The following is a 72,089-nucleotide window of genomic DNA, read 5'->3' on the forward strand; positions in this document are numbered from 1 at the left end:
CCATGGCGGAATGGCCTCCCACCCTCCGCCCCCCCGCGGAATCCCCCCCTGGGATGAAAGCTTACCTGGGGCAGATGTTCTGGCGGCAGCTCCGGCAGCGGCGGTGGCAGCGGCACCTGGTCTCTCGGCCAGCTGCTGCAAACTCAAATGGCAGCCACCACGCTATTTGCGTAGCTGCCTTTGCCATGATAGGCTACGTAAATACTTACGTAGCCTATCCCGGCAAGCAAAAAAAAAACACGTACGCAAATGGCGGCGGCTACAGTGGCCACCATTTGTGTTCCCTTTTTTTTGCTGTTTTAGCCTACGTAAATATTTAAGTAAGCTAAAACAGCGAAAAAAAGGGAACGCGAGTGGCACCCACTACGCTATTTGCATTCCCCTTTTTTCACCGTAATAGCTTACGTAAATATTTACGTAGGCTAAAACAGCGAAAAAAAGGGAACACAAATGGTGGCCGCTGTAGCCGCCGGCCCGCCGCCATTTGCGTACACAGGTGTGTTTTTTTGGAAGGCTGCCCAGCAGCCAGATGTCCGGCTATGGGCGGCCCCAGCCGGTGGCTCCGCTGAATCTCCGGCCTCCACAGAGCGGAGCCGGCCAAATCAGGATTTCAGGGGGAAGTGCGGAGCACCTCCCCCCCCACATGAATCACCCCGTCGAAAAGGTAAGTGACTTTCGTACATCCCTAGTGTAGTTGACAGAGCCTACTTTTACTTCCTGCCCTTACATGCTTCTGCATCTCTCTCTCTCTCTCTGGCCCTTAAAACCTCTTCTCAGCTTCCACAGTCTTTCTGATCCAGTAGTTTCCCTGTGTACCCATCACATCAACCAACTTGAGCATTGCTAGGCCTCTGAACTTTTGACATGAAATTTGCACATTGCTTTCTTGAACCAGGCACCTCAGCTCAATGTCTCTTGCTTTGCCTGCCCTGACACCAACAGAGGCCCTGCATGGAGTGGGGGGAGTTTTGAGAAGCAAACAGCTTGAGGGAGTGGAGAGTCTAATCCTCCCTCATGGTGTGTGGTTGTCAGTAGTGTAGTGGGGGCAGGGCTTGCATGGACGCAGCCCCTTCTTTATTAGCAGGCACTTCTTCATTAGCAGGGATTCTGATGTCCTCTGCCACCCCCCTCAGAATGCCCTGTTTCCTCTGAGCTTAGCTGCGATCCTCACTGTAGCTGTGGGGGGAATGAATTTTCCAAGCAACAATATATTGTTCCATGTTGGAATGCAAAGTATTTGGGGTGACTTGGTCTGGAATAGGCAATTAAGACCCATTCGCGTTACCAAAGATATGCACCTGGTGGAGATGAAAACCCCTAGAATGGGTTTGTTGATATGGATCAACACAGCTGCCTGAAATTTTTGGACTGCCCTTGGAGCTCCTGCATTTGGACTGCCCTTACAATTAGGGATGTCAGAGAATTCTGCCACGGACTGAAATGGGATCTCAGAAGACCCTTGGGTGAATGGGGGGGGGGGTTCCAGGGAACAGCTGGATTGAGGGAGATCCCCCACACACACGTGTAATGGAAGAATATAGTTCTTCATATTCCCTGGTATGTTTATTCCTCATTTTGTCCATTCCCTGAGCATGTGCGGAGTGTGCTTTTTATTCAAGTAAAGAGAAGGTTGCTGAGCTTTCCCTTCATGCTGCATTTGTACAAGTGTGACTGCTTCAGAAAGAACTTTCCATTATACTCTCTTTTTCTTCATGAGTTTCATAACAGAAGTATGGTGTAGTGGTTAGACCCCAGTCCAAAGTCACCCAGTCACTGAGATAACTAACAGGAGGTTTGATCATGAGCTGGATGTGGAAATACAAAGCTGAGCTGGGGGCAAGTGGAGTGCTGACATGTGTAGGAGTAAGTCGCATTGAACTCAATAAGACTTACTTCTGAGTAGACATGCACAGAGTTGGTTCTCCTCTCCGATTTAGCCTCACAATGTCAACAACAATGCTGAATGTGGAAATAGAAAGCTTAGCAGGGGGAATAATGCCTCATGCAGGGCTCCAGGACTGGCATGGTCATTTAAAAGGTTCTTTCTTTCTTTCTTTCTTTCTTTCTTTCTTTCTTTCTTTCTTTCTTTCTTTCAAACAGCATTGCTTTAAACAAAGAGTGCATCGCTCAGGCACACCTAGGACAGCCTTCTTTTGGGAAGCCCCTAGGAGGAGGAAGTGTTTTGGCTGAAAGTAATTACTTCACGTCAGAGCAGGGGGGAAATATGTAAATATCTATGAAAAACAGCCTTCTTACGGAAGCTATGCAGACTCACGGAGATGGCTGGGCACCGGAATTACTGTCGGAATGGATTTATCTTCGTAATTTTCAGAGCGGAAAAAAAAGAGGAGAATTCCAGGGGCTTGTGAACGACGGTACGGAGCACTGGCCACAAACTGCACAAGTCAAGCAGCACAGAAGGTACACAATTCGTACATCCCTACTCACAATGAGCTCCTTTATTTCTAAAACTAACACTACACCACTGGTGGTTGTTCAATCTGAACCAAAGCCATGCACACCTACTCCAGAACAAACAGAAAGATAAGGCTCAGGTACACCCCACCCAATTAATGTAATATGTAGTTTGCCCCCAAACTAGCTCTTTTCCAGACGTTTCTGGGTGCTGTTTGGTAATATATGCTGTGGCTCTAGATCTAATATGAAGATATGTAGCTGCCTTATAATGACCGTGACACATCTTATCTCCTTATGCCTAGGAGACTTTCCAATGTTAAACCAATCCAATGTTATAAGAATATAGCCAATTTCTGCTCAGGCAAGGCTATTGTCACCACTCCTTGCTTTGTCATATTTCCCTGGCTGGGCTTGGGATTAGGGGTGTACGAAACCCCACTTAACTGGCTCTGCTGGGTTTCTCAGGTGGGGGGAGGCAATCCATTCCTTCCCCCAGAATCCTTGACGGGGGGAGGCAATCTGTTCCTCCCCCCCAGAATCCTGCCCAGCTGGCTCCGCTCCGTGGCCAGGCCGCGGAGCTGCTGGCCGGGCCAACCTGCAGTGGGGCCTCCAGCTGCTGCTGGGCTGGTGCGGACGCAAATGGCATCCTGTGTAGGGGACACCATTTGCATCCCTACGCTGGCCCGTGGTAGGCTACGTAAATATTTACATAGCCTATCACAAAAAACAAAACAGCGAACGCAAATGGTGGCAGTTACGGCGGCCGCCATTTGCGTTCCCTTTTTTTTCTGCCATGATAGGCTATGTAAATATTTACGTAGCCTCTCATGGAAAAACAGAGGGGCACAAATGATGTAGGGGCTGCCATTTGCGCCCCTCTATTTTGCCATGAGAGGCTACGTAAATACTTATGTAGCCTATCACGGCTTCCGCAGGGATGCAAATGGCATCCCTGAGTTAGCCATGATAGGCTACGTAAGTATTTACGTAGCCTATCACGGCCATATGAACAAAGCGAATGGTGGCCGCAGATGTGGCTGCCATTCTCTATGCAACGCGGACAGCAGCAGGTAGGTGGTCCGTTCCAGGGCCATTTTGTGTAATGGGGGGCTTCGTTCCTCCATGGATTTCGGGGGGCCGAATGCACTCGCATTCAGCCTTACTGAGATCCGTGGCAGAATTCTCCACCATGCCTATTTGGGATGTATGAGAATTTTGGTTCCATTCATTAAAGACCAGAACTTGCCCCATTTACGCACCCCAAAAACAAATGTGAGTACATATTATGGGCAAAGCTCATGCATTCTAAAGCTTGTGATGCTAGTTCACAAAATGTGTACTTCAGAAAAAAAGTGCATTTGGGGAAAATGTACATTTTCACACTTTAGTCAATGGGGAGAAAATATTATTTTGATGTGCGCTTACACACACACACACACACACACACACACTTTTCCCATTTGAACCGGGGCTGGGGGAAAGCTCACAATTGGAAATGGAAATGAAGAGCCTCACTGATTCTACCATCCCTAGGCTGGGTTGGGAGCATCCTTACACATTATAAATCTATCTGAACATGGTAAGTAGGGTTAAGGCATCATGGGGTGGACTGTAGAGAAGGAGTCTGTAATAAGTAGTGCTGTGTCGAAAATTTCTCCCACATTTTTTTCCAACCATTCTCATTCAATTTGATAGAAGGGAAATTGCTTTCGAAAAGAAATGCAATGGTGAAGAAATTTCAGAGAAATTCTCATGGCTTGGGTTTGGATTTTGTGGACTTACCTTACTTAGGAGGTGGCCAAGGAGTGAACACAAGTGTTCTGTTTTTGATTGTACAATCATCCCTCTGGCAGCCTATAGACTACTCAGTTACCTATATTTCAATGAAAGGCCAGTTTAAGGCACCTTGAGGTAATTCTTCCCATGCAGGGTTTTTTGTGTTGTTGTTTTTTTCAGAACTGGATGTGCAGCTAGCTGTGATTAGAGAAACTCCAAAACACCACAAAAATGAATTATAAAGCACCCTGAATGAGGCAGAACAATGGAAGCCTCTTTCATGGGAGGAGATAACTTTCAGAAAATTGGAGGGCAGATTTTGGCAGAACACTAACTCCACCACATCCCTGAAACTAGTCAGAACTCTGCCCCCCACTAGGGATGGCAGAGAATTTCACCATGGATTCCAGGGAGGCCGAATACCAGTGCATTCGGCCCCATGGAATCTGTGGCGGAGCAAAGCCCCCTACCCCCCCACCCCACAAAATGCGTGTGGAACGGAGCTTACCTGCTGCCATTCACTGGTGCTTTGTGAATGGTGGCTGCGTCTGCAGCCGCCATTCACCTCCCCACGAATGCCGTGATAGGCTACGTAAGTATTTACGCAGCCTATCATGGCAAATGCAGGGATGCCATTTTAGGGATGTACGAAACTCCCCTTACCTGGCTCCGCTGGGTTCCGCTGGGGGGGAGGGACTCTGTCCCTCCCCCCAGAATCCTTGCCTGGGGGGGAGGCGCTCCGCGCCTCCCCTCAAAATCCTGGCCAGCCAGCTCCGCTCCGTGGGGATTCCGCAGAGCCGCTGGCCAGCTCCGCCAGCAGCCGGACATCCGGTCGCTGGCTAGCAGGGACACAAATGGCGGTGGCCATAGCCGCCACCATTTGCGTCCCTGTAGTCAGCCGTGATAGGCTATGTAAAGACTTACGTAGCCTATCACGTCTGGCTTAAAAAAACAACAACGGGCATATGCAAATGGCAGCAGCTATGGCCACCACCATTTGCGTTCCTTATTTTTGGCCGTCTTTGTCTATGTAAATATTTATGTAGACTAAGACGGCGAAAATAAGGGGGAACGCAAATAGCGTACGCTACACTATTTGCATTCCCCTTATTTTCGCCGCCTTAGTCTACGTAAATATTTACATAGACTAAGATGGCCAAAAATAAGGAACGCAAATGGCGGCGGCCGTAGCCGCCGCCATTTGTGTATGCGTTTTTTTTTTTTAAGCCAGACGTGATAGGCTTCGTAAGTCTTTACGTAGCCTATCACGTCTTTTTTTTAAAAAAAAAAAAAACCCGACAAGACTGCGGATGGCGGCGGTGGCAGCCGGTCGGAAGACCAGCCGCCGCCGCCACAGCCGCCGCCGTCCGGAAGATCCACCCCAGGTAAGTCTCGTCCCTGGGGGTATCTGCGGGGGGGGGGGCGGGGGGCAGGCTGTTCCTCCACAGATTTCGGGGGGGCGAATGCCCTGGTATTCGGCCTCCCCAAGATCCGTGGCAGAATTCTCTGCCATCCCTACGCCATTTGCATCCCTGCAGAGGCCATGATAGGCTAAGTAAATACTTATGTAGCCTATCACAGCAAAAGGCAGGGACGCAAATGGTGGCGGCTACGGCCGCCACCATTTGCTTCCCTGAGCAGCCCAGCAGTGGCTGGATGTTGCTGCAGGTGGCCCCGGCTGGCGGCTCTGAGGAGTCACCGTGGAGCGGAACCGGCCAGTGAGGATTTCGAGGGGAGGGACGGAGTGCCTCCCCCCAACCGTGGATGCCACGAAATGAAAATTTAAGTGACATTTGTACATCCCTACCCCCCCCACACACACACACTTGCACTGCAGTGGATGCAAATTGGGGGTCAGCCTGCCAAGACAGCTGATGCTGTTGCAGCACAAAGACCCCCAAAACCCTCACCAAAAAAAAGAAAGGAGCTGTGCTACGAGCCCTGCCAGTGGAGAGCCCTTCCTGTGAGAAACTGTTGAGAATTTCTCATCTCCCTTGATAAATTCAGTGAAATTGTCTCCCAAGTTTCTTTGCCCACCAGTAAGGTGGAGGATTTCAAGAGGCCATTTGTGCACAGCTCTAGAAATAAGGAGGCACACCATGGGATTCACTAAATTCCCCACTAAATCTGAGGCTTACTTTATTCATAGTCCAAAAGGACACAGTTTGTAGATGGAAAACAAGAGTTAACATACAAGACGTACACTCACTCAAGCCTAAAAGAAACAAACCTTGTTCCATTTTTTATCTACACTGTATGTATCTCTATTCCTAAGGTCAATTAAAGGGTAGGACAACTATATACATGAGAAGTACAGACATATATAAAATCACCTAGCTTCTCTCTCTCTCTTCCTTCCCTGCCTCTGGCTAGCCACTTCTTCCTGACAAGTAACAACAGCCAGTGGGGCTGTGTTCTTTCCCACCTCCCCTCCTGGATTCTGTTCTAGAGGAGGGGTCTCTCTGTTGACAGACAGCTCCTCAGGCCAGCTGTCAAATCTATCAGAGCACCTTGTTCCACTGAGTCAGACTTTCTGTCTTGCCCAGCAATGCTGACTCTGACTGTCAACAGCTCTCCAAGGCCTCACAGACAAATGTCTTTCCCCATCCTGATAACTGAGACCATTTATCTGGAGATGACAGAGACTGAACCCAGGACCTTCGGCATGCAAAATGTATGCTCAGCCACTCACTAAGTCCCCTCACCATAGTTTCCAGTCCCAATTTTATAAAGTGCAGTTTTTGACCTTTAAAGCCCTAAATGGCTTAGGACTGAGTTACCTGAAAGACCCCCATAAGTTCCTATCCAAACCTTAAGATCATCCTGTTGTAAGTGGCCCTGCCATATGAGGTGAGGCGGGCAACCACTAGTGTCACTATGGAAGGGCTTCCTGGAGAGGTTCACCTGGTACTGTTCTTGTGGTCTTTTCAGCACCAAGTGGAGACATTTCTCTGGAGACCCGGTGGAGACCTTGCTCTTCACCCAGGCTTTTTAGTAATTCATACAGTCTCTGGGCCTCTTGATCTTAAAATCTATATTTTAATTCTGGGATTGCTTTCTGTTGTATCTTTGCTGCTTTTAATCTTGGGTTTGTGTTTCATTTGCTTTAAATGTCTGTTGTTGTTTGTTTAGCCCAGAAAACTTTATATTATGGGGTAGCATACAAATGTAGTAAATAAATATAGCAATAATGCACCCTGGCTCTTGCAGGGAACTGGTTTGCATTTCCTTTAGATGCTGTTTTCCTCCATGAGGAAACCACATTATTACATCAGTACATCCTTGAGCTAGCAGCATGGTTAATTTATGCTGACACCTGTGATATCACCTTTAGCTATTATCACACAGAAGTTAAATGCTAAGCTCTTGCAAAGTTTCAGCACCTGCCATGTTAGCATCCAGACAGGCCTTTACAAAGTTCAATAATTCCACAGCTTATGGAGAGGGGGAAAACAAAGATTACAAAAAGGAAATGAGAACTGAAGTATACAGGAAAGGGCACAGAGGGCAGTAACTTGCTTAAATTTATAAACTGCTTTCTGTTGGTTTACGGTAAAATAATATGCCATCTAGAATTACCAGGAGAAAATATGACACACGGAACACAAATTGAAACCTAATTTAAACTTCAAGCAAATCACCTCACTGGAATATACAGTAGTTTAGGGCATGCTAGTAAAAACCTTTATAACTAAATAAGTATGCTCAGACAGTTAACAATAAAAAAAGCCCAAGGTCACCTTTGTATTAAGGCAGGCTTTTATGCTCTCGGTTGAAGTACTCTGGGGGGAAAAATGTAACACATCCAAAAGCAAAATTGTAAATGGCATATTTTAATAGACTGGTCTAAAGCACAATCTTGGGCACATACATACTAGGAGGAAGACCCACTGAACTTAGAGCCAATGTAGAATGTGACACATGATGAATGCACACTCATGACCATACTTTATGCATATGAGCCACCCACTTAATCTGCCCAGTTCTTTATTGGAGTGTTGGATCACTCTGCAGGGAGGCACATACATATAGTAGGGATGGACGGCACACTTACCTTCCGTTCCGTTCTGTTTCCGTGGGGGGGGGAAGGCGCTCCGTCCCTCCCCCCAGAATCCTCAACGGGGGGGGAGGCGATCCGGTCCTCCCCCCCCAGAATCCTGCCTGGCTGTCTCCGCTCTGCAGCCAAGCTGCAGAGCCGCCGGCCAGCTCCAGCCGCCTGCAGCCGGACATCCGGTCGCTGGGCAACCCTGCAGGGACACAAATGGCGACTGTCGCAGCCGCTGCCATTTGCGTCCCTGTATTTAGCCATGATAGGCTATGTAAATATTTATGTAGCCTATCACAGCAGGGGGAAAAAAAACCAGCATACACAAATGGCAGTAGCCGCCACCATTTGCGTATGCTGGGTCCCCCCCCCCTGCTGTGATAGGCTATGTAAATATTTACGTAGCCTATCACGGTCTCCGCAGGGATGCAAATGGCATCCCTGCATTAGCTGTGATAGGCTACGTAAGTATTTATGTAGCCTATGATGGCTATGAAGAGGAGGAAGCAAATGGCGGCCGCAGGATGGCCGCCATTCTCAAAGCAGCGCAGACAGGAGCAGGTAAGTGCTCCATTTTGCCCGCTTTTTGTGGGTTGGGAGCGGCGGGGACTTCATCCCCTGCACCTTTCATGAGTTGGGGTAGTGGGGGCTTCATTCCGCGATGGATTTTGGGGGGCCGAATGCACTGGCATTTGGCCTCACTGAGATCCATCGCAGAATTCTCTGACATCCCTAGCATATAGGCCCAATGACACAACTCATTCTGCATGTGCTAGAAGGGTGCATATGAACCTGAAACATATGCCCCACAGCATATACAGACTACAACATGTTTTCTGGTGCAACTTACCCAGAAGCAAATATGCTTAGGGTTGGTAGATATGTTTATTTTTGCACTCAAGTGACTATGATTGAGCACAACCAGAGCACACAATACTTCATTACACAAAGAATGGTATCACATACATGTTTCAGGGATATCATGCTAACATCAGGCAAATATTTAGGATGAGGTGCCAGTTTTTATAATACCCCAATATGGTTTCCTGGCTGTATAATTTCATCAGTTTCATTAACATATGAACATGTAACTAGAATTTTTACCAAGCATCCACAAAAAAATTCCTGGAGAAGGCAATTCCTATGGATAATACCTTGTATCTGCGCGAGAGTTCTTGAACATGAAGTTCATCTCATGTCAGGGCCCAGATCCAGCACTGCAGTAATTTATACCTAAAATTTGATCAGAAGTCGTCTGGAAGGGTCTGGATCTATTCAGCCTGTGGAATGTCAGAATCTCTCTGTGTTTATCTCTGACAGCATTCTCAGAGAAGAGCTGGGGGGGAGTCACCCTGCTCCCTGCTCAGCTGCTGGCTTGGCCTTGGCAAGGAGTGAGGTTGGAAGCTCTCCATGAGAATCTGGAAGAAGTGGGGTGGAGTTTGCAGAAGAGTCATGCTGGAGGGCTGAACAGAGATGCCCTGTTTGGATGGGGGGTCATTGAAAGGCCAAAAGCCCTTGCCTGTCAAGTGGTCTGGAGGAGGTGTCTTACCGTCACGCTTTCCCCTGTTAGGCTGATGCAAAGGCAAGGAGCCTTTGTTAGGAACATTCTCATCTTCATTGCCTGAAACCCTTTCTGTTTGGGTATACCATCTAGGGATGTTAGAGAATTATTATTTATTGTTATTTATTGCATTTATATCCCGCCTTTTTTCCTCTTGCAAGGAACTCAAGGCGGCTTACATTATCCTCCTCCTCTCCATTTTATCCTCACAACAACAACCTTGTGAGGTGGGTTGGGCTGAGAGTGTGTGACTGGCCCAAAGTCACCCAGTGAGCTTCCATGGCCGAGTGGGGACTAGAACCCATATCTCCCAGCTCCTAGTCCAACACTCTTGCCATGGCAGAATGGACCACCCACCTCCGCCACCCCGCGAAGTTGCCCCAGAATGGATCCTACCTGCCACCGGCTAGTCTGGTCCGTCCGCTGCCATCCTGCGGAAGAAAATGGCATCTGGCGTAGCATTTATGTCCCTTCTCTTTGCCATGATAGGCTACATAAATATTTATGTATTTTTGGCTACGTAAAGATTTATGTAGATTTACATAACCTATTACTGCAAAGAACAGGGACGCAAATGGCATCTGCTACACCATTTGCGTCCCTGCTCTTTGCCGTGATAGGCTACGTAAAGATTTACATAGCCTATCACGGCAAAGAGCAGGGACGCAAATGGCGTCTGCGATGCCGGACGCCATTTGCATCCCAGCGTCTGGAAGTCCACCAGCAGCTGGAGCCAGCAAGCAGCTCTGTGGACTCGCCGCGGAGCGGAGCTGGCCGGCGAGTATTCCGGGGGGGGGGAGGGACGAATTGCCTCCCCCCGCCATGGACCTCCTGTGGTAAGGGGGTTTTGTACATCCCTAATAACATCATCTGAGCCTCTGGAAACACTCTGTCATGAAAAGCACTTGCCATGAAAAGGACTTTCATGGACTTTGAACTCTCACTTGCTGTGGATTGTTACCAAGGTGAAAACTATGGTTGTCGAACTCTCTGCTTTTATTTATTTATTTATTGCATTTATACCCCGCCTTTCTCCCTCTCGCAAGGAACTCAAGGCGGCTTACATTATCCTCCTCCTCACCGTTGTATCCTCACAACAACAACCCTGTGAGGTGGGTTGGGCTGAGAGTCTGTGACTGGCCCAAAGTCACCCAGTGAGCTTCCATGGCCGAGTGGGGACTAGAACCCGGATCTCCCGGCTCCCAGTCCGTCACTCTCACCACTACACTACACTGGCTCTCACTGCTTGTGTGGGTTTGTTCTTGGATTTGATAGGCCTTAACCATGTAGCCTGGAGTTTTCAGTGAAAGGGTCAAATCTGGACAAACTCTCTCTGTGGTTCTGTTAGACCTTGTCCGGAATCTACCATTTTGATTGCCTGGGAGGGATCATGCCAGGAAGCATTGCAGTTTCTTCTCCGGGGTTTGGAATCCCATGTATGGATTGCCTCGGTTGGCTTATGCCACGAATCCCAGTTCTCTTCCCCTTGTCCTGGATTGCCTGAGAAGATTTATGCCAGGAATTGTGATTCCCTTCCCTTGTGTTCAGAGCTGTGGAAATGACAATGGGGAAACCTGGTTGAGTAGATTTCTGTCATGGTTGTAGTTAATAGCTTGTGACTGTTCTGCAGTTACATAGACCCTATGGCTATTGACCACCAGCTATATGATTTCTGAGGAGGGAAACCATTCAGCTTTTGCTGTGGGATTTCCTATGATAAAGAAGTCTCACTGATTGGTGTGCCCTGTGTGAGATTGCCAGAGTGTGTGTGCTTGAAGGATCAGGATCACAACACCTTTCTTGTTCCAGTGCTTCATATTTGCAGGGAGAGGGAGGGAGGGAGAGGGAGGGAGGGAGGGAGGGAGAGAGAACAGCATATCTGTAAGCCCAACAATGGTTCCCCATACTGCCGAGGTAACCATGTGATAGTCACCATTATACCTGATACTGGCTCAGCCAGCCCTGGGTCCAAAATTCATCAGCAATATCTCCTCCTCCTCTTCCTCCTCCTGGCCAAGTTTTTCTTGGCTTTGTAACCATTTGTCCAACATTCTCTCCTTCTTGTTTTCTATGTAGTTGCATCTACAAGTCAACAAGCTTTATTTATTTATTTCATTTATATCCGGACTCTGTGCCGAGGAGCTCAAGGTGGCCCACATGATTCCCACCGCCCACCATTTTATCTCCACAAAAAACCCTGTGAAACAGATTAAGCTGAGAGGTGGTGACTAGCCCTAGGTCACCCAGCGAGCGTCAAGTCTGAATGGGGATCTGAGCTTGGTTCTCCCCAGCCCTAGTCTGACACTCTAACCAGTATACTAGTGTGATTATTATAGGGTTCTTGTTGTTTTGCCTGTCTTTCTAAAGGGGAACAATCAATTCAATATATGCATTTCAGTAGTGCTGAAGAAACTAGTACAATCCACGAGGATGTTCTCCTCTGAAAACCCAATTAACATTTGCAAGAGATCTTGTGTAGCTCCCATTAAATTCAGTGAGACTCATATTTGACACTAAACTGTTATTGTTTGTTTGTTTCCTTTCCATACACCATTACAACATTATACTCTGCAGTAGGGATGTACGGAAGTCACTTACCTTTTCGAAGGGTGACATTTGTGGGGGGGGGGAGGCGCTCCGTCCCTCCCCCCAAAATTCTGGCCGGCCGGCTCCGCTCCGCAAGGATTCTGCGGAGCCGCCGGCCGGCTCCGCCAGTGGCCAGACATCCAGCCACTGGCTAGCAGAGACGCAAATGGCGGCGGCCATAGCTGTCACCGTTTGCGTCCCTGCAGTCAGCCATGATAGGCTATGTAAATGTTTACATAGCCTATCACGGCTGATTTAAAAGGGAAAAAAACCGCGCGTACGCAAATGGCGGCGCCCATGGGCCAATGGCGGCACTATTTGCGTTCCCCTTATTTTCGCCATCTTAGTCTACGTAAATGTTTATGTAGACTAAGACGTGCCAAAATAAGGAACGCAAATGGCGGCGCCCATGGGCGCCGCCATTTGCATATGCACATTTTTTTTCTTTTAAATCAGCCATGATAGGCTACGTAAACATTTACGTAGCCTATTTTGGTGTTTTTTAAAAATCTAGCCGTGATAGGCTACGTAAATCTTTACGTAGCCTATCACGTTTTTTTGTTTTTTTGTTTTTTTAACTGGAAATGTTTATGTAGACTACGGCGAAAATAAGGGCAACGCAAATAGTGTTGCCCTTATTTTCGCCGTAGTCTACGTAAAGATTTACGTAGACTACAGCGACCAAATAAGGAACGCGAATGGCGGCCCCCTATGGGGGCCGCCATTATCCGTACGCGCTTTTTTTTTTTTTAAAGTCACCCGTGATAGGCTACATGACGATTTACGTAGCCTATCACGGCTGACTTTGCAAATCTAGCCGTGATAGGCTACGTTAATCCTCACGTAGCCTATCACGGGGGCGTTTTTGTTTTTTTTTCTTTTATTGAAATGGCGGTGGCGGCAGCCGGTCGAAAGACCGGCTGCCACTCCCGCCCCGCTTGAACACCCGCCGAACCGCCGGCCAGACCCGCCACCGGGAGGGACATTCGGCGAAGGTAAGTCCTGTCCCGGGGGGGGGGTGGGGTGCGGGGGGGTGCGGAGGATTTCTCCCCGAAACTTGTTCGTGGGGCCGAACACATTGGCGCTCGGCCCCCCGAAGTTTCGGGGAGAAATTCTCCGCCATCCCTGCTAACCTATGACAGAGAAAGTGGTGAAGAAACTGCATTTCTCCGCACCACTGCATCGGCACAGTCACCCAGTGGAGCTTTTTCAGGTGGTCAGAGGCCTGTTACACTCTGGTTCTCAAGAAGAAATGGTGGACCAGTTGATAGTGCTCTGTGACTCAATTTGTGCAACACTTTGCATATAAAATCTATCGTATTCATGCCAACCTGGATGCCATAGTTGATACTGATGTTGGTAATAGACTGGAAGAGAGAAAACAAATTGAAGCTTAATCCAGACAAGACAGAGGTGCTTCTAGTTAGTTGAAAGTCAGATCAGGAAATAGCGATTCAACCTGTGCTGGAATGGGTTATGCTCCCCTCGAAGACTCAGGCTCACAGCTTGGATGTACTCCTGGACTCACACCCAAACCTGGATGCCCAAGTTTTGGCAATGGCCAGGAGTGCATTTGCACAGCTGAGGCTACTGCTGTCTGACCTGACTGCCATCACACATGCCTTAATTACATCCTGTTTAGACTACGATAACATGCTCTATATGAGGCTATGTTTGAAGACTGTTCACAAACCTCAGCTGGTCCAGAATGCTGCAGCCAGACTATTGACCAGGAGCACATTTACTCCTTTGTTGCAACAGCTTCACTGGCTGCCAGTCCGTTTCTGGGTGGAATTCAAAGTGCTGGTTATGACCTATAAAGCCCATAGGCTTGGGACCAGGCTACCCCCCCCCCCTGGACCATATGAGCCTGCCCAGGTCTTAAGATCTTCAGGAGAGACCCTTCTTTCAAGATTGCTGCCTTCAGAGGCATGTTTGGTGGCAACATGAAAGAGGACCTTTTCGGTGGCTGCTCCCAGGCTGTGGTACTCGGACTCCCTGCTAAGGGAAGCTATGTTTGCTCCATCTTTGTTGTCCTTCTGCCAGTAGGCAAAACCCTTTTTATTCAAGCTGGCCTTTGGTGTGTGAACAGGTCTGTTAGGTTGGATGCTGTTTTTATTTTCCTATTGTGTTTTTAAATGTGTTTTAATACATTTGTTTTATTATTGTTTTAATCAAGTTGTATTTATTTTACTGAAGATACAGAAAGAATAACTGGGGTTTTTAAAGAGTATGTACTCATGCATATATAATATAGGATGTGTATACTGTTACGCAAATTCAGATTTTGAAAAAGGGGGAAAACGCGTGTCCTTCTTCTGGAAAGATGCCAAGGAATAGTATGAATGTGAGAACTTTGAAAGGGTTGCAGTTTAGGAAGAGGTGCCTCTTTAAAGCAACTTCATGGAAAACTTAGGAAGAACATGTAATTTATTTAAGGGTACAATCCTATGGCTGCTAGACAGTGGCTAGATGGCTATAGGATAGGCAGGGCTCTGAGGTCAGTTCCCAGAAAACCGCCTGCCCACCCCCTCCGTCACCACCTTGTAGGAGGTGCTGTTCATCCCCAGCTCTGTGCTAGGAAGAGAGGTGCAAAGTGGGGGGAAAGTGGGGTGTTCCTGGGGGCAGGGAGGGGTGGGTATGGTGGAGTGCTGTTACAATGCTTCCTATGCGCCATCCCACCGCCCCCCATGCCGAGCTGCTCCAGCTAGACAGGTGAAATCGGCTTTCTAACCACAAATGCAGAGTGCCTGGAGCATGGAGGAGAAGGTCCCCTTTGTGCTCTACCCACCCTGCATTGGATAGTCTGTCGCCTTCAAGTTCAGAGGCGGCTGACTATCCCCATAGAATTGCACCCTAAAATTCTTATAAACCATCTTTAGGGGTAAAGACCCTCTCAAGAATGATAATAAAACATCATAACACAAAACTAAAACCAGGAATAACAATTAATGAGACTCATCAGTAAAATTTAAACCAGCCAAAACATTAAGATCAATAACAAACTTAAAACAAACTGAAACAACATTGACCAAGGGCCAAATTCCATTTCAGAGAGTCTTTGGGGGGCCACATTCCATTGGAGAGTGGGGATGAAGGCAAAGAGTGTGAGGCCAAAGGCAAAAGGGGTGGAGCAAAGAATACCAAAAGTACTAGCATATTTTAGGTTAACGTTCTTACTGTCAGTAACTAAACCTTAGGAGAGGCATTTCAACTTTTTAGAATGGGGAAAAACTGCACAAAAGCCAAGAAGCCACCAAATGATTGCAGAAGGGGTCATGGCCATTTTGGGAACCTCAGAGGGTTGAGTAGGGAGTGGGCAGGCCATATTTGGCCCCCAGCCTGAGGTTCTGACCCTGCCCACCCTTGTGCTAGTGTTATGAAAGAGAGAGATAGGTTTTCCTCTCTCCACATAATTTATAATCATATAAAGCTCTATTCTCCCCCCCATCTTTCTAAACTAAAAAAGCCCCCAATGCTTTAGCTTTTCCAACATTATCTACATAGACTGTCATGTATGAAAATAGCATGTGTCTATTTTAGCCTGTATGAAAATAGCATGACTGTCTACCTTGCCATGTATGCATCTGTTTGGAAGCCATCTTAGTGTAGAACAAATAACTAGCTGAAGGGACTTTTATTTCACTTAATAACCAGAGCCCATAAGAGCAGAACAGAGTTCTTAGCATTATTTAATGAGGTCTCTTTTTGGAGATGGAAAAGGCAAAGCTTGAAGTTACCCATTACCTATCCAATGCCTTTCTCTCCAGAATATAAATGATATTTATGGGTTTTATTTCACATATTCATTGGTGAACTTGGGAATAGCTTCTGACCATCATGGCAATGCTGACTGTTAATTGTCATGTTTCATGCTCTCCTAAGCCTACAGAGTCTGTTTTAATTATTTTATCTCATTGTCCTAAAGAAATATTATCTGAAGTGAAAGAGATCACTGGCTGACTCTAAATGTCAGATTGATACTCACAAGATTATATAGAATATGAAAACTAGTCTCAAGAAGGAGGAACTGCAGCACTTCCGATTAGTATTGCAATGAGTGTATGACTATGGTATGGTATTGTCTTTATTATGAGTCTCTAAGTCAAACCATTGAAGGAACTCAATACTCTAGACATGAAATACACAGTTTTTCATCAGTACCAAGAAACACCTCAGGTTTTAGGTGATTTCTCAGCACTCCTTGTGAACATGTTTGCTAAATTATGTTGCCCTTACTTGTCCCCAGTGATTTCATTATGCAGCCCAATCCGACTGGCTATGTAACATTATGATGCTATGCTATCCTATTCACTCCATGGTCCCTAACTGGTTAGGCTTAATGGGTTAGGACTAATGCAGGAACAAGGAAGAAACAGTACCAGCTGGAGACAACAATGGTGCTGAGTACTACTGAGAAAAGGTGAATGTTCTGTGTACTCTGTTCTTTGGAGGAGGGGGAAGTGTACCACACAGAAAGTCCTACTTTCTGACCCCCAAATCAAAACTGGATAATATTTTGTGCAGGTCTAGTACATACTTATCTGAGCAAGTGTTTAGACTCATTATATAGAGAGTGATTGACACTTAGCAATAGTAAAAGTTAGGGCTGTGCACCACTTCAGCCTGAAGCCTGAGTTCCAAGTCAAAGCAAGGAGCTTCAGGGTGCTTCAGACAATCTACAAGGTGAGGCAGAAGGGGCACAGAGAGGCACGAAGTGGGTCAGGTCTCTCCAAAGTGCTTTGGTGCGCTTTGGCACGATTTGGAGCCCAGCTGTGCCTAGGGATGGCGGAGAATTTCTCCCCGAAACTTCGGGGGGCCGAGCGCCAACGTGTTCGGCCCCCCGAACAAGTTTCGGGGAGAAATCCTCCGAACCCCCGCGAGGCGCCTCCTCCCCGGCCTGAATTTTGGCCGGGCGAGGCGGGAAGCCTCCCCCCCAGCCTGAATTTCGGCCGGGCAAGGCGGGAAGCCTCCCCCCCGGCCTGAACTTCATGGGGGGAGCAGCGAAGCACCTCCCCCCCACCGCAAAAAGCTTCAAGGACAGGTAAGTGACTTTCGTCCACCCCTAGCTGTGCCAGAGCCCAGCCCAGCCCCCAGCTCCTGTGGATGTGTGCCAGCAGCCATCTTGTTCTGGAGGGGGGAGCCATTTTAAAAATGACTTCCCCCCCAGAACAACAAGACAGCTGCTGGCACATGTCAGGAGGGCCTTGGAGCTGATGCCGGTTGTGGCGGCTCCCCAAGTGGAGGATCCCCAGTGGTGGCTCCCCTGGCAACAGCGAATCCCTCCCCCTGGAAAAAGACAGCTGGCAGCATAAGGGCCCAGGTAAGGAGCAGGGGACTGGGTGGCACATTGGGGGAGTGGGAGTAGGATTCGGATGTCTACATCCTACTTTGACTCCATAGGCCAAAGCGGTTTGGGGGGAAGGGAAATCAGCCTGAAGTGAATCGGGCCCACTTTGGAAGCCCTAAAGCTGTCAAGGGTTCCTTGGAGGCCTCTCTCAGTCTAATCCAGTAGCCAAGTCCAGACACAGACAAAGGGATTCCTTTCAAAGCTTTATTCTTCTTTTACAACTTAACAACTACCGTTACCGTTTGCAACTAGATCTGAGCAGTACAGTACCTATGCCCTAAGTTGGAACAGTTGGTCCCATTTGAAAAGGAATTACTGGCAGACCCCTGAACTTAAGGACTAGGGAAAGTCCCTCCCCTTTTCCCTTGGAGCCTCTGGGCGCAGCCCTTGTTTGCGTGCCAACCGGGCACTACGCCTCCTTTCCGCGCCCTCCATCTGACGCCACTCTCTGCATCTGCGTCGCGTATCCACCAAGTCTGCTATCTCTGCTCGGTCACTCCCTGGACTGCTAACTAAACTAGGAATGCTGGTGGGAGGAATCTCTGTCAGCTGTTGGCCCCGGGAAAGAGGAGCGCGCTCCTCTCCCAGGAGCGACTGCTCTTCCTCAGAATCAGAACTACTCTGGGATTCTATGGGCTCAGTGTCCACCCTGACAAAAGCCACCTCTGAGGCAGATCGGGAGTTCCATGCAGAGGCCTAGCAGAACAGAAGTGTATGGTTCCCCACCTGTGAAAAGGAGCACAGTTATAATTACCATTCGCAACTACAGAATGGCTTTATACCCATTATGTTAACATTGGCCAGCAAACAACGAAAAAATCCTCACAATTTAGGGATGTCGGAGAATTTCTCCATGAATCTCCGGGAGGCCGAATGCCAATGCATTTGGCCCCCCGAAATTGGTGGAGAAACGGTCTGCCCCCCGCCCCCCCCGGGATGGGACTTACCTTGGTCAAATGTCCCTGGCGGCGGCAGCTCCCGGCGGCGGTTCCGCGGCGGTGCGGCGGCGGCGGCTGGTCTTCCAACGGCCATTTCCAAGTGTAAAAACAACAACAACAACAACAACAAATGTGATAGGCTATGTAAAGATTTACATAGCCTATCACGGCTAGATTTTAAAAAAACACCGTGATAGGCTACATAAATGTTTATGTAGCCTATCATGGCTGACTTTGGGGGGGGGAAGTGCATACGCAAATGGGGGCACCCATGGGTGCCATCATTTGCATTCCTTATTTGGGCATGGGTAGTCTACATAAACATTTACGTAGACTATGGAGAAAATAAGGGCAACGCTGCCCTTATTTTCGCCGTGGTCTACGTAAATGTCTACGTAGACTACACATGCCCAAAAAAGGAATGCAAATGATGGTGCCCATGGGCGCCGCCATTTGCGTACGCACTTTTTTTCCCCCCCAAAGTCAGCCATGATAGGCTACGTAAACATTTATATAGCCTATCACGGCTGACTGCAGGGACACAAACGGCGGCAGCTATGGCCGCTGCCATTTGCAACCCGGCAGGAGAACAGGATTCGTGGCTGGAGGGACAGGGCACCTCCCCCCCGGCCAGAATTTTGGCCGGAGGGACGGGGCGCCTCCCCCCCCGGCCAGAATTTTGGCCGGACAGATGGGGCGCCTCCCCCCTGGCCAGAATTTCGGCAGGGAGGAATGGAACGCCTCCCCCCCCACCGCAAAGCAAGCTGTGGGACCAGGTAAGGGACTTTCATCCATCCCTAAGTTTCATATGCCTAATGGATATCTGGGTTTCTTCGATTTCTCAGACATAAGCACCCACCATGCCACAAATGGCAAACTGTTTCTGAAGCTGAAGGGAGCCAGAACTCTAAATTCCATACCACAGCACAAAAGCAAAAAGCAAATGAATCTAGCAAAAAGGAAGAAATTACCATTCTTCCTCCACCTACCTTACATCTATTTTTTTCTCTCTTAATAAACACCTTGTCTTGTCTAGATTGTGCCTCAGCCATTAGACCAGCCTTTGACTTGGCCAGGAAATCTGAAATGAGGGATGGGAGATTTAAAAACAAACTAACCCCTCAGTCTTGAAATTCTGATTGTATGAGAGAATAATGATTGTAATGCAAACCGTCTCAATACGAAATAAACTGAACTAAGGTTAGGAGATGCTAAACTTGAAATGCAACATTGATTTTGAAAAAAATGAGAGATCGTTATAAATTAAAATGCAGACTACATGCCAGCCGTAGTCATGTCAATGCTGTTATTTGACAAATTTAAGTGTCACACAGGAGCCCATTAAGGAGGAAATGAAGAAACAGTAATTCCCATGTGGAACATGTTTGCACTGAATGGATACATATCCATAGTAACAATGGACTGTGGTGGTCAGTTCTGACTTTATAAATTAAGCCAGCCTGGATGATGATAATGATGATGATTTAACAGCAGTCACAAAAGTTATGCACAGTGCAGATGATAGGGAAACAACAGGGAAGGATATGAAGGATATGTGCTTTTTAAATTACAAACATGTGGCAAGGTGTTTATATGTTACAAATGGAAATGGAGTTTGTGGGAACAGGTATTTTGAAATTGGATACATTCAGATGATCCTACCCCCTCTATGTGTGGATGATGTGGTGTGGATCTCCTTGTAGATCTCTAACGTAACCTTCCCCTCTCCTCATCATGCCTCCATGCACTGAGCATGCTGCAACATGATGTGGCCATTCACTTCAAGTCAAGGTAGCTGGGAGAGTAGAGCTGGGAGAGGGGAGGGACCACAGCTCAGCAGTACAACACATGCATGCAGAACATCTCGAGTTTAATCCCTGGCATCTCCAGTCCAAAAAAGATCAGGTAGCAACCAGGCAATGGAGGCCGGTTGCTCCAATTTTGGTGGGGCTGTGTTTCCATTCTGGGTTTCAATCAGAACCAGCCAGAACTCTAAAGGACCTATCCAAGGTGCTGAACCTTGTCCCCCAAATGGGTTCAGCATTGCTTCTTGGACTTTTGGCTAAGATCAAGTATAGTGTATGTGATGAGCTCAGCACCTTGGATAGCTCCTTTAGAGTTCTGGATGGTTCTGACTGAAACTCAGAATGGAAGCACAGCCCCACTGAAATCAGGGCCACCAGCCTGCACTGCAGCCAGATGATGGGGAAGACTTCTGCTTGAAAACCTGGAGAGCTGCTGCCAAAGGGAAGATGATAGCAGGCTACATGCTTGTATGCTAGTGGCCAAGAGAAAGACAGGGCTAGTAGATTATCCAGCATGAGGAGGGCCCTAGCTTGAACTGAATGGCCTGGTGATGTTGCAGGATTACGCTAGACCCTAGTGGAGCTCCTTTCATCTCCCCTGTGCAGGTTGCGAGCTACTGCTTGCTTGTTCTCTGCTGTCCCTCAAAGGCAATATGTTTAGTGTGTGTGTGTGTGTGTGTGCAATTTTTAATCTATGCATGCACAGATGTCTGTGTTCTAGTTAGCCCCTAAAGATGGATATTTCAGGAATGCATTCTGCTGGAACTCAAGGCCCAAGAGTCAGATGATTAAGCTAACTGACTTCCTTATGACTTTTTTCAGAGTAAGCGACAGCACTGATGGAGTTTCTCTTTAGGAGCTCTTCATCTCTTCATGAGACAATTGAAAGATGATTAGAGTTTGATTAATTGATCTGGTAAGATGAGCCGTCCTGCCTCATATGTCATATTAATGCAATTAATGCTGCATATGACTTCATATCACTCAGGGATGATGGCTGTTTCCTGCAGAATACACATATGACCTTGCTATCTCAACCCTCAAAGTGCCCATCCAATGTAGGGTTAAGAGCAGGACTTGTACTGTCAGGGGACTTCAGTACTGATTTATTTTATATCCTGCTCTATCCCATGGACTGAGAGTGGCTCACAGTCACAACAGTTTTTCCCAAATATCAATAGTACTGTCTGCCAAAGACTCATAATCTAAAACAATCTAATCATCTGGGAGATGAGACCATAATGAAATGAGAAATGACATTGTAAACATAAAATATTTTTTTTAAAAAATCTATCCCCCTCCCCATCCCATACCCAACATAGTAAATAACCAATCCAAAAAGCTATCCACAGGAAAATGCTTTTTTTCCAGGCAGATATCTGTTAAATGCTTATTTGTTTAAGAGGTGATGCAATCATAAGCAGGATGGCTGATCAGTTCTCTAGAGCTCTACTTAGGGATGGGCAGATCACTTACCCCATTCCAGGTGGGGGGGTCTGTGGGGGAGGAGGCGATCCGTTCCTCCCCCCTCCTCCCGGAATCTGTCCAGGCTGGCTTCTCTCCACCTTGATCCTGTGGAGCCAGCCGCCAGCTCCGCTTCGCTGGCTAATGTTGATATGGCCAACAGCTATTGCCGTGCCGTATCGCTGTAAGTCAGGCTCTGGATGCAGATGGCATAGTGAGCGCCATCTGAGGTTGTAAAGCTGGTAGATTAGCTATTTGCGTTGCCCTTATTTTCGCCGTAGTCTACGTAAATGTCTACGTAGACGACACGTGCCCAAATAAGGAACGCAAATGGCGGCGCCCATGGGTGCTGCCATTTGTGTACACACTTCCCCCCCCCCAAAGTCAGCCGTGATAGGCTACGTAAACATTTATGTAGCCTATCACGGCTGACTGCATCCCCGCTAGCCAGCGGCCGGATGTCCGGATGCTGGCGGAGCCAGCCGGCGGCTCCGCAGAATCACTGTGGAACACAGCCGGCCGGCCAGGATTCTGGGTGGAGGGATGAAGCGCCTCCCCCACCACTATCAACATAATCCGCGAAAGGTGAGTGCCTTTCGTACATCCCTAATTTACATAGCCTGGAATGCCGAAAAATAAAGGAACACAAATAACGCCCACTACGCTATTCTCATTCCTCCTTTTTTCGCCATTGTATTTATTTTACGTAAATATTTATGTAAGAAAAATGGGCGAAAAATAGGGAACGCAAATGGCGGCCGCTGTAGCTGCCGCCATTTGCGAAAGCTGGGGGTTTGTGCTTTTTTTAGGGATGGACGAAAGGGACTCACCTTATCCTGCAGCTTGCTTTGTGGTGGGGGGGAGGCGCTTCGCTTCTCCCCCCGAAGTTCAGGCGTAGGGGGGCAGGCGCCCCGCCTCGCCTGGCTGAAATTCAGGCCGGGGGGGAGGCGCCCCATCTCTCACCGCCAAAATTCAGGCCGGGGAGGAGTGCCACGTCTAACCAGCCGTGAAAAAAAAGGAAAGTAAAAAAACCAAACACCCGTGATAGGCTACGTAACGATTTACGTAGCCTATCACGGCTAGATTTCCAAAGTCAGCCATAATAGGCTACGTAAATCATCATGTAGCCTATCACGGGTGACTCTGAAAAAAAAACGCGTACACAAATGGCGGCGCCCATGGGGCGCCGCCATTTGTGTTCCTTAGTTTGGCACGTCTAGTCTACGCAAAGATTTACATAGACTACGGAGAAAATAAGGGAACGAATAAGGGAAATAAGGGAATATAAAGGTATTTGCGTACGCGCTTTTTTTTTTTTTTTTTCCAAAGTCACCTGTGATAGGCTACGTGACAATTTACGTAGCCTATCACGGCTGACTTTGGAAATCTAGCCGTGATAGTCTACGTTAATCGTTACGTAGCCTATCACGGGTGTGTGTGTTTTTTTTACTTTCGTATTTTATTTTGCAATGGCAGCAGTGGCAGCCGGTCAGAAGACTGGCTGCCGCCCCTGCCGAACCGCTGCCGAACCGCTGCCGGGACCCGCCACCGAGAGGAACATTCACACAAGGTAAGTCCCATCCCGGGGGGGGGGACCGGCGGAGAATTTCCCCACCAATTTCGGGGGGCCGAATGCGTTGGCATTCGGCCTCCCGGAGATTCGTGGAGAAATTCTCCGCCATCCTTAGTTTTTTTACCCAGCCTTGATGGGCTACCTAAATTCTTACATACCCTATCACGGCTGCAAGCCAGGACAGAAATGGTGGTGGCAGCAGCCCAGCCACAACCGGCCAGGATACCAGCCGCTGGAGCTGCCGCTGCTGCAGCCACCGCTGCCAGAGCCGCTGCATCCACTCCAGGTAAGTACTGTCCCAGGGGGATTCCGCAGGGGGGTGGGGGTGCAGGAGGCCATTCCGCCACGGATTCCAGGGGGCCGGATTCTAAAGAATCCGGCCTCACTGGAATCCGTGGCGGAATTCTCTGCCATCCCTAGGCTACGGTGGCTGCCATTTGTGTTCCCTATTTTTCGCCGTTTTAGCCTACGTAAATATTTACGTAGGCTATTACAGCAAAAAAAAAGGGGGAACGCAAATAGTGTAGTGGGCAGAATTTGCGTTCCTTTTTTTTCGTTGTAATAGCTTACGTAAATATTTATGTAGGCTAAAACGGCGGGAAAAAAAGGAACGCAAATTGCGCCCACTACGCTATTTGCGTACCCCTTTTTTTCCACCGTAATAGCCTATGTAAATATTTAGGTAGGCTAAAATGGTGAAAAATAGGGAATGCAAATGGTGGCTGCTGTAGCTGCCGCCAGTTGCATACGCTGTTTTTGTTTTTGTTTTTGTTTTGCCTGCCATGATAGGCTACGTAAATACTTACATAGCCTATCACGGCAGCCTGGGTGGACGCAAATGGCGGAATTTAGCCTAATGGCTGCATTTAGGCTAATCTACCAGCTTTACGGCAATGGCTGCTGGCCGTATCGACATTTGTCAGGGACGCGGCTGGCTCCACAGGATCAAGGCAGTGACGGATCCAACCTGGATTTAGATAGATAGATCTTTACTTCCAGGCTCTGGAGTGCTCCTCCTCACTACCCATACCACCTTCATGGAACTGCTTCAGTGTATAAGTGGAAGACCATATTTGAATAGACCCTCATATAGGAACTCTCTGCAGATAGGGAACTAGCACACTAGGCAGGAATCCTGCCTGATATCTAGGGATGGCAGAGAATTCTGCCATGGATTTAAGTGAGGCCGAATGCACTGGCATTCAGCCCCCTGAAATCCGTGGTGGAACGGCCTGCCCCCCACCCCCCCACGGATTCCCCCTGGGATGAGGCTTTCCTTGGGTGGATGTTCCGGACCGCGGTGGCTCTGGCGGTGGCTCCGGTGGTGGCTCCGGCTGGTCTTTCGACTGGCTGCCGCAGCTGCCATTTGCATCCTGGTCTTTTCGATGATAGGCTACGGAAGTATTTACGTAGCCTATCATGGCAAGCAAATCCAAAAACTCCCACAAAAAATGGCATACACAAATGGCGGAAGCTACGGCAGCCGCCATTTGCGTTCCCTATTTTTCACCGTTTTAGCCTACGTAAATATTTATGTAGGGTATTACGGTGAAAAAAAAGGGGAATGCAAATAGCGTAGTGGGCGTTATTTGCTTTCCTTTTTTTCCCGTTGTTTTAGCCTACGTAAATATTTATGTAGGCTAAAACGGCGAAAAATAGGGAACGCAAATGGCGGCCACCGTAGCCGCCGCCATTTGCGTACGCTGTTGTTGTTGTTTTGCCCTGCCGTGATAAGCTATGTAAGTATTTACACAGCCTATCATGGCAGCCTGGCTGGATATATTTGAAATATATTTCAAATTTGTATTTGAAATATACAAAGAAAGCTCACACCTCTCATCAGCCAATGAAGCTGTCACAGCTGATATGTTTGTCTGAGTACCCAAGCTAGACTAGAAGTTGCTTCCCTAGGACCAGCAAAAGTTCCCCAAGCTGGTAGCATGCATATTCCCCCTTAGAGCAAGACCAAAGCACAAAGCCTGCAGGTTAGATTTTATAAGCTTGCATGCTAAATGGCTTGCCCCAGCTCATGTACTGACAGACAATGTCTCTCCCCCTTCTCCAAGAAGTCGGGGGGCTTCTCTTTCACTTCTCATGGGAAGTGAAGAACAATGTCCTTACCTCAGAAGGATGAGGTAACATGGCAAAGGGTTAGCGGTTGTGCAACTGTTGACATAAAAATCTGTACTTGTCTGATACCAGCTTCTGTGAGAGGACCACTTTGGGTAGCTAAAGCCTACTGAAATCTACTCACTGTGTTAAGTTACACTAGGGATGGCGGAGAATTTCTCACCGAATCTTCGGGAGGCCAAGCACCGACGCATTCGGCCCCCTGAAGTTGGTTGGGAAATTCTCCGCCGGCCCCCCGCCCCCCCCCGGGATGGGACTTACCTTTGGCAAATGTCCCTCTGGGCGGCGGGTCCCGGCAGCAGTTTGGCAGCGGTTCGTCATGGGTTCAATGGCTGCCGCCGCAGCCATTGAAAAAAAAAAACTAAAGTAAAAAAAAAAAAAAAAGACACGTGATAGGCTACGTAACGATTTACGTAGCCTATCACGGCTAGATTTCCAACGTCAGCCATGATAGGCTACGTAAATCATCACATAGCCTATCATGGGTGACTTTGAAAAAAAAAAAGCGCGTACGCAAATGGCGGCGCCCATGGGGCGCGGCCATTTGTGTTCCTTATTTTGGCACGTCTAGTCTACGTAAAGATTTACGTAGACTACGGCAAAAATAAGGGCACGCTATTTGCGTTGCCCTTATTTTTGCTGTAGTCTATGTAAATCTTTACATAGACTAGACGTGCCAAAATAAGGAACGCAAATGGCGGCGCCCCATGGGTGCCGCCATTTGCGTACGCGCTTTTTTTTTTTTCTAAAGTCACCCATGATAGGCTACATGATGATTTACGTAGCCTATCACAGCTGACTTTGGAAATCTAGCCATGATAGGCTACGTAAATCATCACGTAGCCTATCATGGGTGACTTTAGAAAAAAAAAAAAAGCGTGGTCTTTTTTTTTTTTTTACTTTTTGTTTCGCGGCAGGGGAGACGGGGCGCTTCTCCCCGGCCTGAATTTCAGCCAGACGAGGTGGGGAGCCTCCCCCCGGCCTGAATTTTGGCCGGGCAAGGCGAGAAGCCTCCCCCCCGTCGCCTGAACTTCAGGGGGGGAAGCGAAGCGCCTCCCCCCCACCGCGAAGCCAAGCTGCAAAAAGTTAAGTGACTTTCGTACATCCCTAAGTTACACAAGCCTCTATGTAGTTACCAACAGCATATAGGAATGCTGTGAAGTCCAACATATTGATCACCAACAAACTCACTACAGGTGGTCTGTATATATTTACATATACACATAGGGCTGTATTCAATGTAACAAGAGCGCTAATGTAAATTATGCTGCATTATCATAAGGGACCTCTAGCACAATTCCAATAGCAATAGCTGGTGCAACTGGTTTTCCAGGGAATCGCCTCACACCAGCTAGCGCTATTGGCATTGTGCTAGGGGTCCCTTACATTAGTGCAACTTAATTTACATCAGTGCTCTTGTCACAGTTTGGTTCTACCACTGCGTATGGGGATATTCACTCGCAGAGCTGCCACCAAAATGATCCCTCTGTATCTTTATACCTCAGTAACCTGGTAACTGAGGCATATGCATGGGGTTGACATCATTACTAAAGACAAGATGAACAAAACTATTAAACTAAGAAGTTTATTAAGAGATACTTTGTCCTTGAGGGAACAGCATTCAAATTGGAGGATGGAAATACATAAAGAGACGTAAATTAAATATTCCTGGTTACCATACTTAATAAGGGAGTATTTCTGCTAATAAGCTTTCCCCTGAGATCCATTTCCCCTAAACTCCATCCCAGCCAATCTCTCCCAACCAGGAATGCACAGCAGGCTTCCTCTGCCTTCAGCTCTTCCTGTTGCCTCTGGCTTCTGGGATGATGACACTGTATCTGGGATCACTAGGGATGGCGGAGAATTTCTCCCCGAATCTTCAGGGGGCCGAGCGCCAATGCATTTGCCACCCCGAAATCGGTGGTGAAATTCTCCACCCCCCGCCCCTTCCCCCTGGATGGGACTTACCTTTGGCGAATGTCCCTCCCGGCGGCGGGTCCCGGCGGCGGTTCGTCGGCCTTTCGGCGGGGGCGGGGGCGGCAGCCGGTCTTCTGACCGGCTGCCGCCGCCGCCATTACAAAGTAAAGTGTTAAAAAAAAAAACCCGTGATAGGCTATGTAACGATTAACGTAGCCTATCACGTTGTTGTTGTTTTTTTTTAACACTTTGTTCCGCGGCCGGGGAGACGGGGTGCTTCTCCCCGGCCTGAATTTCGGCTGGGCGAGGTGGGAAGCCTCCCTCCCCGGCCTGAATTCGGCCGGGCGAGGCGGGATGGCTCCCCCCCTCGCCTGAACTTCGGGGGGAGAAGTGAAGCACCTCCCCCCACCGCGAAGCACCCCTGCGAAAAGGTAAGTGACTTTCGTACATCCCTAGGGATCACTTGCTGAAGCTTCTTTTGGTCAGACTAGTGATATACGAGTGTTATGAAATCCATCCCATTTCTTTTTTGTAGCTTGTTAGGGATCTTTCATCCCATCATCCGCAGTGATTTGAGAAAGTGTATTGAGTCCGGTCCCCGTTTTCTGGTTCACAAACTCCGGAGGTTTGCCTGTGTCTGTCTCTTTTCAAGTAGGGAGGGAAATCCCATTGAAAGCAAATTGCCTTCTGATTTGGAGGTGACAGACACTGCTTTCCCACCCAAGCAGTAGTGCCTAAAGCAACTGCTTAAAAAAAAATCTTAAAAGATGCCAAGCTCTGCAAGATGAATTGCAGGAATGGCACAATCCTATGCAAGTTTAGACAGAAATAAAAGACCGAGAACTCCTAGCATTCCCCAGCTAGCCATGCTGGCTGGGGAATGCCAAGAATTATAGGACTTTTTTCTGTCTAAACATCCATAGGGATGTGCCCAAAACAGCCAATGAAATTCAAACTTTGGAGGCTTTCTCCTGCTGGGCTGAAAAAGAAGATTGCCCTATTCACCCAGGGAGCCAATGTGTTGGGAGGTACTGGGTAAAACAAGGGTACATAAAATCAAAAAAGGGATCCTCATAATTTCATATGATTTTTAAAAGGGAGACCCACAAAAATAGGGATGGCGGAGAATTCCACCATGGATTTCAGTGAGGCCGAATGCACTGGCATTCGGCCCACTGAAATCCATGGTGGAATCGCCTGCCACCCCCCTGCACCCCCACAGATTCCCCCCTGGACAAGACTTACCTGGGGCAGATGTTCCGGATGGCGGCAGCTCCAGCAGTGGCTTTGGTGGCGGCGGCAGCTGGTCTTTTGACTGGCTGCTGTGAGCGCCATTTGCATTCTGGTCTTTGCCGTGATAGGCTATGTAGGTCTTTACGTAGCCTGTCACGGCAAGCCGATAAAGAAAACAAAAACAAAAACTGCGTACACAAATGGCGGTGGCTACGGCGGCTGCCATTTGTGTTCCTTATTTTTCGCAGTTTTAGTCTACATAAATATTTACGTAGGCTATTACGGCGAAAAAAAAGGGGAATGCAAATAGCGTAGTGGGCGCTATTTGCATTCTTCCCCCCCATTTTAGCCTACATAAATATTTACGTAGGCTAAAATGGGGAATAAAAAAGGAACACAGATAGCACCCACTACGCTATTTGCATTCCCCTTTTTTTTCACCGTTATAGCCTAAGTAAATATTTACGTAGGCTAAGATGGCGAAAAATAGGGAAAGCAAATGGCGGCCGCCGTAGCTGCCTCCATTTGCATACGCCTTTTTTTTCCCCAGCTGTGATAGGCTACGTAAAGACTTAGGTAGCCTATCACAGCTGCCTGGCTGGACGCAAATGGCAGCTGCTACAGCCGCCACCATTTGCATCCGCACCAGCCAGTCCGCGGCTGAAAATCCGGCTGCAGACAGGCCTGGCCAGCTGCTCTGCGGAGCCGCCACAGAGCAGAGCCAGCCGGGCAGGATTCCAGGGGGGAGGACCAGATCGCCTCCCCCCCATTGAGGATTCCAGGGGGAGGGATGGAGCGACCCCCCCACCGCGAACAGAATCTGCGAACAGGCTAGTCATTTTCGTACATCCCTACACAAAACCAGTATCACAGAGCACATCTGCCTCCACTGACTGAAGTAAAAAAAATATGGATCTTCCACCAGCCTAAAATCTTGCATTTAAAATGGGCTTTTCTGCTTCCATTTTAAATAGAGGACCACAACTGACTGCCTTTACACATACTCCCTTACCCCCCCCCTTACCCCCTTCTCCTGGTATCTTAACTTCTACAGAACTATTTTCTAGTGGCCCCAATCCTGGGCACTTACTTACTTGGAGGTAAGCCATATTGAACTCAATGGGACTTACTTCTGAGTAGACATAAGATCACCCTGTAAGTCTGCAACCCTCAGGTAAGCCCCATTTAACCTAATAGGGTGCTCTGAAACAACAGAGGGTGTTGCTTCTGAGCTTGGAGGGCTGGGGGATCAGATGTGTCTCCTTTCATTGCAGGGAGGCATTTTACCCTCTTCTCCCTCCAATTGAGAAATGCAGAAGCAGGAGACACAATCAGCAGGCATTTGTCTGTATTTGTCCCAGCGATAGGCTAATGGCAACTACCATTAGCGTTTTGCCTTCTAGAGAGCTGCTCCACAGGAAATCCTCCAGAGCTGGAGGTAAGTGATACTGTTCTGCTGCGGAATCCAGAGGTCATTTGAGTCCGCGGTGGAATTCTCTGACATCCCTAGGCCAGACCTTTGACTGAATCCCCCTGGCATTGGGCTCTGCTGCCTGACTGAAGTATCACCACCTCACAGCCTGGCCTCCTGCTCTCTTCAGCCACCAACTCTGGTCTCCGACCAGACAAGTTTTCTCAAAGTGGCTTTCTCTTATCCCAGATCAGACTCAACTCCCTTCAGCTAACCAACAGTAACTCCCACTCTCTGCCATCCACATTCCAATTGTCCCTAACTGTTCCTAACCAACATTTCAATTTCCCTGATCATTTCTAAAATTCCTGGCCAATCATGTTCCTTATGGAATTCCCAATTGCCAATCATCTTTGCTGACTCATCTGACCAATCAAAACCAAGGTCATTTTTCCCACATTTTGAAATGTCTAAAGCCTCCCTTCATAAGCCCCTATAACCAAGGCAACCACACCAGTTTAAAGCTCCATACACAGTAGCAAAGCTAGGCCACTGACCTACTCAGAAACATTATAGCCACTAGGGATGGACAGACTCTTCTCCAACTGAGGGGTTGGGAGGTTGGTGGGCACTCATTGAGCCGCTGCTGGCTGTCTACTCCTGTTCAGCTCCCTGGATGAGCTGCTGCATTGTCCCCAGGTGCCCAGCAAGTGCCCAGCAGCCTCCCAACCCCTCAATGAGCCACCATTTTGTGAGAAAAATGGTGACTTGATTTTTTTCTGTAAATGTAATGTTGCATAAATGGTAAAGGGGCCATTTACACAACATTGCATTTACAGAAAAACCTGAGCTGCCAATTCTTTTTTGCAAAATGGTGGCTCGCTGAGGGGGTGGGAAGCTGCCAGGCACTCATGGACCTCACAGTGGCTCGGTGAGTGGGGTCTGGTAAGCGTGGCAGCTTGGAAAATTTACGCCTGTAACATTGCGGAAATGGCCCCTTTATGGCCACCATTTATGTAACATTACATTTATGGAAAAACCTGACCTTCCTTTTTTTTTTTTTGCAAAATGGCAGCTTGTTGAGGGGTTGGGAGATGCCAGGTGCTCACAGACGGTGTAGTGGCTCAGTTAGCGGCATCTGGTAAGTGGAGCAGTTCATCAATTAGGGTCTGGGAGGCTGAGGGAGGTCCATCAGAGTCCACCCCCCTCTCAGACCCTCAGAACATCCCTAATAGCCACACATAAGTCCCATGAAGTTTTTAAACATAACAAAACATAATTCTTTTTACACAGCATTTTTCCACACATTGGATACTGCCATAATACATACTTCAGCACAATTTTATATATGTACATCTACAGAGAATGAAATCCCATTGAGTCCAACGAGGCTTACTCCTGTAAATGTGTATAGGTTTGCAGCCTTCATCTACAATTCAGCACCAAGTGTATGCTTAACGCCATTGATTTCAATGGACGTAAGCATGCTTATCTGTGAAGGATTGTGGAAAAACACCTTCTGTTCACTGGCTAACTAACTGCTGCTGCATCTATGGTACAATGCCTGGTAAACAAAACTATTTAAGGATACAAAACCTTGCTGATTAATATTTCATAAATACAAAGGCTTGCGTCTAATTTTGTTCCCTGATACATCCTTCCCTCTCAAGAGGCCCTTGCTACCAACCCACCACTCCCATCTTGGCAGCCCTCCTGCATACCTAATGCTGTGTGTAGAGGACTGACTAGTTCAGCCTCTCAAGGTTTTGGGTTTTTTTTTCTATCCAAGCCATCAGCCTTTTGTCACACATCAAATCAGCCATTATTAGCATTGCAAGCACAAGCATTTTGATAAGTGTATATTCTGTTGACTTTGCACCCTCCCCCCAAAAAACTATTACAAACATAACTTTATATCTATCTATCTATCTATCTATCTATCTATCTATCTATCTATCTATCTATCTACCTACCTATCTAATCTCTCTCTCAAGACTTCTGCCGCTTACATATGTATCAAATATGTCCTTGAGCTTAGTTAAATGTAGGGATGGATGAAAGTCCCTTACCTGTTCTCGAAGCTTGCTTCGCGGTGGGGGGGAGGCGCTTTGGTTCTCCCCCCGAAGTTCAGATGAGGGGGGGAGGCACCCCGCCTCACCCAGCCAAAATTCAGGCTGGCCGGGAGGCGCCCCATCCCTTGCCGGTGAAATTCAGGCCGGGTAGAAGCGCCCCGTCTACCCGGCCGCGAAAAAAAAAGTAAAAACAAAACAACACACACACACACCCATGATAGGCTACGTAACGATTTGCGTAGCCTATCACAGCTAAATTTCCAAAGTCAGCTGTGATAGGCTATGTAAATCGTCACGTAGCCTATCACGGGTGACTTTGGGGGAAAAAAAAAAGCGCATACGCAAATGGCGGCGCCCCATGGGCGCTGCCATTTGCGTTCCTTATTTTGGCATGTCTAGTCTACGTAAAGATTTACGTAGACTACGGCGAAAATAAGGGAAAGAAAGAAACAGCGTCTTCACTGGATAAAACCATGCTCTTTTGACACCTGGAATGTTTCTACAGCAGCAGGGAAATTGCAGAATATTTCTGCCATATTTAGCATCACACAATATGGCTACTGTAAACATTCTTCCTTTGAATAATGAAAACAAGACAAAGCAAAGTGGTAGAATGGCCATCAGTTTTTGCCTAAACCAAATATTTTGCACTTCCTGCTCAGGCAAAGTGTCTGAGGAATTTCAAAGAAACCTAACAGCACAATCCCATATGTCCACTCAGAACTATGTTCCACTGAGTTCAATGGGGCTTACAATAGGATTACAGCCTAAAAGAATGAATAACACACTCCCTGGGGGAGTTGTAGTACTTAACATCCTTAGGGCCTCTTCTGACATTACATTAACAGTGTGGGAGCTACTGAAATATATGTCCTCATATCATTCCAGTAATGTCAGAAGCCCCAAGGTATGAAGGAAGAGCCTATTACATAGCTTTCCCCCACCCCAGCTCCAGAGAGGGGAGGGAGATGCTAGCTTGGGAAGGAGCCTTTTTGAAAGCCCCTTTAGTCTGCCTGCTTGAGTGGCATGGAGAGCACATACTCAGCAGAGACTTCTAAGCACTGAGTTACTGTCAGTTGGGATCTTCGGGGAGTCATCAGATTTAGATGTTTCTGCTTAAGGAAAACATCTAAATTTCAAGAGAAGATTGAAAACGTTTTACACGGCTAGTAAAGTTTCTCACATATTCCTCAATATCATTATCAATATTCCATATTCCTCAATATCATTATCATCCAAATTGTTCAAACTGCTGAAACAGCAAATTCACCAAAGGCAGCATTTAAAAGAAAATCACTAAATGAAGAATGAACAAGAATTAGGCTGGTCAAATGCAGGCATCTTGGAAACACATTGGAATCTCCCCCTTAGTTTGGAATGGAGTTGGCTCCCAAGGTTCATAGCATATTCAGAATCTCTTTGCTTCCTTCCTTCCTCCTTTGTATTTATCTTGGACAATAATTTGCTCCATTACATAGCACTGTGACCAAAGTCTGTGTTGCTCTTCATACAAAAGGCACATTAATTTGAATGCACATCAATGGCAAGGTCCAAAGCCCCACAGGTGTAAGGTTTTCCTGTTCCCTTCTATGACAAGAAATGCCCTAACCCCAGCACCAGCAGCTCGACGCAGCTCCCTCCCACCCTCCCCTAAGCAGTGTGGGTTTCTTGCCGGCTGCCCTTCGGGAGCCATGTAGGAATTTTTTGGCTCACAGTTTGATTGGCCTATTACTGTGAGTCTTTTTTGCCTACATCACACTGTTTTTGTGGGTAGAGTGTGTCCTGTAAGGGAATACGGTCTATATCATCAGTCACATTCCAGTTGGCAGCTAGGACAGGCAAAAACAGGAAAGTAGGGATGGTGTGCATGCAGAGGCACCTTATGGTGACAGGTGATGCCTGAGGCCCCCCGAATGGGTTGTGCGGCTTGGCGGGGGGATAAGGGTTGCCTGGGAGACCAACCCTACTCACTCACCCAGGTGTTGTGCGGCACCGGGTCGGGGGTGACACCGGAAGATCTACCTCCTCCAGAAGGGGCAGTCCAGAGGGATGGCGAGATCACCACCACCCCTCAGACTGGGTGTGTTTTTGCCCAAGAAGTGCCAGCTAGTCACTGTCACAGTTAGATGCCCGTCCTAGTTACCCCTTTGCAGGTATTTCAATAAATGTGGCCCAATTTTCAACCCAAGCTTGTTGTCTGCATCTTCTTTAACCCATCTCCGCTCGCAAATGCTCTGTGTATGCAGAGGGATTCCACACTGCACACACTGACCAGGTTCAGAAAAGTCGCAGAATCCACAGGCACCAGGTTGCATATGCATGCAACCCCTGCTCGTGGGTTGTCATGTTCAGTATACACAGCAAGCATGGGTTAGGGCAAGGTTAAAGAACCTTGGCACAACCCTAAACAGACCACGTGGGATTATTTAACTCTCATATAACCCACGATCGCCAGGTTCGCACAACACAACTACCCCTGAGCGGGGGTTGTATTTTCAAAATGGTAGCGGCACGTGCCCTGCATGTGCCACAGCCTCATCATGGGTAACCCAGAGTGGACTGTCATGTTGTGTGAACAGCCTGATTGAGGGTTTTCCTGCTCACTGAAGAAAACAAGGAAGACTTCCTCCTGCATGAAAAATTTGTTTCAGTTTGTTTTGACCAGTATTTAGCCAATCCACATCTCCCAGTACTGAACATGGACCCAAGCACAATCTGCAGTCAGAATCTTAATGTTTTTCTTAGAACTGAATGGTGAAGGTCACAGGTGGACCTTCAACTGATCAATTGGATTTTTGGGGTAGTAGATTCTAATCTGGCATAGAAACAGACCTATTAACAATAGATACAATATTTTAATTGTATTATTTACAGGTGTATTAACAATGTATGTGTGTGACTGTATTTGACATATCGTTATAATTATTGTTAGTTTGGGGGGTTGGGAGGGAGGGAATTAAAATAATACAAAAGAAGTCTGTACATTTCTGAGCGTGTAATGTGGTTCTCACAACAACAAAAATGCATTAAAATGTATACATTTGAGAAATGCATAGAAACATGTTTTGATCAATGAGATACAAATGTGTACATTTCAAAAATGCACACAGTTGATACATACACTTCAAAAATGCACACAAAAATACGTACAAATTTTCATGCAAAACCAAAATAAAACACACAGCTTGCAAATCTGTTACGGAGACAAGTTGGACTGAGCATCGTAGAGGAAACGGGAGAACCTCAACAAGCTCACGTTTTGCTGACTTGCACATCCCTGCTCCCCACAACTGGAACTCTACATCAGAATTAATGGATCATAAATGTCACCATCCCTCATGAAACCCGTGCAGGGTGTGTGTGCTTTCTGCAACTTTCAGTGGGAAGGGTCAGATCTACAAATGTTGGGATGATGGAAGACCTTGCTGTTTGGAGAGGCGGCAACAGAGGTCTCCAGTCTAGTTTCATCCAACTAGCAGCAGCAGAACTGCTTCAATCAGCAGCCTGCCAGCATTCTTCTTTTCCATGGAATGGCTCAATTAGGGATGGCGCAGGCACTCGATTCAGTCTGGGAATCTGGCAGAACCACCCCTGCCAGCACCTCCGAGCCCTGCTCGCCGAGCCCCTGTGCCTGCTTGCCCCTTGCCCATGCTTAGTGAATGGCCTGCACTCACCCTGGTGGCCTCGTCAAGCTTCACAGTTGCCATTTTTTGAGAAATAAAACGGCGATTGCCAAAAATTGCAAATTTGTGCACATGCAAAAATGCACATTTTTGTGAATGCGCATATTTTCAAAAATATGTATTTTTGCACAAACACAAATATGCACCTTCAGAAAAACGCACATTTCACACATGAGAATATGTGCATTTGCAGAATGTGCATTTTCGCACATGCAAAGACATGTGCAGTTTGGAGTTCACCATTTTATTTTATTTTTAAAAATGGTGACTGTGGAGCTCAACGAGGCCACTGGCATGAGTGTGGGCTGCTTGCCAAGCCTGGGAGGAACTCAAGTGTGGTCCAGGGACTGGCGAGCAGGGGCAGGGGCTGGCTGGGTGTCCAGAGAACCCCGATGGGGATGAGTTCGCACATCCCTAGGCTCAATGGCAACAATGCTCCATCATGGTGTGGCACCATTCCCAGGGAATTCTTGGAGGGGGAAAGATGGTTTTCCCCTTGGGAAGGATGCAATGTCATGATGTAGTAGCATCATTCCTATTGGGCCATTCAAGGGGGATGAAGAATGCTGCTGGGCTGCTGGTTATAGTAGCTCCACCATCTCTTGAAGCAGCAGCAAACATTAAAAAAAAAGACAAGGGAAACAAGAGCACAGTCCTTTGTTGCCTCCTCTCCTACCAGTATGTCCCTACCAACACCCCAAAAGGTGAAGATTTCACACACACACAAATAGATGCAGTTGCCTCATGCTTTGAAACTGCCAAGAAACATTGGGTGAAAACCTTGGCTCACTGATGCTCCCATCTGAAATCTAAACTGTGGCAGTTGAGCATCCAAAGAACTGAACATTTATTATGATTTCTGTTCTCTTTGGATGAAACTCGCAATTTATGGCAATGTCTCCCAAACTTTTGTGGCTACAAGTACATTTGTGTGGAAACTATATAGAACACAGCTGTTCTCAGATGCTGCAACAACTCAGTTTAATTGTCTGTAAAGTATAATTCATGAGATACAGACAAAATAAGACAACGGAAAAGAATGTTTACAAAAGAAGAAGTGGGACCTATGATAAAATGTTGCAATTTGGAGTGCTCCTATTCAGGGTTCTAGCTAGGGATGTAAGAACTCGCCCTAGTTTGGGTTCTCCAGGCACTCGCTGAAGCAGCACTCCTGCTCACATCCCCCCGAACCTGCGCTCGAGCTACCCACGAGTTTGGTGAATTCACCGGTGTTCACTGCGAACCCATTTGGTGAGCACTGCCATTTTTGCGCCTTCAATTTCTGCGTAAAGCAGGAAGTAAAAAAAATGTGCATATTCAAGTATGTGCAGTTTGGAGCTGGGAAAGCTCAATATGCACAATATTATAAGTATAATCCCTCTAATGTTGCACTCATTTAGCTTTCCCAGCTCCAAACCATGCATACTTGAATATGCACTTTTTTTTTTAACTTCCTGCTTTACGCAGAAATTGAAGGTGTGAAAATGGCAGTGCTCACTGAACAGGTTCGTGGTGAGTACTGGGGAGCGCGAGTGGGCATGAGCAGGGGCGAACAAGGACAGTGTCTCGGCAGGCACAGTTCGGGGGTCATGGGTGGGGGTTGCTCGAAGACCAAATCCTGAACTGCACTCACAACATCCCTAGTTCTAGCCAATCAGCCATGCCCTTTCCCAGGATGCCCCATTCCATCCCCTCTCCTGATTTTCCATTTTCCCTTCCAACAGACACTCAGTATTCTGTGGCCGGTGGACTGTTTTGAGTCTCCCCCCCCCTTATGGTTATGCTGGTACTTCTGCAAAGCTTGAGGTCCCCCAAGCCTGCTAATACCACCTCCTTGTGTGTGGATGGTGCCATGTTAGCCACATAAGGATCAGCACTTAGAAAATAAGTTTGCTATTAATATATAGAAGTGGAATCTGCAACAAAATGTTGCAGTGTGGAGTGCTCCTGTGCATTCTTCCAGAGTCAGTCAGCCATGCCCTTCTCCACAATACTCCATTTCATTCCTATTCTCACCTGGTTTTCTGTCCCCCCTCCTCCCCACCACCGTCAGTCATTCCATGGTCACTAAGCATGTTCATTCTTCAATCAGGTGTTTTGGGGGCAGGACCTTCCTTAGGTTTTTTTCCCCTCCCTCCTAAATATTTGTTGTAGTTCTGCAAACCTTGGGGCTCTCCTAAGCCTATTGATACCTCTTTCTCTAGCACATGGTTGGTGGCAATTTGGCTGCATATAGCAATATCACTCATGTGTGACTGTGAACACTGGAAATAAAAGTAATGATGATCATTGTATGATATATTAGCCATAGATTTCTAAACAGGGCATAAATAGATTGCATAGTACAATCTACTGTTCATTAAATATATCTATGTTATGGATAGTACAGCCTGCACTACATTAAATAAACTCATCTTCAGAAAGAAATTATCAACATCTTTGCCTGTTTCAAAGTTCCCAAGGGCCACCTATGGACTGTTGTTAAGACTTTTGTATCCAGTTAATCTCAGTTGGCAGCTGCACAAATTCTGTTTTTAATTTCATGGGCACAGCAAATGGGGCATTTGAGGACATTCACATTGAAATGCTGGGAAACCAGTTTGAATTGGGCCTCAGAGTGGCAAAAAACTTTTTTAATACTGAGGTGGTAAAAACTGTGTCTGGGCTGTACCACTTCAGACTGTGAGTCAAAGAATCTCCCCACCCCCCATCCCCAATAAAGCCCTACACATTTTTAAAGCATTTTTGGAAGAAGCCTCCTGCTAGAAATGTTCTCCCTAAGGAATTTCAAGGGAAGTAAATAAAAATTTTGACAAGACTAGTGAAGTTTTCCCACTGGCCTGTTTCATACATAACACAAACCCATGGTTTATTTAACTGATGGTTTGGCAGATGATTGAACAAACTGAGGTTTGTTTTCTCAGTCCCTGACTGGTTTCCCTCCTCCTTCACCCACTCTCTCCCTGTATCCCAAATGCCTTTGTGGTGCTGTAGTACTAGCGTGTAGACTGTTTTGTTTTATTTTTAATCACTCTTGCCCACCAACTCTGTAGCCTGGTGAAACAACCCATGAACAAACCACTGTTCTGGGTTCACATGTAAACAACAACCTATGGTTTAAACAACCCAAAGATCACAACCCAACATTAAACCATGGCTTCTCTCTATGGGATGTTCATGTTTAACAAACCATGGCTTGTTAGTGTGGCTCTGTGCCCATCACATTCCTAGTTTCAGCCATTCTTGAAAGTTCTGTTAGAATTGGCTCTATCATTTCCCTGTTGCCAAAGGGCTGCTTCTTGCTAGAATTGCTGGTTGGAGTTCAGAGTGGGGACAAATGCTTTGCTTGAGTTCAACTTGCCCTCTTTACACTGCTCCAATCCCTCTCAACTGGTTAGTAAATGGCTCAGATGTTCAGAGGTACTTACTCCCCCAGACATTTTTAGGAGAGCTCTGATTAGCATCCTTCTTTAAAGTTCTCCATTTTGTATAATTATCTCTCTATTATCCTCCTCTTCATTTTAATGGTTATTAAAATCGCCCCTGAGAAAGCATGATGAAGGTTAACCCTATGAATGAGAGACATCTCAGTTGCACAACTATGGGGCTTATTAGTCACTTCAATGAAATTAGCTTTTCATAGTTAAGGGAGTCATTGGCTAAGAGAAAAAGAATTTAAAGACCTTTTTAGAAGTGCTACTGAACTTATTTTGTAAATTCTATTCTTGGTCTTCATAAGGTCTGCAAGCAAGTCATTAGATTTCACTCACGTTCCCAATGGTCCAAACATTTTTGATGCCCTAGGTTATTTAGTTTTTCTTCCTCTCCCTGCCTTGGGATTCTGCTGGCACCTTGAAGCTTTACTCCGCTGTCACAATGGGGAAGAAGGATCAAACATTCTCCCAACCTGATCTCCCTTCTGAGGGTTGGGGCTTTTGAAGGGGCCTCATTTAAGGCCCCATAGGAAGGGTCAGCTGGCCCGGTAGGCCAAATTTGAGAACTGAAGTTCCCAATCTCCATTCTAACATTTTCTACCTGGGTGGGCATACTAAAATCTCAAAACAGAATGAGAATTAGCCTTGAAGCTTCATACTGGGGGGAGGGGAGGAGCGAGGGAAAGCGCTAATTAATCCAGAAGTTCAGCTATGAAGAACAATCCTGTTCTACTTTATAAACTTGTCATTTTATTTGCTTATGAACCATTACTGAATCTTCAAAATGCTTTCTTCTTTATACGTTAAGTGGGTGCTAATAATGTGTTTGTTTGCAATTTGGGGATAATAACCAGAACATCACAAACATATCAATAGCTCTTAGGAGAAAATCCAATTAGAAAAAAAGATCTTTTCTGCTGTGTTGATTATGATTGAAAGAAAAAACAATCAAAGAATGTTTAAGTATCTTTGAGAAATTCTCCAGGTTTTTGTGTTTTTAAAGTGTTCAAGCCTCACTATACAGTTTTATTGAGCAAATGCTATTTAAATTGACAGTAGCTCTTCAGATTAAACAGGGAAGGAATGCTTCATTGATTAAAAGACTGGGCACAATCCAGCCAGAGTAAAGCACTTTTCAGTCACATTCATTTCAACAGATAAGAGTTATACACATACTTAACTCTTCCACCAAAGTCCATGAAACTTTCAAAGTCCTTAACTTTGGCTGAATCAGTGCATCATCAGCATAATCCACAAACTTCCTCAGCTTTTTGACCCAGTGAAAATAAAATGAATGTAAGTATAGACACGTCACGTCAACAGTTTTAGTGGCACTGTGTGTGTATGATACAGTTCAAAGAGTGTTGGACTTGTCAGAATGGGGTTCAAATCCCAGTTCATCTATGTATGCACTGAGCGAAGTACCTCTGTTGAGCTCTTGCCCAGCAAGTGTGGCAGAGGATAACCAAATTCTATATTCAGAGCGGGTGCCATGGCACAGTACAACCCGATAGTTGTCCACTCACAATAGGGATGTATGAAAAATTTGTTTCAGGTCATTTTTGATCAGGATTTACCCAGTTTGCATCTTCCGGACCAAACATGGGTCGAAATCCATACATTTCTGAGCTTGCAGTGGGAGTCATGGTCCCCAAAAATGTGTTCAGCAGCATGCATACATTTGAAAAGTGTCCATGAAAAAAAATGATACTTTTGAAAAATGCGCACAAATACCCTTTTTATCAATGGGAGAATAATGCATACATTTCAGGGATGTGTATAATTGATACGTACATTTGGAAAAAAATATGCAGGGAAATGCACATGGATTTCCAAGGAAAACACACGTGCGCACACTGCTTGCAATCTGATATGGGCTTGAGTCAGAACGACCCCACGACAAAATTCGGAGAACTTTGGTGAGCTCGAGTTTTGTTGATTCACACATCCCAAACTCAGAAGGAACCCCCATTGAGTCCAATGGTGCTTATTCCCAGATAAGTGTGTATAAAATTACAGCTGTGTAGGGTGGCCATGTGTCCTCTTTTACAGAGGCCAGTTCTCTATTTGAAGGGGTCTTTTATTTGAAGGTCTGTCCAGTCCAAGTCTAGAATAAAGATTGTTTTAAAAAATCAGAAGAAAGAGCTGGGCATTGAAGATGCCCATCAAAAGCAACTGGAAAGCAGACAGAGAAAAGCACACAGGTCACCTGGTCCACACTATGGTGGGATGTACTGTATTTCCATTTAAATTATAAAAATTATTTCTAAATTTGCATCTATACATATACATTATCAGATGCAAATTTTATGAAAATCAGTGTCCTCTTTTGTCTTCTTTTTGTTGATGCATGTCCTCTTTTTTGGCAAGTCAGAGGTGGCCACCCTTGGCAAAGGCTTCGAGAAGCCATAGTTTCTTTGAGCTTGGAATGGATGAATCAACCTACTTCAAATCCATGTTACTTTCCATTCCATTCAATTTCTGTATCATTCTGCAGTGTTCAAATCTGCATGAAAATGTGCACAAAATACGTTTTAACATAATGTTTTAAAACATACTTTCCTCTCAAAATACATTTTATTTGTGACTTCCAGTCAGAGCCAATGTTGCCCTGGTGGCGTTCTGTGGCGTCTCCACGGGATGCTATCTCAAACAGCTTTTAAAAGGTTGAAAAACCTTTTTATCTTCCACTGGAATGAAAGGGGGAAGCAAGAGCAGCATTTTGGATGAAGCCTTAGAAAAACAACTCTTTTTGCGACACAGCAGAGGGGCTGGACTACGAGGCAAGTCTGCCAGAGCTTCAACACTGCTCAAAGTTGTTTTGAAAACTCCGATCTAATTAGGAGGAATCAGGGCTGATGTGCCCCAATGTAATTTTTAGTGTTTATGGACTAAGGAATACCAGCAATATACAAGGACCTACAAGATTTGTTTAAAAAGAAAGATGGCAACACCAAGGAGGAGAAAAGTGCCATCAACCCCTCCCACACCTCCCTTGGCAAAGGCTTCAAGAAGCGATGAAAATATAGAGGAGTTACTTGCTCTGATAAAAGCTTTGTCTTTGCAATCTACTGAACAGGCTAAGAGACTGGATTCAATCCAAAATTCCATCACCACCCTGCAAGGGACTGTGGATTTAATTAACAACTCTTGGGAATAAATTGAGGCAAAGGTTAACAGGCTGCAAGAGCAAGTGGCAGCACAGGAGACCATCTCTCAAGCTTTTCATAATATTTTTTCTGCAAGAATCTCGCAATTGGAGGCTTTCACATGCAGAGCAAATGTGTGTATTATTGGTATCAAAGATTTATCTACTGATATAAATTTGTTTACTTTTGTAGATAAGCTCCTGCATGAGATACTTTCTTTGTCATCTGATTACGTACTTGATATTGAGCATACATTCCGTGTGCCAAATGCTAAAAGGACTGACTATACGATTATAGTTCAATTTGCAAGAGTCTCCACAAAAAATCATATCCTGCACTTGGCAAGACAGGGGGGAAATCTTTTTTGGGGATCAAAACGAGATAGAGTTATGTTATTTCTGGATTACACCAAAGAAGTTGTTGATAAAAGAAGGCTATTTACCAAGGCAAGAAATCTGGCAAAACAAATGAATCTACAATGTCATTTAAAATATCCTGCTACATTTTGCATTTTCTCTGAAGGTCAGATAAAGAAGTTTCTAAATCACAAAATGGCTGAGGCATGGCTAATCAGAAAAACATGCGAGACTTCTGCTCCAGTTCCATGAACTGGAATTTACAAACATGTTTTGTTTATTGGCTATGTTTAGTCTGTAAGGCCAGATATAGAGGATTATGTATATCCGTTCTTTTTCTTTCATCCCTTTCCTTTTTTTTTCTTCTTCTCTTAAAATGGATATGTGATTGACTATATTTAAATCTTCCATGTAAGGGTGTACAGAAATGTGCACACTCATTTATATATTTAGAAATGATACTATATAGATAGTATAAAATAGATTAGTGATTGTTTTATTGTTTTGTTATTTTTTATTCTTTATAATCTCTTTTATTTTTAATTATTGTCAGTATTATGATACTAGAATTAGTAAATATTTTTCGCTGGTGGTTCTTAAGCTTTATCATTATATAGTAGCTAAAAGGCATGATATGGCCAATGGAAATGAATTCTAAGCTTGCTTCTTTGTTATAAGCCTAAAGATACAATATTGAAATTGATTATTTATGCTGTATCGACCTGTGAGATTGGTATAATCTTTAAGTAGAGTGATATTTGAAATTTATGTATAATGTAGTTTAAATGTAAGTTTGTTATGTAAACTTCTGTTTATATTTTGCTTTGTTTCCCTCTTTTTTGCATTTTTTCCTCTTCTTTTTTGTTTCCTTCCCCTTTGCTCTTCTCTCTCCTTTTTATCTTATCTCCTTTCTTCCTCTCTCCCCCCCCTTATTTCATTATTGATGGGTCCTCTTAAGAATACTGTAATGTTGGAAACTGTAGAAGATGATTATGTTGTTGGTGTTCTTTGGTTCATTTATAAAGATAAAAGTAGAATAAAAAGTATTAGGGAAAAAATACATTTTATGTGTTTGGACACTTTTCTTGAGCCAAGATCTGTGTCAGCATAATTGGGAAGTACAAAAGCTGATGAATAATTATATTCTGATCCATGTATTAGTCAAGAAGCTGTGAATATGGTCAGTTTGCATCAGAATACACAATGATCAAATGCCTCAAGCATCCATACTTACAGCAAATCACCATTCACAATAGCAAAAATTGATAACACAATCTTCCTAGCTTTGCTATGCTTGTTTAACACTCTGTCCCCATATCCAGTTGGGATATTGTAGTACCTAATATCACCAGCCACAACATCAGGGATTTACTCCCCTGCTCAATGTGATATGTATTGAATGGGATTGCATTGTGTTTTTATGAAAACTGCTTAGAGATCCTGGGATGCCAAGCAGCAGAAAAACAGCTTAAATGAAATAAATATGCCATCATACTTGCCAACAGTGCCTTTCTGCTATCTACATAGAACCATCAGATCTGTCTATGCAACCAAATCTGTAATAAAAATAAGAAAATGTAAAAACCAGTGGGAGAAAAAAATAAGTTTCTCAGGGGACTCTGCTGCTGATCTGAAAAGTCATAATTCTCCAAGGGGGGAAAAGAACATTAAAGGGAGTCTCCAGTATGAAATTTCCAAACTACAGTTTACCAGTAAGTTTGATTCTACTTGTTTAGGGCTCAACCAAGACCAAGGTTTCATATCCCACTGAATTAGCATAGCAAAATAAGGATATTTCATGGCCTTTGAACCTGGTTATTTACTATAAATCTGAGCCCTATCGTTGTTTCCCCCCTCCTCCTCTATACACATTTGACAACTGGGGATAACACTTCCTAATGAAGTGGACTATAGCTCACAAAAGTGAATGCCACAAAAAAACTGTTAGTTTTTAAGATATCACAGGACTCCTTTTCAGCACATCCCAATACAAAATTGCCTGTTGCAAATGTGCTCTAAAGCAGGGGTAGAATCACAGAATCATAGGGTTGGAAGGAGCCTACAAGACCATTGAGTCCAACTCCCTGCTCAGTGCAGGAAGCCTGATTCCCAGGCGGTCTCCCATCCAAGTACTAACCAGGGCTGACACGACTTAGCTTCCAAGATCAGACAAGATGTTTTTTGTCACTGGGGGAGGAAAAGCTGCTAGGAAACATGGTGCCTATACACCAGTGCACCCCTGGACACCTTCCTTGGCACTCACCAAGGTGCCATGCCACTCCAACTGTTAAAAAATAAATAAATAACAGATTTTCTTCCTGGCAGCTGGGATTGCTGTAAAATAGGTTTCTGTTGGCACTGAAAACTGTGGCTTCAAAGGGTTTTTTAGTATGCTCAGCCCCACCTCTGCCTTGTACTCAGTCTTTTTAGAGTGGTTACTTGTTCTTTTTCCATGCTTCCAATGGCAGCCATTGTATGGTGGTTCCCAGGACAGTTTCTCAAATTGCCAGATGTGTCCATGGCCCCAAAAGGTTGCCTATTCCTGGTCTAAAGATATAGCATTCATCCTAGGTTTGTAACCAGTGGCGGCTGGTGGCTCCTATTTCTGTGGGGCAGTGCATCCGCTCTGCATTTCAGTCAGAACCAGTCAGAACTCTAAAGGAGCTATCCAAGGTGCTGAAACCATTTTGGGGATAAGGCTCAGCATTTTCGATAGCTCTTTTAGAGCTCTGGCTGGTTTTGACTGAAGCCCAGAGCGGATGCACTGCCCCACTGACATTGCAGCCACCAGCCTCCACTCTTTGTAACACTCTTTGGGGATGAGTGTCCATGTCATATCACAATCTGCTTTCAAATCTTCCCTGTTTTCCATAAGGGTTTACCATGCACCATAAGAGACCACTGTTCAAGAAATACAAGATCCAAAGCTGCTTTGGACATATGAAGCTAGCTCCAGAGTTCTTTGTGTAGGGTAATTAGTCTACTGATTAAATGGGGGGGGGGATGTTGCAGCACTATAAATAATTAATAGCATTAAAGAAAAGGTAAACTCATGACAGCCTGTAGACTTCAAAATGGTACAGGCAGTAAATTTTGAATTTTCTAAAGGGATTTTTATTTTTTTAAGGGAAAATATACTAGGCAATAACCAGTGTTTCTTGTACACTTCAACTTATTCAAAAATCTAAGATCAGTAATAATTACAATTCCAGAAAGGGTTGTTTGTTTTTTCTTTCTTTTCCCTCTTCTCCTTTACCATTCTTAAATGCATATTGAACTAAGACAAAACCATCTTCTGTGCATACTTCCCCCCCCCCCCGAGTCTATGGTAACAATTTTTCTAGGAGTTTGTCCAGAAAGTACAGGTTACTTGCCTCTGAAATCTGGGTTGAAATCTTGTCCATATTTAAAAGTTCTCTTGTTTTATCTAAGCAACCAATAATAGGTGGCAGATACTTGTCTTCCCATCTAGCCATTATTTGAAGTTTAGCAGCCTTTAATAATTTTAAGTTCCTTCTAATTTTTGTGTGTGACTTACACATCTGAACGTCCTAGGAAGTCTGTGGTAGATTCCAAATGTTTTGGCCTATAACTCCCATGAGCCCTAGACAGCATAGCCAATAGTGACGGATGATGGGAGTTGTAGGCCTAAACATCTGGAGGTCTATAAATTGTCCACCCTACTCTATGGGATGATGTAACCCATAATCAATTTAATACATTGGGGTATCTATGATCAATATCTAATGATTTGAGGGCATGACCACGGAAGAAGGTAGTTCATCCCTCTAGCTCTACACTTCCTCCTAGGGATGGACAGATCTGTAAATCTTGGAGTCACCAAGATCGTAATTTTTTTGAGGTCAAGCTTGTTCTGTCTCATGTCTGCATGAGCTTGCCTTAAAAAAATCCATACAGACATTCATACCTTTTGTGTGCACATCTTTGATAATGTGCACATTAAAGTACACATTTTTGTGCACATTTTTAAACATACACATTTTTTCAAGTATTTTACAGTGCTGAAATGCAGTTTTGTGCACACATTTCTCAAATATATGAATGTTATGCACATCTTTTCTTAATATGCACATTTTGTGCACATTTTTCCTGAGATGAGCTGCATTTGAAAATTCACAAAAATGTGGATTTCAGAACACAGCTCTGTCTCAGCTTGCTGAAAGGCTCAGGAGGTGCAAATTGGTTAAATCTGTAAAAAGTCTCAACTCTCAACAGAGCAAATTTCTCACTCATCCCTACTTCCTTCAGCAGTGCTGAGAACAATGTTTAATATCTGGATTATGCACCTTATCTGGAGTAAGGTACCATCTTGTTTTACCTTATAAGTGATTTATTTGTTGTTTGAAGATACAAGTGGCCTCTGCCTCTGTTTGTGACTCTAAGCCCTGAGACCATTTGGCAATGTAAGGACATGGTTTATTGTAATTGTTTTGCCATACAAATTCCCAGTAATTTGTAGAGTATTGAGCTTAGCCCCTTTGATGGAATACACAGTTTTGCTCTGAGATTTTCAAAACTAGTAAGACTCCCACCAATTTGTGAACAAATGCTCTAGAATCTAGAATCAGATGGCTTAAATGTTGGTATTGGTACCAGTTTACCACTACCATCTCAAATCTAATTAGAATATCAGCCTTTGGCAAAGATCTGCCACACTTCATCCAAGTCATTTGTAAAAAAAATCATCCAAGTCATTAATAAAAAACTTCATCAAAGTCATTAATAAAAAAACTTCAAATATCTGCTGCACCTCCTCCTCCAAGCCATTAATAAAAATGTTGAAGAGCACTGGGCCCAGGACTGAGCCCTGCGGTACCCAGCTCGTTACCTCTCCCCAGTTTGAGAAGGTCCCATTGATAAGCACTCTTTGAGTCCGATTCTGTAGCCAACTGTGGATCCACCTGATAGTTGTTTCATCTAGCCCACTTTTAGCTACTTTGCTAATCAGGATATCATGGGTAGGGATGTCAGAGAATTTCTCCACGAATCTGGGGGAGGCCGAATGCCAGCGCATTCGGCCCCCCAAAATTGGTGGCAAAACAGTCTGCCCCCCCGGCCCCCCGGGACGGGACTTACCTTGTGCGAATGTCCCTGGTGGCGACGCCATTTCCAGCAAAAAAACACACACACAAAAACGTGATAGGCTACGTAAACATTTACGTAGCCTATCATGGCTAGATTTTCAAAAAATACCATGATAGGCTACATAAATGTTTATGTAGCCTATCACGGCTGAGTAAAACAAAGACCAAAAAACCATGCGTATGCAAATGGCGGCGCCCATGGGCGCCGCCATTTGTGTTCCTTATTTTGGCACGTCTAGTCTATGTAAATATTTACGTAGACTACAGCGAAAATAAGGGGAACGCAAATAGAGTAGCGTCTATGCTGTTTGCGTTCCCCTTATTTTCACCGTAGTCTACGTAAATGTTTACATAGACTACACGTGCCAAAATAAGGAATGCAAATGGCGCATTTGCGTACGTGCGGGTTTTTTTTTAACTCAGCCATGATAGGCTACGTAAACATTTACGTAGCCTATCACAGTATTTTTTTAAAACCTAGCCATGATAGGCTACGTAAATCTTTACGTAGCCTATCACGTTTTGTTTTTTTTTACCGCCGCCGCACCGCCGCCGCACCACTGTCGGAGCCGCCACCACCAGGGAGATTCGCCCGAGGTAAGTCCCGTCCCAGGGGGTGGCGGGGGGTGGCAGACCGTTTCGCCACCGATTTCGGGGGGCCGAATGTGCTGGCATTCGGCCTCCCCGAGATTCGTGGAGAAATTCTCTGACATCCCTAGTTTTCTCAAAGATAATAGACAGTGGTTCTGAGAGCTCTTCAGCCCTTTCCTTTATTACTCTAGTATGCAGTTCATCTGGCCCTAGAGATCTGAACTCATTCAGAGTAATTAGGTATTCCTTGACCATATGCCTATCAATCTCTAGCTGCAATCCTGTGCCTTCAGCCTGTACTTCGCCTTTGCCAGGGGGGGTCATAGACCCTTTTTTGGGAGCAGACTGAGCCAAAGTAGGAATTGAGCACTTCTGCCTTTTCTTTGTCATCACTGTCTTGGCCATTTGCGTTCCCTTTTTTTTCCCCATGATAGGCTATGTATATTTACGTAGCCTATCACAGCCTCCACAGGGATGCAAATGGCGTCCCTGCATTAGCTGTCATAGGCTACATAAGTATTTATGTCTAAATAAGTATTTATGTCTGATGAAGCAAATAGCCGCCACAGACGCGGCCGCCATTTGCAAAGTAGCGTTAACGGCACCAGGGAGGTTCTCTGTTTTGCATGACTTTTGTGGGGTGGGGGGGGCTTTGATCTGCCATGGATTTCAGGGGCTCACACCATCCCTATCAGATGGAAGTATCTGGAGAAGACCCTGAGAAGATTACCTTGGCTTTCGGGCAGGTTGAAACAATGATGCCCATGAGAGCACAATGACCCATATACAGTTTCCCTCCACAAATCCAACCCCATTGTGAGCCCATCTCACTGGGGAATATGTAAACAACTGCAAATACCATTATGCTAGCACCCTCGGTTCTGTTGCCGCCTAATGAAGGCTGCAGCAGTGGCCCTTTTCAGGGCAATAGCTGCTGCTAGATCCACTTCAGTGGAAAGAGGACAGCTGCAGTTATGGAGAAGTTTGGTGCTTGAGGCAAGGCTGAGCTAATTACAAGCTGAGCTGGGACCTTAGAGAGGTTTGGGATTAGGGATGTCAGAGAAATCTGTTGTGTGTGTGGGGTGGGGGTGGTCAATGGGTTTTCCTAGGCTTGGGCCCCTGGACTTTGTTTAGGATCCTGCTGTGGCAGCCAAGTCGATCTGCAGTGAATCTGGCTAGTTCACAGATTTTCTGGGAATCTTCCACATTGGCGGCGGGGGGGGGGGGCTTGTCCTTCAATTTGCATAAATGTCTGAGCAATTTGCACATATTACAGATGAATTTGCAAATTTGCAAATTTCCTTCCCCTCCGCCCAGAAAATGTGCAAAAAAGTTCCTGGAGTTCAGGGAACAGCCCACAGCTTGGCTCATAGATGCAAAGATACATACATGCCATGGAACTAGGGATGTACAAAAGTCCCTTACCTTTGACGAAAGTTGATTCGTGGTGGGGGGCAGGTGCTCCGTCCCTCCCCCCGAAATTCTGGCCGGGGGGAGGCGTCCCGCCCCTCCCCCCCCAAATTCTGGCTGGGGGGGAGGCGCCCCATCCCTCCCCCCTGAAATTCTGGCTGGAGGGGAGGCACCCCGTCCCTCCCACCGCGAATCCTGTTCTGCCGGGACTGCAAATGGTGGCGGCCATAGCCGCCGCCATTTGCGTCCCTGCAGTCAGCCATGATAGGCTACATAAATGTTTACATAGCCTATCACGGCTGAGTGAAAAAAAACACAAAAAGCCACGCATATGCAAATGGCGGCCCCCATGGGCACCGCCATTTTTGTTCCTTATTTTGGCACATGTAGTCTACGTAAACATTTACATGTTTCCTGAGGGACAGCTTCTTCTTTAGAACAAGGATGTTGCTATTTGCTCGCTTCAGCTGCTATTCCTTCCACATTCCTTGGGTCAAGTGGAGTGTGAATTTAAGACTGCCTCTCCAAGCTGTGTGGAAAGCAGCACAGAAGGCCAGGTTGTGTCTGTTGTGGCAAAGCATCTGTGGTAACCCAGTAAATTTGTCTAGCCTACCTTTTTATCCACTGCTGTGAAGGTTTTTATGTTGCATTGTGTTTTGTTGTCCTGATGTTTGTTGTATTGTTAATCTCTCTTATTTTTACATTGTAAAGTTGTACAGATAATTTTTTGTTAAGGGTTGGCATAGAAATGTTGTAAATGAGTAAATAAATACATGATGGAATGTGCAGACAGTCTTTCTGTGCTCTCTGATCCCAGGGTTTCAACTTCGACTTCTTTGTACCTCCCCGGGGAGCCAAGAGACAGTCTCTCAATTGTCTCTGGCTGATTGTTTTTAATTCTTGTAGATATATGTTGTTGTTGTTGTTGTGTTATTTGTTCTATATCATTATGTGAATGGTTTTATATTTTATATAATTTTTAATGGTTTTTAATTTTTGTGAACCGCCCAGAGAGCTTTGGCTATGGGGCGGTATAGAAATATAATGAATGAATGAATGAATGAATGAATGAATGAATGAAAATAAGGGAATGCTATTTGCGTTCCCCTTATTTTCACCGTAGTCTATGTAAATGTTTATGTAGACTACACGTGCCAAAATAAGGAACGGAAATGGTGCCCATGGGCTCCGCCATTTGCGTATGTGCGGTTTTTTGTTTTTTTTTCACTCAGCCGTGATAGGCTACGTAAAGATTTACGTAGTCTATCATGGTATTTTTTAAAAAATCTAGCTGTGATAGGCTACGTAAATGTTTACGTAGCCTATCACTTTTTTTGTTTTTTTTGTTTTTTACTGGAAATGGCGGTGGCGGCAGCCAGTCGGAAGACCGGCCGCCACAGCCGCTGCTGCCGAACCGCCGTCGAACTGCCACCGGAGCCGCCGCCTCCAGGGACTTTCACACAAGGTAAGTCCCGTCCCGGGGGGGGGGGTGGCAGACCGTTTTGCCACTGATTTCAGGGGGCCGAAAGCGCTGGCATTCGTCCTCCCCGAGATTCATGGTGAAATTCTCTGACATCCCTACGTGGAACTCCATTGAGCCAAAAAAGAACTGGATGCCCCAGCAACAGATATCCCTAGTGAGGATTGCCTTGTAATTAGTCTAAAAGCATCCAGATCCAGACATCAAGAATAAATATTAAATTACCTGCATAACAAGGTGTGCTCTCTGAAATTCTTAAATGATGCAAGGAGCCATATTCTCCCTTGCCCTTGGCAGAGAGGATTTAAATATACCTTCAGAGCTGTATATTCACTATCCATTCCTTTACCAAGCTATGTCAAACGGCTATATAAAAGCTCAAAAAGAGCACTTAACAACCACAGGACTTCCTGCCTTCTTTGGAGTATTTTGTTTCTATTATTGGCAAGTAGCTACTCTCCAAGTTGTTGCACTTGAACATGATAAAGCTATTATGGGGTTATACACTTGCTACCTGTTTACTGAAATGAGAGGCATTATGATGTTTCTAGACAATCAGTGTATAGTGTAATAAACATGCATTTGCATCTTGTATGTTGCCTTGGATAGATGTGTCTTCCCTCAAGAAAACAATTCTGTTTGGGGGTTATTGCAGTTTTCCATAACTCAGTCAACAATATATTCCTTGCAAAGCTTAGACAGCTGGCAAAGGGTGGGTAGTGGGTAGGTCCTGCAAACGTTTGCTTACAAGACAAGAGATATGAACTACCTAACTGTTCAGGTTTAGCAAAGTGTATCTTCCACTCACGTTTAGCAACACTCATCTTCATTAACTTGCAAAGTAGTTCTTTGACAAGGGCTCTTCTGACGCAGCAGCTTAATTGGCACAGACCATTTCAGAAAGTGTGCAGACAAGCTCTCTTGACACAGCAAGTTCACCTGTCAGAAAGTGTGCCTTACTTACCAGTCTTGTTTCAGACCCCTGCTATAAAGAAAGATAAACAGATCACAACAAAGACAAAATCAGGGGGTCAGATTTAAAAGTGGGAGTAAAGCCAGCTTTAAATGTGGGTATTGGATACTCAAAACAGGGAAATATGAGTAGTGGCAGATGGGATCAGATCATATGCATTTTAGGTAGGAACAGCACATATGTAACTGTCCTGTTTTTTAATGTTCTTCTGTTTGAAAAGCCATTCTTTAGGGGTAAATTAAGGTCACTGAGAAAAGGCACTGAGAACATCAGAGAAAATAAAAACAATAGCATACCAAAACAAGAAATAAAAAACAAACAACCCCTGGTCTCTCCCTCCCTCCCTCCCTCTGTCTCTCTCTGAAATATGCAGACCCTAAACACCATATAATACAACATTGTGCAGAACCAGCTTTTGTCAAGGCAGGCACACCATTTTAAACTAATGTGTACAGACTGTTGCAATTTGCTTTAATAATGTGGCACTTTTGGAGGGCGGGGTGAGAAGAGAAGAGCCCACTATATATGTAAATTCCTTGATGTCTCATAAAATGGGGAAAGTGTCACCTAAGCCTCAGCAAAAATCATTGCACAGCATAAACACTGAGAGGGAGCAAAATTACGCCAAAATGGTTTGTCTTGATGGCATCCATCCATTAGTAGAGGAGGCCCATAAAAGAATCTTATAAACATACTTCGAGCTGCTTGGTGATGATTTTTCTTGACAAGCAAGCGTTATGTGCTGTGAGTAGAAATTGAGTATATGGCTGAAAACATAAGAATTGACTCCAGTCTTTTTTTATGCAAGGTAAATCTCAAGAAAAATGACCCACTTTGGCAGTGCCCAACAGTTAAGATATCCCCTCAGGAGCCACAAGTACAGATATATGTGTTTCACTTATGTTTTCTGCTTTATCGAGATAGATGCTGATTGTCTTCATTTTTTTTTATTAGAGAGGTTGTCATTCCTGCTGCTACAGTTAAGATTGAGCCAGTAATTTCATTGTAAACATATTTTCAAGGGATTTTAAACAAGTCCAGAAAAAAATGATGGAGAGTGGTAGCTTGCCATACTCAACTTTAGATGGCAAGCAGTCTCACTGCCTCCCACATCAGAAAAGAAAGAGGACATCCTCACAAGGTTCTTGGCCTGCCCAACTCACAGCCCCAAGGTTGCCTTCTTGTAAAAACGCACACACAAAGACAAGAATACCCCCAAAAGCTCTTTGAGTTCAGCTAAAACTGGAATGGCTTTATTGAAGTGTATCATTGAGTAGAAAGACAACATAGTTTTCCATGTTTCAGATCCTTATCTGGAATATTTCAGTCAACCTAATGGTTACTTATTATACTTGTTCAGGACATAAACTATTAATTCAAAGAACAACAATTAGCAAATGAGAAAGAAGTCTGTTGCTAAGCAAGGATAGTCCTAACAAAGGATGAGGGTGAATGTTGTTGGGCCCACATTTTAAGTAAATTGGTCTAATTTGCATTTTGCAGATTAATATGCAGATCAGGGCACATTTATCCTTTGGACTGGAGACTGGTCCAAATTTTGTGATGCAGTCTTGGCTCACAAATTGCATACAAAGATGTGTATATTAGGGAAAGTTGCTTATAAATGTCAGGAGAGCCCTGGTGGCCTCTTTCAGTCTGCTCCAATAGCTAACTCAAGACACAGACAAAAGGATTCTTTTCAAGGCTTTAATCCTTTTACAACTTAATGACTCTTTCAGATGTTAATCACCAGCGACTAAGCAAGGAACAGCAGAGTAGCCTATGCTCCAGGTTAGGCAGTTGGTCCCCATTTGAAGGAGAATCATGGGAAGATCTGAACTTATGGGCTAGGGAGAGCTCTTCCCTCTTTCCCTTGGGTCCTCGGGATGCAACCATTGCTTGCGCGCCAATCGAGTGCTACGTCTCCTTTCCACGCCCTCCAGCTGTCGTCGCTCCTGGTGTCAGAGTCGAGCATCCAGCAAGCCCCCCTCCCACACTCTCTCACTGCCAGGGTCACTATCTCTCTCAGGAGTGCTGGCAGGAGGAATCTCTGCCAGCTGCTGTGCCTGTGAGGGATTAGCTGGCTCCTCTCCCACGGATTGCTGTTCCTCCTCAGAATCAGAAGTGTTCTGGGGTTCTATCAGCTCAGTTTCCACTCTGACAATAAAGATGTTACATTAGGGAAAGTTGCATGCAAACTATGTATATTAGGAAAGGTTGTGTATGAAAAGAAATGCAAATTTTCATGAATATATGATTGTTGTTGTTGTTAGTGTGCAGACTCATGCATAAATTGGATGGAATGGACTTATGATTCAATACATATGAATCTGACATGGACCAGAAATATTCATCCATTCCTAGCTGATTTTGGCCGTGTTTCCACGACAACAGAAGGAGAAGCTAATGGAGGATTACCACATGTTTTTAAAAGGAATTGGCTTTGCTGTGAGCAGGGCTCCATGAGCAGATTCTCCAGACCAGTAAAATCACTTCACAGAGCATACTTCCTGATGGGGATGGGGTTTGGAATGAACGTCATCTGACTGGCAGGGGCTGCTCAACCAATAAGAGAGGCTTCCCTCCTCTCCCCCACTTTCTCCTTTCACCTGAAAGTCCAGATGCACCTGCATTTCAGGATCAAGTCTCACTGAGCACAATGGGAGTTACTTCCAAGTAGACACACATATGCTTGTGCTGGGAAAGATGGCAGGGAGAGCACAAAGACAGAAACCACCACCACCCATTTTAACCCACAGGATCTCATTGACTACAATGGGAGTTACTTCTGGGGAGACACTAATGGGTTTGTTGGAAACTAGCCCCCATTTTAATGCACAGGATCTCTATAAGGAAGCTGTGAAGTAGTTACTTAATAAGGCAATGAATCAGAGCCTTGGGATCACATTTAATCACACTGAAGGAACTGGGCTTTAAAATGTGCTATTTCAGTTGAGGGGGGTCTCTGTTAACTTCTGATGTAGGCATTTAAAAGCAAACCTCATTGACCACAATGGGAGTTACTTCTGAGGAGACACTAATGGGTTTGTTGTGGGAAAGAGATGGAAACCAGCCCCCATTCTAATGCACAGGATATTTATGAGGAAGCTGTGAAGTAGTTACTTCCTAAGGCAATGAATCAGAGCCTCAAGATTGTGCTTAATTAATGAATTTGGCTTTAAAATGTGCCATATCAGTTGAGGGGGTTCTCTTTAATTTATGTGGTTATTCAGAGGGCAAGCCTCATTCAGCACAATGGGAGGAAACACCCCTTGACTGGGGTCATAGTGAAAGGCACACCCCTGGGCAGGGCTAGCATACCCAAGCTAAATGCTGGGGTTGGGGCATACAGCAACTGTACCGGGGAGAACCCAACTTAAGGAAAAGAATCAGACTTTAAGCAGTCTCAGGAAATCTGTTTTTTCCCTTATAAGCTTTGGGGTGGCTGCTGGATGGCCACAGCATCATCTATGCCCAATGACCTCAACATGCAGCTGGGTCAGAATAAATCACTGGTGGAAACACTCCCTTGGTGTATGAATGGTAAGCTTAAAAGGGGATTGTTGGTCTTTCTTGTAGGCTGTGATGGAATACAGGGGTAGAGGCAGGGTCTTAGATATGCTAGGCCCAGTAATATTAAGAGTTGTGAGGATGCATGAACAAAAGCCTTTGGCATACTAGGAAATGCTATTCAGAGATAAAGAAACAGTAACCGCTGTGAGCATGCAGGAGAACTCAGCTCTTTTAGTAGCTGAGAAGGAACTATCTAATGACTTCTGCAACACCTTTAGTGGAAAACCTGAACTCCAGCAAAAATAATTGTTCAATGTTTTATTGTGTCTTTATTAGCAGATAAAGAGCATTATTTCTATACTGGTACAAAGGACAATAATGGGTTTTACAGTAGGAAGACAAGGGCATCAAGATATACCCTTTCCCTTGGATGCAAATGCTTCATTATCTTTTGTTTGCTTGCTTGCTTTAAGAACAGAATGAAAGCAAATTAAGGGTAATTAGCTGGTAGTTTTAAGGAAGGGGGACTGTGACTGTAACTAAAGAAGTCCACTTTGAGCATGTTGTCCAGTAACGTTTAATGAGTAGCAAACAGTTAAATTGATGGGATACTGTGACCAATATGAGTCAGTTCAATACAGGTCTGCAATTAACTCCACATCCGTTTTGTCTTCCTAAAGGAACAATCCTATCTTTGCTGGGAGACCAGCTGAGGGGTTACAGAAAGCAGCGTACATGCTGTTCTGTCAGTAGAGAGAGAGGTCCTCCAGCAAGACAACAATGGCACCATGAGAGACTCCCAGAAAGTCTGCTGAAACATATGCCCCATTGGTAGCGTTTTGCAGGTGTTGATGGGCAAATGGGGTGTTCCAGAGGCATGCTGGGAGTGACTGTGGATCCACAGGATCCAAAGCCCCTTATTTCTCCCCAAATATGCCCATGGGGCTAGAGTACTTACTTTTCTCCAATTGGAGTCAATGGGAGGGGGATGGAAAATGCTGCCTTCCCTCCTGCCCTGACCGCGGTGAGCTTGCAAGACTATGACTATAGTAGCTGTTCCACCACAGAATTTCCAATCCCAAAGATGTATTTATTTATTTATTAGATTTATTAGCTGCCCATCTGGCTGGCTACTTGGCCACTCTAGGCAGCGTACAATATGAAATACAATGGATTTACATAATCAACTGAACAAAAAAGCATAACAAAAACAACACCGCTCCAAAAAACCCTAACCCACCCCAAATGCCCACCTGAACAGCCAGGTTTTTAAAGCCCAGTGGAAGCTCATCAAACAAGTGGCATGACAGAGGTTGCTAGGGAGGGAGTTCCACAGAGTGGGGGCCACCACAGAAAAGGCCCTCTCCTAGGGATGTACGAAAATCACTTACCTTTCGGGGATTATGCTGATGGTTAGAGGGGAGGTGTTCTGTCCCTCCCCCCGGAATCCTCACCAGGGGGGAGGCGCTCCGTTCCTCCCCCCCTAGAATCCTGGCCAGCCGGCTGTGCTCTGCAGCGATTCTGCGGAGCTGCCAGCCGGCTCCGCCAGCAGCCGGACATCCGGGCACTGGCTAGCAGGGACGCAAATGTTGGTGGCCGTAGCTGCCGCCATTTGCATCCCTACAGTCAGCCGTGATAGGCTACGTAAACATTTACATAGCCTATCATGGTGTTTTTTTAAAAATCTAGCCATGATAGGCTACGTAAATCTTTACGTAGCCTATCACTTTTTTTGTGTGTTTTTTTTTTTAACCTGGAAATGGTGGCGGTGGTGGCGGCCAGTCGGAAGACCGGCTGCTGCCGCCGCTGCTGAACCGCCACCGGAGCCACCGCCAGAGCTGCCGCCGCCAGGAAGATCTGCCCAAGGTAATTCCCGTCCCGGAGGTGGCGGGGGGTGGCGGGCCATTCCGCCACCGATTTCGGGGGGCCGAATGCACTGGCATTCGGCCTCCCTGAGATCCGTGGTGGAACTTTCGTACATCCCTACCCTCTCCTTAGTCCTCACCAGCCTAGCTTCCCTGGCTGATGGGACAGACAGAAGGCCTACCGAGGCTGATCTCGTTGAGTAGTGTCCCTGCTGTTGTTGGAGGTGCTCCTTAAGATAGACTGGGCCAGAACCATATAGGGTTTTAAAGGTCAATGCCAACACCTTGAATTGGGCCCGGAAAACAACTGGTAACCAATGCGACTCCTTCAGCACTGGAGTGATGTGATCTCGCCGATGGCTGCCTTGTTCTGTGATTTGATTTGTTTTGTCTTTTCTAATTGATGTAATTCTTATGGTAGAAGTTTAGTACCTCACAAAGGGAATGTATGATTCTCAGTACTGTTTCAATCTCAAAATCAAAAGAACGATTTTTGAAGTGGAGAGTTAAGATCAAAGAAAGAGACTAAGAGCAAATGCAATGCAGAGAATTACAGGCCTAGAAAAGCTGTGAAAAGAAATATATCGCATGCTCCAGAATTTTGTTTCAGCCAAGATGTGTGTCACTTTAAAAATAGTCAGCTGAGCTGGTGTATCTTTGAAGGCTATTATTTCATGTCAAATACTGGCTTTTTGCAGGGCTAAAAAGATAAATAGTTCCATTATCTTTGTGGGGATTAATAGAAGCCCTACCTGAAACTGAATGGTTGCACTACTATACACACTTATCTGGGAGCAAATCCAGTTGAACTTGATGGGGCTGACTTCTGAGTAGAAAGTACTAAGTGAGTGGCAGAAGTCTCTGGATGGCTTAATTGGGGACGGGGGGGGGGAATTAAGGATTGTGCCAAATATACTTCGAAGCCCATATGCTAAATTACGGTTAAGTGTGCCAGACATTTATTTATATCATGGTGCTTGTCACCCAAGAGAGATTGTCTTGTTTGTAAATGAGTCATGTTCAAACAAATGGTTGGAAATAGAAAGGTTATATATTAGAGCTTTCTTGCCATAGCTGCTGCCATTTCCATTCCCTTTTTTTTGCCGTGATAGGCTATGTAAATATTTACATAACCTATCATGGCGAAAAAAAGGGACGCAAATGGCAGTGGCTATGGCGGCCACCATTTGTGTCCCTGCGCAGCCCAGCAGTGCTGTGGGCGGCCCTGGCTGGCCGGCGGCTCTGTGGAGTCCCACAGAGCGGAGCCAGCTGGCGAGGATTTTGGGGAGAGGGACAGAGCACCTCCCCCCCACTGCGGATGTGACAAAATGAAACAGGTGAGTCGTTTCATACATCCCTACATCTTGAGAGATTAGGCAGGTGGTGACCAGAGAAAGGATCTTTTGGGAGAAGACTGAGCCAAAGTAGGAATTGAGCACCTCTGCCTTTTCTTTGTCATCTGTTATCGTTTTGCCATCCTTATTTAATAGCTGAACAACCATTTCTTTCCTCTGCCTTTTACTATGCACGTAGCTGAAGAAAGCCTTTTTGTTGTTTTCAGCATCCCTCGCTAACCTCAGCTCATTCTCAGCTTTAGCCTTCCTGACGCCATCCCTGCAATTCTGTGCTACCTGCCTGTACTCTTCCTTTGTTGCTTGGCCTTCTTTCCACTTCCTGTATGTGTCCTTTTTTTGTTGTATTCAGGTCATCTCTAAGCTTTTTGTGAAGCCACATTGGTTCTTCTGTTGTCTTCCACCTTTTCTTCTTGTTGGAATTGTTTGTGATTGTGCCTTGAGAATTTCCTTTTTTAAAAGCTCCCACCCATCTTGGACTCATTTTCTCATTAGCATCGCTTGCCATGGGACCTTACTGATCATTGTTCTGAGTTTATTGAAATCAGCTTTCTTAAAATCCAGCATACGCGTTTGACTACACTCGACTTTTGCTTCCCTTAGAACCAAGAACTCAAGAACAACATGGTCGCTTTCCCCCAGAGTTCCTGTAACTGCTACTTTATCCACTAAGTCATCTCTGTTGGTTAGGATCAAGTCAAGGATAGCCGATCCTCTAGTTCCTTCCTCTACTTTCTGTAGGAGGAAGTTATCTGCCACACAAGTCAGGAATTTCCTGGAGGGGCCATGTTTTGCAAAATTTGTCTCCCAACAAATATCAGGGAAATTGAAGTCCCCCATTACTACTACATCATGCTTCCTTAAAACATTGGCTATTTGCTTTTCAAAAGTTTCATCCTTGTCTTCTCTAGGGATGGCGGAGAATTCTGCTACGGATTTCAGTGAGGCCCAATGCACTGGCATTCAGCCCCCCGAAATATGTGGCAGAAGGGCCTGCCCCCCCGCGCCCTTACAGATTCCCCCTGGGATGAAGCTTACCTGGGGCGGGTGTTCTACATGGCGGTGGCTCCGGCGGCGGCTCCAGCGGCTGGTCTTTCGACTGGCTGCCGCGGCCATTTGCATCCTGGTCTTTGCAGTGATAGGCTACATAAGTATTTATGTAGCCTATCACGGCAAGCCAAGCAAAAAAAAACGGCGTACGCAAACGGTGGCAGCTATGGCAGCCGCCATTTGTGTTCCCTATTTTTGGCTGTTTTAGCCTACGTAAATATTTACGTAAGGTATTACGGCAAAAAAAAAAGGAACGCAAATAGCTCCCACTATGCTATTTGCGTTCCCCTTTTATTTCGCCTTAATAGCCCATGTAAATATTTACATAGGCTAAAACGGCGAAAAATAGGGAAAGCAAATGGCGGCCGCCGTAGCCACCGCCATTTGCGTACGCCTTTTTTTTTTTTTTTGCCTGCCGTGATAGGCTATGTAAATACTTACATAGCCTATCATGGCAGCCTGACTGGACGCAAATGGTGGCTGCTACAGTGGCTGCCATTTGCGGCCACACCAGCCAGTCCGTGGCTGGAACTCTGGCTTCGGATGGCCCTGGCTGGCTGCTCCGTGGAGCTGCAGTGGAGTGAAGCCGGCCGGGCAGGGTTCCGGGGGGGAGGACCAGATCGCCTCCCCCCACTTTGAGGATTCTGGGGGGAGGGACGGAGCGCCTTCCCCCCACCGTGAATCAATCTGCGAAAAGGTAAGTGACTTTCGTACATCCCTAGTCTTCTCCTTGATTGGGTAGCCGGTAGTAGACTCCGACCACCAGGTTCCTTTTATTCTTTGCTCCATTTATTTCGACCCAGATGCTCTTGATGGGGCTACCAAGCTCCTCCTCCTTTATTTCTGTGCAGAGATATGTATTTTTCACATACAGTGCAACCCCACCTCCCTTTCTGTTCCTCCTGTTCATTTTGAACAAGTCATATCCTTCAATTGCTGTATTGCAGTCATGAGAGTCATCCCACCAAGTTCAGTTACACCTATCAAGTCATAATTTCCCTCCTGTATTAAGAGTTCAAGTTCATTCTGTTTGTTTCCTGTACTCTGGGCATTAGTATATAGACATCGAAGACCATGTGCTTCATAGTCTGGCTTTCTTCCTACATGTGTCTGAAGACTATTATTGGGCGCTATCAGAGCTGTTCTCTCCGTTGCAGTGCATGCGCCTACGTCCATCGTTACCCCCAACATTACATCTCCCTTCCCCGTAGGATTCAGTGTAAAGCCCTGGCTGATGAAGCGGCCAGAAGAGTAAGCTTTCCTCATTTCTGCAGCTTCTGTCCATATATGATGATGATGAATATATTCATATCCCACCCTTCTGTCCTCTTGCAACTGACCTAAGGTGGCTTACATGGTCCTCCTCCTCTCCATGTTATCATCACAACAACCCTGTGAAGTAGGTTAGGCTGGGAGTCAGTGATTGGCCCAAAGTCAGCCGGTGAGCTTCGTGGCCAAGTGTGAATTAGAACCTGGATCTCCTGAGTCCCAGTCCAGCACTTTAACCACTACACACACTGGCTCTCCACATCACACTGGCTCTCTGTTGGTATGTTTACTATTTGCTGAGCTGCTCTGTTCTTATATACGTTTCCTCTCTTCCCATTCAGTATATCAATTTTCCTTCCCCTCTCAAACATCTCCCTCTGGCCTCTTGTCCCTATTCTTCTGGACCACTCCATTTCCCATTCGTCTTTATCTATCCCCTTTCCCTTGAAATACTGCTTACTCAGCATCTTGGTTGATCTGAGCAGCTAGGCCCTTCTGCCTACCCTGTCTCTTTCTAGAATCTGAACAGTTCACCCAATGGCAAGCAGAGGCTCTTAAGGAACAGAGCAGCCTGGCAAATGGTAAACAGAGCTTACTGCTCAGAAACTGTGACAAGCATGCAGCTGACCCAATCACTGCTGATGGTTTCATCATTGCCACCACAAAAACCCTTAGTATAAACCAATGCAGAGTCTACCAAAGTATAAGAATGTCCAATGGGTATTCCAGTCGATTGTAATAATGTGAGAATGCAGTCAAAAGGAGCGAACTCCAAATCGCCTACAAAGTCATAAAAAGACAAAGGCTCTTAGGTGTCCAAAGGCCAACATAATTCATTTTTTTATTATTTATTAAATTTATTAATCACTCATCTGGCTGGTCACCCAGCCACTCTGGGCGATGTACAGCATATAATAAAACAGTTTAAAACAATAACATTTTACAATAAAAACATTTTCTGAAATACCTTAACCCACCCCAAATGCGTGCCTGAACACCCACTTTTTTAATGCATGGCGGAAGCTCATTAAAGATGAAAATTAATTTCATCATTTCTCCATAATTCTTCTATTATGGAGAAATGGTGCTCCATAACTGCTCTGCAAATGCACTCCAATATATTAGAAGTTCTGTAAGATAACAGATGCCTGATCTAGTACAAAAAAATAAAATCAAAGTCAAGCCCTCACCCTCACACAAAATCATGATATATCAAGTATGGAGTGTTTGGCATTTTATGATACACTTTCTCATTTGCAAACTTTCACCTTATACTCAGGTCAGACTATTCAAGTGTGTACCTCTTTTTTTCTCTAAAATACAAGAAAGACATTCCAATCCATGACCCCATAGACCTTACACTTGAACAGTAATGCCAAATATTTCAAGTTTCCCCATGTGCTCTTTTTCACAGGCTGTAGAAATGCTTCTAATAGTGCAATCCTGTGCATGTCTACTCAGAGGTATATTTCACTTCAGTTAGATTTGCTGCCTAAGGCAGTAATCCTATACACACATACCTGGAAATAAGCCCCATTGAATGTAGTGGGACTTACTTCTGATTAAACAGGCATAGGATTGTGCTGCTAATCCTGTTTCTTTGTACAACTACATGAACAGCCAAATAGCCACCATCATCCTGATGAACAGTGATCAACCCTGGGTATTCATGTGGGGTTTTTCCTTTGAAGTTTGGACTGTGAAGTAGAACCAATGGATGCATTTCAAAGCAAAGCTGTGCTACTTTCCATAGTCAATTACCCTCTTTACGGACTGCTTTGGCTGCTTCAGTTTCATTTGACAAAATATCTTCCAGAAAGCTTATTTTACCTTCCTTCTCCCCGCACCTAGGAATGTACAGACTGTGTAAATCTGCTCTGTCTGTGTTTTGCAGATTGTCATGGGCCTTTTGTTCCATTGTCTGCTCACTAGGGATGGCGGAGAATTCTGCCACAGATTCCAGTGAGGCCGGATTCTGTAGAATCCAGCCCCCCAGAATCCGTGGCGGAACGGCCTCCTGCCCCCCCGCCCCCCGCGGAATTGCAGGTTAGCGGCGGGTGCTGCGGGTGCGGCGGGGCGGTGGTGGCGGGTGCTGCGGTTGCGGCAGGGTGGTGGTGGGTGCGGCGGGGTGGCGGTGGTGGTGGGTGCAGCGGCGGCAGGTGCGGTGGGTGCGGCGGCGGCGGAGTGGTGGCAGAGGCAGTGGTGGTGGGTGCGGTGGGGTTGCGGCGGGTGCAGGTGCGGCAGCAGCAGTGGCGGCGGGGCGGAGGCGGGTGTGGTGGCAGTGACTGATCTACTGGCCGGCCACGGCCGGGCGCAGCATACGCAAATGGCGGCGGCTACGGCGGCCACCATTTGCATTCGCTATTTTTTGCCGTTCTAGCCTACGTAAGTATTTACGTAGGCTAGAATGGTGAAAAATAGTGAACGCTAATGGTGGCCACCGTAGCCGCCACCTTTTGCGTATGCGTTTTTTTTTTACTTTGCCATGATAGGCTACGTAAATATTTATGTAGCCTCTCATGGTTAAGTACAGGGACGCAAACAGCGGCGGCTATAGCCACCGCCATTTGTGTCCCTGCTGCCCAGCAGCCAGATGTCTGGCTGCAGGCAGAGCTGGCCGGCGGCTCTGCGGAATCCCCGTGGAGTAGAACCGGCCAGGCAGGACTCCGGGGGGAGGGACGGAGCGCCTTCCCCACTCCGCAAAGCAGATCCGTGAAACGGTAAGTGACTTTCATACATCCCTTCCGCTCACAGACGAATGGATTTTTTTTTTGTCATGTGGAAAAATGTGCAAGTAATTACATAAGTATTTACATAATTCACCTTAGTACATAATATTTAGCGTATTATTCCCCTATTCCATTCAACCTCAGCAGAAACTTATGTATTATTTTCCTATGAATTTATATGAGTAAGTTTCAGGAAAGTAAAAAGAAAAAATCATCTGAAAGTCTATGGACTCCATGCGGACTGAGGGGCTCACTTTGTAGCAGATTCTTCAGGTTAGATTCTTAGAAATGCGAGCTCATTTTAGTCCATCTCAAATTTCTCCAGCATCCCTACCCCCACCCCAGTCATTCTGGACCTTTTGAAAATTCTCATCTTATGAACCCACTGAGTGATTTATACCACTCCTGAATTTATACCACTACTTTCTGTATAAATTAAATACTTGGGGCAAAATACTGATTTTGAGTATTCAGTTAGAACACTTCAGCATTTCTTCATCCTATCATAAACAATCCAAACAGAAGTATAACCTAAATATGAAGCTTGGTATTTGATCTTCATCTTGTTAGGTGAGTATTTTGCCCATCATTAGTCTAAGGATGAGATCACACACACATACTCATCAGCAGTGATGCAAGCTCTCCTGCTGCCAGAGACAGAAGAACACATGGGCCACCACTGCCGCCCCCACCTCCCCATCATTGCCGCTGCCAATGCCTACCCTTTGCCTCACCCTGTCCCATGGGAAATCTTCCAGGGCACACCTCCCACACTGCCTGGCTCTGAAGAAGGGCCTCCCCAGAGCCAAGCATCTGGGCCTAACTGGCTCTCTGAAGAGTTGAACCAGCCACTTTCTCCAGCCAACACAGCTCTCCAGAGAACCCATCTGCCCTGTGGCTTGATCTGAGCTGGTACTCAGAGGGTGGGCCATGGGTCAGAGATCCCTGACAGCTGCTCTCCCACTATGGAATTTACCACAGTGGGAGGGTAGGACCAGTGGGGCTCTCTGGAGCTCACATTACAGTACTGCTTTGTGTGTGGGAGATGTATGCAATTCACCACTCCTCCTGTACTGTCACCTGAGGTGGGAGATACACCCTGCCTCATTGGAGGGCCAGCCCCTATACTCATCATTTGAGGACTACACCATAATTTGATGATCTGCAAGTGAGAGATTTATTTACACAACAGATAAACATTGTGTTTATTCTTTCTTGAGTCTTGTGTGCCATCTCTTGGGTGCTAGTCTCATACAAACAGGAATTTGGTTCCCAAGTAGGGATGAGAGAGAAAATAGTTTGGTCCTCATTTTAATGCAAACATACCTAATTCACACTTTCTGAACCAATATGCAAACTGAAATGCAGTTATATTTTGTTATTCACACTTCTCTTAATTTTATGATGCAGTTTTTCAATCCTAAAATGCATGTATTAGGAGAAAGTGTGCACAAAAAATATGTACGTTTGTGAAAATAATGTACTAAAATACATTATCGTAGGGAAAATAGCTTGCAAAACATGTGTATATTAGTCAAAGTTGTGTACAAAACTGCATACACTAGGAAAAAAACACATGAACATTGATTTTTAAACATTCATGCAGACTTATTTTTAAAAAGTCACAAGTTGATGTGGAAACAGGAAAACTCAAACTTAGGATTGGAGAAATGAGAAATCAAAAGAAAGCAAAACTGACTGATTCATCCATGCCTATTTCAGTAGCAATTTACAGTTTCAGGGTTTTAAGGGGTTTTAGCACCAATTTACAGCTGATCCATTAAAACTGATTAGTTAAGGGAACATCCACTGGATGTCTGGATTTTTATTTTTAATGGATGATTTAAGAACTAGCAAGCCTTCTAAGCACCAATGCAGTCACAATGGCATCAACAGATTGACAGAAATGGCACCACTGATCACTTCGTGTAATACTCAAGGTGCAGTAGCTTGTGAGTGACAACAAGTAGAATAGCTGATTTGTGTGGCAAGAGTTAAAAATTCATGTTATATCACAGGGGGTATTTCTTTTCTTCTCATTACCTTTCCAATGAAATATGTGGGGAAACAAGTCTTTAGTTGTCCTTCTTGTGACAGCTAGGATGAACAGGGGAATTCCAGTCAACATGTCTGATATATTACTCGAAGTAATATTATACACATGCTTATATGATAACAACATATCACACTGTAGTGGTAAACATACACAATTTTTTAGATCTCCTTGACACCTGAAAACTCCTTGGCTTTACAAGGAGGATAATGGAGGAGGCTTTCATATTTCTGGGAAAAGAGGGTGCAGGTGGGGAAACTGTATTACTTCTTTTCTTGTTGTTGTTCAGTCGTTAAGTCACGTCCAACTCTTCGTGACCCCATGGACCATAGCGCGCCAGGCCATCCTGTCCTGCACTCTCTCCCGGAGCGTGCTCAAGTTCATATTCATTGCATCAGTGATGCTATTTGGCCATCTCATCCTCTGCTGTCCCCTTCTCCTTTTGCCTTCAAGCTTTCCCAGCATCAGGGTCTTTTCCAGAGAGTTTTCTCTTCTCATTAGGTGGCCAAAATATTTGAGCTTCAGCTTCAGTATCTGTCCTTCCAATGAGCATTCAGGGTTGATATCCTTTAGGATGGACTGATCTGACCTCCTTGCAGTCCAGGGGACTCGTAAGAGTCTTCTCCAGAACCACAGTTCGAAAGCATCAATGCTTCGGCGCTCAGCCTTCCTTATAGTCCAGCTCTCACAGTCATACGTTACTACTGGGAAAATGATAGCTTTGATTATATGGACCTTTGTTGGCAAGGTGATGTGTCTGCTTCTTACTATGCTGTCTAGGTTGGCCATAGTTTTCTAGGGGTGGACGAAAGTCCCTTACCTGTCATCGAAGGACGTTCGCGGTGGGGGGGAGGCGCTTCGCTGGTCCCCCCGTGAAGTTCAGGCTGGGGGGGGAGGCTTCCCGCCTCGCCCCGGCCGAAATTCAGGCCGGGGGGGAGGCTTCCCGCCTCGCCCGGCCGCGAACGCGAAAGTTTTTTTTTTTAAAAAAAAACGCCCCCTGATAGGCTACGTGACGATTCATGTAGCCTATCATGGCTAGATCTGCAAAGTCAGCCGTGATAGGCTACGTCAATCGTCACGTAGCTTATCACGGGTCATTTAAAAAAAAAAAAAAAGCGCGTGTGCTAATGGCGGCCCCCATAGGGAGCCGCCATTCCCGTTCCTTATTTGGTCGCTGTAGTCTACGTAAATGTTTACGTAGACTACGGCGAAAATAAGGGCAACGCTATTTGCGTTGCCCTTATTTTCGCCGTAGTCTACGTAAACATTTACGTAGACTACAGCGACTAAATAAGGAATGGGAATGGCGGCTCCCTATGGCGGCCGCCATTATCCGTACGCGCTTTTTTTTTTTTTAAAGTCACCCGTGATAGGCTACGTGACGATTGACGTAGCCTATCATGGCTGACTTTGCAAATCTAGCCGTGATAGGCCACGTGAATCGTCACGTAACCTATCAGGGGGCGTTTTTTTTTTCTTTGATTGCAATGGCGACGGCGGCAGCCGGTCGAAAGACCGGCTGCCGCTCCCGCCCCGCTCGAACACTCGCCGAACCGTTGGCCGGACCAGCCACCGGGAGGGACATTCGGTGAAGGTAAGTCCCATCCCGGGGGGGGTGCGGGGGGTGGGGGGGTTCAGAGGATTTCTCCCCGAAACTTGTTTGGGGGGCCGAACACGTTGGCGCTCGGCCCCCCGAAGTCTCGGGGAGAAATTCTCCGCCATCCCTATAGTTTTCCTCCCAAGGAGCAAGTGTCTTTTAATTTCATGGCTACAGTCACTGTCTGTGGTGATCTTGGAGCCCAAGAAAATAAAATCCGTCACTGCTTCCATTTCTTCCCCTTCTATATGCCAGGAACTGATGGGGCCAGATGCCATGATCTTCACTTTTTTAATGTTGAGTTTCAAACCAGCTTTTGCACTCTCCACTTTCACCCTTAACAAGAGGATCTTTAGACCCTCTTCACTTTCTGCCATTAGGGTGGCATCATCTGCATATTGGAGGTTGTTGATAATTCTCCCAGCAATCTACTACTTATCAATTTTGAGACAGACAGACAGACAGACAGACAGACAGCATATGGTTAAAAGCCTGAACACTTGCCCTGAACTATGAGCATTAACCTAAGTGGTGGGCTCTTCCCAATACTTTTTTTGCTAGAGCACATATTGAAGTATAGTGTGAAAGAAGTGCTGCGGCATAGGACTCTGTCATTATATTTCTTCCTCAGTTGGCTGGAAAATGTATTGGACCAGAACAAAAAGACCTTGACATATGATCAGGGAAAGTAAGAGGCACTGACCATTAACAATGGCTGCTCCAGGAGTTTTTCCTACCTTTTCGCAACAGCAATAAAACTGACCTTAGAACAATGAATGTAAGGGTTGCCATTATAGAATGTCAGAGGTATGGATGCTGTTATAAAGGATTATGCACATTTCTCTACATATCACTGTTTCTACTTCAGAGATATGCCATTTTCTTAATTTAGAGAATCTCTTGTTACATTTTTTCTGGATCAAATACATCTCCTTACTTGGCAGTTTTACAGGGGAACAGGATTGCTTTCTCTGTCCACAAAGAAGAAATTATTGTTGCAGGCAGCTGTATCGGTAGCAATATTCCATAAGGTATCTTTGCAGAGCACTTGATTAAAAGTACTGTTTACTACTTTGACTAGGAAACAAAACAAAACAAAACCATTGCTTCAGCTTTGTGAGGGGTATAAAATTGTGGCAGTTGAATTCCCTGTCAAATACAGAAGGCCAGTCTCCAAACATTTATACTAGTGCTGAACTGAAAATTTATCCCACATTTTTTGACCATTCTAATTAAATTTGATAGAAGTTAAATTGCATTTGAAATGAAATTCAAAGGAGGAGAAATTTCAGAGAAATTCTCATGGGTTGAGTCTGGTGTTCTTGGGCTTACCTTACTTGTGAGGTGGCTGAGGAGTGTGCATGAGTGTCCTGTCTGTCATTGTACGGTAATCTCTGTGGCAGCCTGTACTCAGCTGTGTACACTCTGCTTCCCGCACTCTGGTTAAAGCCATAATGAGGAAGACATCATGAGGCAATTCCTCCCATGGGGCTTTTTCAGTTCAGGAAATGCAGGTGGCCTGGAAGGCTGCAGAGTAATGGAAAGATGTGTGATAGAGAGAGAGAGAGAGAGAGAGAGAGAAAACACACACCGCACCCTTGGCCTCCTTGCAGTGATTCGGTAAACTCAAAAATACAACCAAAAGGAATGCAAAATTCTGCCTCAAGAAAGTGGAAGCCTCAACACAGTGGATGCTGTTACCACTTACAGAAGTAGTGCAAGAAACCAAAAACCCTTCGGAAAAAAGAAAGAACCTGTGCTAACTCTTGCCAATAGTGAGCCCTATCTGTGAGACATTGTTGGAGAATTTCTCCTCTCCTAGGAGAAATTCGGTGAAATTGTCCCCCTAATTTCTCTGCCCACAAATAGGATAGTGAATTTTGAGAGGCCATGTGCACACAGGTCTAATTTATACCTGCCAGTTGCAGGGCAAATCTTGAACACCCTTATTTGTTGCTGTATCTTCAGAGAGTTCTCTGAGTGCTATGCACATTTCCTATGGCAGCTTCTGAACTTCAGAGGTTGCTAGCATGATCTGTTGAGTCCCTGACAGCCACAAAGGGACATACTTAAAGCGAGATCCACCCCAGACATCCCCCTCAGTCACAACATCCCATCAAATCCTTTTCATCTGCCCTATCCCAGCCACACTCTCCCAAGTTCTTCCACCTGGCTCACACCCAGTTCTGTCCACTTTAAGAATGTGTTTTAAATAAAAGCAAAAAGCTTATCTAAGTATTTCTAAACTCTTCACTGCTGACCAAATCTTTTAATAAAAATTAAAATGTTATGGCTTGGATCCTAAGGTAGAGTTAACTGAAGGAAGTTCACAGAGGAAACATGTCTCATCCTCTCCTTCCATCTGCAGCCACCCGAGTACCCCAAACCAAAAAGTATCTCTGGAAAGTTAGGGACCTGTCCTGAACAATGCCTGATTTGGGGTAATTCTCCCCTACTCTAGAAGCCCGCTGTGCCCCGCCTCACATTGTTCAGAAGGAGCCCCCAAATCTCCAGAGAGAGGAGGGAATGAAATTTCCTCCCTTGAACTTCCTCCACTTAACTTCCCTGAGGATCCAAATTATTCTTTTCGGGTGCAATCCTATGGCCACTAGACAGTGGCTAGACAGCCATAGGATTGGTCAGTTCCTGGAGAACCGCCTACCTCCCCCCCCGCCTCGTAGGTGGCTCAGATTGGCCCTGTGCTCTGAGCTCAGAAGAGCAGGATGGAGTGGTGGAAAGGCAGCATTCCTGGGGGCTGGGAGGGGAGTTTGTAAGAGCCAGTACAACACTTCCCATGTGTCATCTGGCCTCCCCACCCTGCACTCCAATGTCCCATGGCTAGACAGCAAAATCAGCCATCTAGCCACAAATGCAGGGTGGCTGGAGTATGGAGGAGTTGATTCCCTCCATGCTCCTCCCCATGCACTGGATAGACAGTTGCCTCTGAATTCAGAGGAAGCCAACTACCCCCATGTGATTGCTCCCTTAGTGTGTTCATTGTACTTAATATAAATGAACTGTATGATTCTGACAACAGCCCTGTAACTTAGGCCAGTATTTTTTCCATATTGCTGTAAGGTGTTCTGAAACCCCATCCCAGCAAAGTGACCCAGAAGGATACTCTGGTTGATGGTATCAACCAAAACTGCAGAGAGGTGTATAGAATACTAATAGGCTCACATGTCCCCAGTCCACCGGGATGGCCAAGTCTGGATCTCAAAGAACCAGAACAAATGGGGAGGTTGAAGGTGAAATCTTAATGCTGGAATTGTTTCATGTGGACAATAATGTATTAATGATAAAACTTTGGAACTTTAAGGGCTGTTTTCTTCTTTCATTCTTTCCAATGGATGGAGTGTAGAGGAATTTTACAGAAGGCTTGTTCAATGTTTTTAATTACTGGATTACCTTCATTTTTTAAGACAATCTCTTATCCAGAGAAGTTTAGGAACATGGTAGTAAAGTAACAGATTAGGGATCCTATTAGACTATGAATCTAGTGTCATTTTTAAGTGTATTCTAGTTTTTTTTAACAGCCCATACAAATCTTTTAATTTTTTGTTGCTGTTCTTTCAGAAATTCCTCTGAAAGAAAATTTTCACAATTGCAAAATAAAAAATGCATCTTTAATAACATAGACATCTTAATTGCCTTTATTCTACCTAAAAATGATTTTTAAAAGCTTGACCATGTTTTTAACTTTGAGATTTTTCTTAATGGTTGAAAAATATTGTTATAAAGGTCCCAATTGTTCCTGGTGAGATATATACTGAGTTATAGTATTGGACTGTTTGGTCACTGGAATCTATCTTTAAAAGATCCTAGAGCAATTAGGTTTTCTTAACACACACACAATTAAACCTAGCACTTTCCATTTCTGTATTTTAATGTAATAACCAGGTATAACTAGATTCCGCAAACTGTGTAATAAGATGTTTCAGTTTTTGACTTGAGCTTTCCATTTTGGTTGCAGGTGTCCTGAACCTTTTGGGTGGGTGGGCAAATGTGGAATTTTGAGAGAGTGTTGTGGGTACTCTCACAAAATGGCTGCCATGCAGGTTGCTTGTCCATTCATAAAATGGCTAGCACAGTGGGCTGGCATCCCACTCACTTCCCACAAGGTGAACTGGTGAGATGAAAAGTAACTTGCCCGAGAATCTAACTACAAGGCAGAGGTGGGTCCAAGCTCCAAACACAAAAT

The sequence above is a fragment of the Heloderma suspectum genome, chromosome 4 (genome assembly GCF_057233095.1).
Source record: "Heloderma suspectum isolate Gila_16-S chromosome 4, 16-S_ref, whole genome shotgun sequence".
NCBI classification, from domain to species: Eukaryota; Metazoa; Chordata; class Lepidosauria; order Squamata; family Helodermatidae; genus Heloderma; species Heloderma suspectum.